This window comes from Nicotiana sylvestris, chromosome 6 (genome assembly GCF_000393655.2).
Source record: "Nicotiana sylvestris chromosome 6, ASM39365v2, whole genome shotgun sequence".
NCBI lineage: Eukaryota > Viridiplantae > Streptophyta > Magnoliopsida > Solanales > Solanaceae > Nicotiana > Nicotiana sylvestris.
In genome coordinates this window covers 53870145-53942233 of record NC_091062.1, presented here as the reverse complement: position 1 = coordinate 53942233, position 72089 = coordinate 53870145, and the positions used below count along the sequence as shown (strand labels likewise).

Sequence of the window (72089 nt, the reverse complement as noted above, 5' to 3'; positions counted from 1 at the left end):
CAAAACCGGTAGTACAAGTCATAAGCCTTTCTAGGTGTTATACAAAATAAATACATCACTATCTCTGGAAATACATGAAAGAAAAAGGAATAGTAGATAGAAGGAGACGCCAAGGCCTGCGGACGCCTGCAGGACTACCTCGAGTCGCCTGATGAACAAGAAACAACAATCTCACTGCGGTCCGAAGTCTATAGCACTGGGATATGCACAAAAGAGTGCAGAGTGTAGTATCAGCACAACCGACTCCATGTGTTGTTAAGTGCCTAGCCTAACCCCGGCGAAGTAGTGACGAGGCTAGGACCAGACTACCAAATAAACCTGTGTAATATAGCGTACAAAAATAATAGGGAGCAGATAACAATGATGGCAACAATGATCAACCAGTGATATAAATAGCAGGCAACAAGAACACCATAAATGTTTCTCAACAAATAAATAATACAAGTGCAATCAATGAATCAAGTCCTTCAAATATAAATCTTTCGTCTATAAATCCTTCAAGCAATAATCTCTAAGATAATATGTTTTTCAATAAATATATTTCGAATATATTTCCTTCAAATAAATATCTTTCAAATAAGCATCTTCCGAGTATAATTCTTTCGAGTAAAGGTCACCTTATGACGCCTCATTTCATAATCATAAATAATATAGGTCTCAGCCCACTTTCATATTTTTACGGCACCTCGTGCCCATATTTATATCACAACCGCATGGACAACTCACGTGTCATTAAATAAAATTATAATATTTTCCCCGGCACTTTGTGCCCACATATTTCTGTCTTACATTGTACAACAATATTCTCGTGCTACTCAGTTCATAGGGTCCATAACCCAATATAATTAAGAATGTTCAAAGAACCTCATTTATTTAATATAAAGTAGAATACAGCTTCCAACCCAATTAGGAAATCAACAAGAAAAGATGAAGTTATTTTTAGAAATCATGTGTTAAAGAAAATACCCTTTTCAATTAAATTACAATATCGAATGAATCATTACCTTTAATACGAGAAATCAATAAATCAAAACATAATAGAAATTCCTTTTTAAGTAAAGTACAACCTCAAACGGTTTAAGGAAACTTTAGTTGAGAAATCACTTGAGTTAAAAATGTAACAATTGTTGAAATTTGAAGTATTGAAATGTATATATATGTATAAATGCGGTGAGATATTGTAAACACTATAGGTTCCAACACAAAGGATCACAACAGTAAAGGATCTAAACAGTTAATACACTTGAATTGTTAATAACAAGTAAACATAGCAAACAGAAAGTGCACGGCATCACCCTTCGTGCTTTACACTCTCTCACCAAAAAAAATACACGACATCATCCTTCGTGCTTTAACATTCTCTCACCAAAATAATACACGGCATCACCATTCGTGCTTTACACTCTTCCTCACCCAAGCAACAAACACAAGGCAATTAGGGTAAGGGAATCTATAACATCGAAATAAGATCAAGTAACAACAGAAAATCAGTAAATAAATGTAAAGGACAACATAACTCAATTAGAATCAGGAAAAAAATCAAGGACAAATGCACGGCATCACCCTTCGTGCTTTTACTCTCGTCCTCACCATAAGAATCAATATAAACTGCACGGCATCACCCTTCGTGCTTTTACTCTCATCCTCACCGTAAAATCAATGTAATCGGCACAGAATTGTACATCGTGCGGCACGACATCACCCTTCTTGCTTTACACTCTTCCTCACAAAATCATACACGGCATCACCCTTCGTGTTTTAACACTCTTCCTCACCCAAGCAACAATCACAAGAAATAAGGACAAGAAAATAAATGAAATCACAATAAAATCCCGGCAAGGGAACAATAGTGCAACAATCAAATCCCGGCAAGGGAAACAATATACAAACAATAACATCAACATCCCGGCAAGGGAGATAACATCAAAAGCAACAATATCCTGGCAAGGGAGATGATATAATGATTCTCTTCTCTTTCTTACTTTTATTTCACAACTCACTTCACAACTTTAGTCAATGCTCTACAATGTTCAACAATGCAATTCTCAACTTGAGCCAATGCTCTATAAATAATGCAATTCTCTACTTGAGCCAATGCTCTAAAATGTTCAACAATTCTATTCTTAACTAGAGCTAATGCTCTACAATATTCAACAATTCAATTCTTAACTTGAGCCAACGCTCTACCATGTTCAATTAACAATAATACTTCCACAAGTCATATTCCTCAATAGAAATTATCATATAGAGCATATACAATATGAAACGGAGTCACATTAATGAAAGTATAAGACTCACGGGCATGCTTGACACCAACGTATAGATACTCGTCACCATACCTATATGTCGTACTCAACAAATAACACATAACAAATAGGACACAACTCCTAATCCCTCAAGCTAAGGTTAGCCAAAATACTTACCTCACTTTGCAACCAATTCAAAATTCCAACAAGCCTTTGCCTCGCGAATTCATCCGAAGCTTCAAATCTAGTCATAATAATTCAATATACTCAATATAAATTGTACGAATTAATTCCATATGAAAATACTAATTTTCCAACAAAAATCCGAAATTTAACTCAAATCACCCATGGGGCCCACGTCTTAAAACCCGACAAAACTCACAAAATCTGACAACTCATTCAACCACGAGTCCAACCATACCAATTTTATAAAAATCCGACATCAACTCAACCCTCAAATATTCAAATTAAACCAAGAGGGTTTTCAAGATTTTACCAACTAAAATCACCAATTAAATGTTAAAAACAATGATGGATTCGAGTAATCTAACCAAAATTGAGTTAAGAACACTTACCCCGTTGTTTTCTCGGAAAATCCCTCGAAAATTGCCTCACCCGAGCTCCCTTGGTCCAAAAATGGAAGAGTGAGACGAGTTTGGACTTTATTCTGCTGTACAGGGATTTGTTCTTCGTGTTCGCGGTCCTCCTCTCGCGTTCGCGAAGAACAAAATTCCAAAAAATTATTTTCCAAACTCTGCTTGGACAGCCTCTAGTGTAATGGTCATAACGTTTTGTACACAACTTCAAATAACTATTATAATATTTTTTTTGGAAACTAGATTCAATGAGCTACAACTTTCGTGTTTGAATCATCTCAAACTTATTTGTAGATCGAGAGATATGAGCCTCCGAAGTAAGACCTGCGCAACAGAATTCCTTCTTCTTCGCGAACGCCATTTGTTCTTCGCGAACGCGAAGAACAAAATCCCAGAAGCCAAATCCATCTTCGCGAACGCGAGGCTCTCTTTGCCAGCGCAAAGAACAAAATTTCAGAAGCCCAATCCTTCTTCGCGAACGCGAGAGGACCCTCGCGAACACGAAGAACAACACCAGACACCAGCTTCAGCTATTGCAAAATAGCCCGAAAATGATCCGAAACCACCCCGAAACACACCCGAGGCCCTCAGGACTTCAACAAAAATGCCAACCAATCCTAAAACATTATTCAAACTTCTTTCAATCTTCAGAACACTCAAAACAACATCAAAACAAAAATTTTACATCGGATTCTAGCCTAAGATCTCCAAAAACTCTCAAATTACGCTTTCGATCAAAAAGTCTAACAAACCTCGTCCAAATGACCTGAAATTTTGCACACAAGTCACATTCAATACTACGAAGCTACTCCAACTTCCGGAATTTCATTCCAGCCCTTGAATTAATATCTCACTATCGAACCGGAAACTTTAAAAATTTAACTTTCGGTATATCAAGCCTAAATTAGCTACGGACCTCCAAAACACAATCTGAATACGCTCCTAAACCCAAAATCACCCAACGTAGCTAACGGAACCATCAGAATTCCATTCCGTGGTCGTCTTCGACTACGGTCAAATTTCGAGAACTTAAGCTCTCATTTAGGGACCAAGGGTCCCAAAACTCTCCGAAACTCCAAATAATTCCTCTCGGGAACTCACAATAGCAGAAATAAACACGTTAATGCAGTTAATAGGGGATTGGGGCATATATTCTTAAAACAACAGGTCGGGTCATTACATTCTCCATCTCTTAAACAAACGTTCGTCCTCGAACGTACTAATAATTATTCTGAGGTTGCCAAATTGATGATTTTACTTTTACACCTATACTCTCTGTTGATCTCACTCTACCGCATTCAGCATAAACCCGACAACACCATCTCAGTTGAGATTATTTCATTTATCCATATTTGTTAACTTTAAAACCAAATTTCTTACTCTCCAGCATTTTCAAAATGGTCCAAATTTTTCACAACAACACACGGTATTATTCTCATGTCAACACACATCAACTTTTAATAGCGCGTACATTCTCCCCCACTTAGGGTTATTCGTCTTCAAATATACAACGTAACTTATCTCTTTCTTCGCATATCTCAGTGTCTCAAATCTTTCTAACTCCCAATTTTTTTTGAAATTTCGGCAGAGTCTCCCGTGTAATTGGGACGATCCACCTGTCAGAGTAACACCAAAACAACTCATAACAACACATCCACAGCTCAACAAAATACCACAATGTATATATCAAAACAATAATCTCCGCATTACAAGCATTGCTTTATCATAATGACATTTGGACATGAAACAGATCATATATATGCCCATAACCACATCTCTGGTCTTAATCGTTGTTCATCATCGATTACAGAATTGCCAATTAATTTCATGTTAACAAATTCTTGTTTCAAACTTTCACTTTACTAATAACGTAGCATGAAGACCTCATAATTACTTACCCAAATTAACGATTCACAATTAACGTCACCTGGGCACTCACCTTGTAGGCTAAACTCAATAGTTAAAATACAAATTTGGCAAATTATGCCCAGAGATATTCATATGAGAATTTTCAAATAAGCCTCATAGGCATGACTCCCTATAAGTACTATAGTACAATTTTTTTTAATTTCACAAAGGGAGAATTTAAACACATAAACTTTTTACCACAAGGACCTCGTCCTTATATAATATCCACTGCAGTTTGTAGCCCGGTTTAAATATTTTACGTCATATATAAAAAAATATGAGGATCTCGTCCTCAACTCCGTACCACAAGTAACACACACATTGTGCCAACTGAAATTTTCCATTTCCTTTCTTTCTTCTTCTAAATAATTTCCGTTAAACAAAATCACAACATATAAAGAACCCTCACACCGATAGGGAATAAAATTCGCAATTTAAATCAATTTTTCCTGAAATCACATCAAAACCCATATCACAACTATTTTTAGTCACTAACACATAATGATAGATATAACTATCTCCATATAATCTTCCAACAGGAGTATTCACATAAGTAAATTTAAGATTACGAAGCTCACTCATAAATAGAGCATATTAGGAAGACTTGACTCGATACTCATAACCGAATCAAGTTAAGGAAATTGTTCCTTTATGATAACTCGAGTTCGTACTTGTAACAACTCCATCTAGTGTAGCGACCTCAGCTATACCATAGCAAATACATCAATGGGTCGGGTCTCCACCTTTTAGGTGCCATCTAACCGCTTTTCCTCTACCCCTAATTGGTAGTGTAAGTAGAGTAGTGACTGTAATGGAATATGTGGCACGTGTGCTCTGATGGAACAGATTTCTCCCAAGTCTAGGACAATATCTCAGGATGTTCCTAGTATCACCATATTCATAACAACCCATTCGCAGTTCGACTACTCATACTGAGTCCGTACAGGATAACTTAAATAACCATTGCATGAAATTCCATGCCACTGGTACATTAAAAGATGACTGCCCACATGAGTGTTGTGATTAACTTAAGCACTACGAGTATACTGAATATGTTTCCATGACCCCGCTGATACTGAAATGTTGAATTATTAAGGACGCAAGAATATCTCAAGTCTCATCATCATCCCATTCAAATCTGAGCTCTTGATCATATACAAGTTTTGGAAAAAACCTTTTCAATACCACATAAATACATCTAAGGCCAAAATTAGTATAACACATGACCCCGCAATTTGATCGTTGATAGTGGACTCCCCTCATTTGGCATGAAGCCATAGGTCACAACATCCGATAATCCACAATGTTAACCTTCACAGCTCATATAAGTCAACCAGACGACAGGGCCCTTTGCACCCCTACATGATTCACTGGGTGATCTCTCAATACTTCCGCATCTTCAATCTTGGCAACACATGGTAACAATGATTGAGCAATCCTGGCTCCCTTATAACCCCTCTGTGGTACCACTGACCGTTGGCGCATAGTTATTACCGAGTGCGCAATTTCATACACAGGTGGATGTAAAACAGCATAAGTTAAATGCTTCAAATTGAATAAACGTCGCACGATAAGGAATGAAAGAAGTGAGGTTATCCTAATAGTTCTGTAGCCTCTCGAAGATAAGTACAGACGTCTCCGTACCGATCCGCAAGACTCTACTAAACTTTCTTATGACTTGTAGCACCTATGAACCTAGAGCTCTGATACCAACTTGTCACAACCCAAAAAGCCCTCCAAAGGAGTCGTGATGGCACCTAGTTTCTAAACTAGGTAAGCCTAACATTTTCTGTAACAATATGGATATTTACTAACTTCAAATTAGATCACTCTGACAAATTACAATTCCCAAAACTGGTAGTACAAATCATAAGCCTTTCTAGGTGTTATACGAAATAAATACATCACTATCTCTGGAAATACATGAAGGAAAAAGGAATAGTAGATAGAAGGAGACACTAAGGCCTGCGGACGCCTGCAGGACTACCTCGAGTCGCCTGATGAACAAGAAATAACAATCTCACTGCGGTCCGAAGTCTACAGCACTGGGATCTGCACAAAAGAGTACAGAGTATAGTATCAGCACAACCGACCTCATGTGCTAGTAAGTGCTTATCCTAACCCCGGCGAAGTAGTGACGAGGCTAGGACCAGACTACCAAATAAACCTATGCAATATAGCGTACAAAAATAATAGGAAGAAGATAACAATGATGACAACAATGATCAACCAGTGATATAAATAGCAGGAAACAAGAACACCATAAATGTTTCTCAACAAATAAATAATACAAGTGCAATCAATTAATCAAGTCCTTCAAATATAAATCTTCCGTCTGTAAATCCTTCAAGTAATAATCTCTAAGATAATATGTTTTTCAATAAATATATTTCGAATATATTTTATTCAAATTAAATATATTTCAAATAAGCATCTTACGAATATAATTCTTTCGAGTAAAGGTCACCTTGTGACGCCTCATTTCATAATCATAAATAATATAGGTCTCAGCCCACTTTCATATTTTCATGGAACCTCGTGCCCATATTTATATCACAACCGTGCAGACAACTCACGTGCCATTAAATAAAACCATAATATTTTTCCCTGCACCTTGTGCCCATATATTTCTGTCTTACATTGTACAACAATATTCTCATGCTACTCAGTTCATAGGGTCCATAACTCAATAAAATTAAGAATGTTCAAAGAACCTCATTTACTTAATATAAAGTAGAGTACAACTTCCAACCCAATTAGGAAATCAACAAGAAAAGATGAAGTTATTTTTAGAAATTATTTGTTAAAGAAAATACAATTAAATTACAATATCGAATGAATCATTACCTTTAATACGAGAAATCAATAAATCAAAACATAGTAGAAATTCCTTTTTAAGTAAAGTACAACCTCAAACGGTTTAAGGAAACTTTAGTTGAGAAATCAATTGAGTTAAAAATATAACAATTGCTGAAATTTGAAGTATTGGAATTAGGGCTGTGCACGGATCGGATCGGATCGGATCGGATCGGATTTAGCATATTTCGGATTCTAGAAAATGCAATCCGAATCCGATCCGAATTATATCGGATCGGATCGGATTTTAAAGTTTGGATCGGATCGGATATCGGATCGTATTATTATGCCTCAAAGTTAAACTAATATGTATATTTTCTTTATAAAAGAGGCAATACATTAAGAAAAATTCATGTTTATGCAATTATGAGAGTACTATGGTGCCAATATAGCTAAATCTAGCAATTGTAAGGTAATAACTTGGAAGTTAATGTAAATTAAAGTGTAGTATTTATACATGTCCTAATAATTTCGGATTTCGGATTGGATTGGATTAAAATATACCAATCCGAAATCCGATCCGAAATCCGAAATTTTAATAAACATAATCCGAAATCCGATCCAATCCGAAATCCGAAATTCAAAATTGAATGGATCAGTTCGGATTTCGGATATCCGATCCGAATGAACAGCCCTAAATGGAATGTATATATATGTATGTATAAATGCGGTGAGATATTGCAAACATTGTAGGTTCCAAGACAAAGGATCACAACAGTAAAGGATCTAAAGAGTTAATACACTTGAATTGTTAATAACAAGTAAACACAACAAATAGAAAGTGCACGGCATCACCCTTCGTGCTTTAACATTCTCTCACCAAAACAATACACGGCATCACCATTCATGCTTTACACTCTTTCTCACCCAAGCAACAAACACAAGGCAATTAGGGTAAGGGAATCTATAACATCGAAGTAAGATCAAGTAACAACAGAAAATCAGTAAATAAATGTAAAGGACAACATAACTCAATTAGAATCAGGAAAAAATCAAGGACAAGTGCACGGCATCACCCTTCGTGCTTTTACTCTCGTTCTCACCATAAGAATCAATATAAACTACACGGCATCACCCTTCGTGCTTTTACTCTCATCCTCACCGTAAAATCAATGTAATCGGCACGGAATTGTACATCGTGCGGCACGACATCACCCTTCGTGCTTTATACTCTTCCTCACAAAATCATACACGGCATCACCCTTCGTGCTTTAACATTCTTCCTCACCCAAGCAACAATCACAAGAAATAAGGGCAAGGAAAAAAATGAAATCACAATAAAATCCCGGCAAGGGAACAATAGTGCAACAATCAAATCCTGGCAAGGGAAACAATAACATCAATATCCCGGCAAGGGAGATAACATCAAAAGCAACAATATCCCGCCAAGGGAGATGATATAATGATTCTCTTCCCTTTCTTACTTTTACTTCACAACTCACTTCATAACTTGAGCCAATGCTCTACAATGTTCAACAATGCAATTCTCAACTTGAGCGAATGCTCTATAATGTTCAACAATGCAATTCTCAACTTGAGCCAATGCTCTATAATGTTCAACAATTCTATTCTTTTCTAGAGCCAATGCTCTACAATATTCAACAATTCAATTCTTAACTTGAGCCAACGCTCTACCATGTTCAATTAACAATAATACTTCCACAAGTCATACTCCTCAATAGAAATTATCATATAGAGCATATACAATATGAAACAGAGTCACATTAATGAAAGTATAAGACTCACGGGCATGTTTGACACCAACGTATAGATACTCGTCACCATGCCTATACGTCATACTCAACAAATAACACATAATAAATAGGACACAACTCCTAATCCCTCAAGTTAAGGTTAGACCAAACACTTACCTCGCTTTGCAACCAATTCAAAATTCCAACAAACCTTTGCCTCGCGAATTCGTCTGAAGCTTCAAATCTAGTCATAATAATTCAATATACTCAATATAAATTGTACGAATTAATTCCATATGAAAATACTAATTTTCCAACAAAAATCCAAAATTTAACTCAAAATCAGCCGTGGGGCCCACGTCTCAAAACCCGACAAAACTTACAAAATCCGACAACTCATTCAACCATGAGTCTAACCATACCAATTTTACCAAAATCCGACATCAACTCGACCCTCAAATCTTCAAATTAAACCAAGAGGGTTTTCAAGATTTTACCAACTAAAATCATCAATTAAATGTTAAAAACGACGATGGATTCGAGTAATCTAACCAAAATTGAGTTAAGAACACTTACCCCGTTGTTTTCTCGGAAAATCCCTCAAAATATTGCCTCACCCGTGCTCCCTTGGTCCAAAAATGGAAGAGTGAGACGAGTTTGGACTTTATTTTGCTGCCCAGGGATTTGTTCTTCGCGTTCGCGGTCCTCCTCTCGCGTTCGCGAATAACAAAATTCCAAAAAATTATTTTCCAAACTCTGCTCGGACAGACTCTAGTATAATGGTCATAACATTTTGCACACAACTCCAAATGACTAATATGATATGTTTCTGGAAACTAGATTCAAAGTGCTACAACTTTGGTTTTTGAATCATCTCAACATTCATTGTAGATTGAGAGATATGAGCCTCCGAAGTAAGCCCTGCGCAACAGAATTCCTTCTTCTTCGCAAACGCCATTTGTTCTTCGCGAACGCGAAGAACAAAATCCCAGAAGCCAAATCCATCTTCGCGAACGCGAGGCACTCTTCGCCAGCGCAAAGAACAAAATTTCAGAAGCCAAATCCTTCTTCGCGAACGCGAGAGGACCCTCGCGAACGCGAAGAACAACACCAGACACCAGCTTCAGCTATTGCAAAATAGCCCGAAAATGATCTGAAACCACCCCGAAACACACCCGAGGCCCTCGGGACTTCAACCAAACATGCCAACCAATCCTAAAACATCATTCAAACTTCTTTCAATCTTCAGAACACTCAAAACAACATCAAAACACAAATTTTACATCGGATTCAAGCCTAAGATCTCCAAAAACTCTCAAATTACGCGTTCGATCAAAAAGTCCATCAAATCTCGTCTGAATGACCTGAAATTTTGCACACAAGTCACATTCAACACTACGAAGCTACTCCAACTTCCGGAATTTCATTCCGGCCCTCAAATCAAAATCTCACTATCGAACCGGAAACTTTAAAAATTCAACTTTCGGCATTTCAAGCCTAAATTAGCTACGGACCTCCAAAACACAATCTGAACACGCTCCTAAACCCGAAATCACTCAACGGAGCTAACGGAACCATCAGAATTCCGTTCCGTGGTCGTCTTCACACTGTTCCGACTACGATCAAATTTCGAGAACTTAAGCTCTCATTTAGGGACCAAGTGTCCCAAAACTCTCCGAAACTCCAAATAATTCCTCTCGGCAACTCACAATAGTAGAAACAAACACGTGAATGCAGTTAATAGGGGATCGAGGCGTATATTCTTAAAACAACAGGTCGGATCATTACAGAAAAGTTAAGAAGTCTTTTAATTTAACAAGCTATGCTTATCTTTTCAAAGTATAAATTATGTATAGTAAATAATTGCATTTTTATTTTAGGTTTAGGATTCTGTATTATAGGTTTGGCAGGCCTTCGCCCCTAGTGGGGATGGTCTAATATAATTATTTGAAGTTAATCCCCATATTTCGTTGTACTTTGATTCAAACACCCGTCATAGCTGTTAATTTGAACCACGAGTTTTCATATTCTAATTTGAAAGTTTTTATCTTTTTTCAGTATTTATAGATACGGTTGAATCTAATATTATGGATCGAACTTTTTTAGTATGATCATGTCCACCTCCTTTTCCTCTATCCTGCTTATATCATCTTAGCTTCTTAGTGTTAAACAACTCTGACATCATCCTTCATAAGGACTTTTATTAAAGATTCCCTGTCTCCTTGTTCTCCTTGTTCATAAGAGAACCCAGAGCCAGATCTTTCCTTCTTTCTTGATTTTCAACCTTTTTGAGGTCAAATATATCTGATTTTTGTTGGAGAATAACTCAAATCTGATTTTTGTTCTCCCTCCACTATTGGAGAAAATATAGCTGATTTTTGTTCGGCATAGCTATAGCAGAAACTTTAAAATATTTTCTAAATTAGATTTGAGTTAACGAGTTCGTGGGAATAGCCTTTGACAAGTGCCCCAGTTCACTGCACCAAAGCAGTGGTAGCGGTGATAGCTCCTTCTGGTTTTTGGGTCGTGGTATTTTCTGTATTTTCAGGAATTCTCGGAGTATTGGAGACAAGTTGGGCGCACGAGCACTGGCAAAGGAAAGCAACCTGGGCGAGTGTCAGCAAAGGGCGGTAGGAAGTGGTGCGTGAGCGTAGAACTACATCGAGTACAGCAAACCAGCCACAGGTTTGGTTATCAGGAGTTGGTACCTCCTGTTTTACTGTTTCCCTTTTGGTGTTAGCTAAATTACTATTACTTTACTTCGCAATAGTTAAACCTTTCAACTAGGATACTAGTTACCACTTGTTTCCTTCTAGTTTGATTTGTTGTCCGTTGTGCACTAGCGAGTCTTCTCTAGATTGTTGTAGGTGTAGTGGCTGCAGTCTGGGATGATAGAATAAGGGCATGTCCTCGGGTGGGGCAGAGTGTGGGGATGGGGTTCAGGGGGTGGGTCGGGTAGCAGGGGAGGTAGAGGGGGCAAGGGAGCCTATAGGTTGAGAATCGGGTCATGGAACATAGGTTCACTAACGAGTAAATCCATAGAGTTGGCGAAAATCCTGCAGAAGAGGAAGATTAATATAGCGTGTGTCCAGGAGACTAGGTGGGTCGGATCGAGGGCGAAAAACGTGGATGGGTATAAGTTGTGGTACTCTGGTATCCTGAGGGGTAAGAATGGAGTGGGTATCCTGGTAGATAGCCATCTTAGAGAGTCCGTGGTAGAGGTCAGGCGAGTGAATGATAGACTAATGACTATTAAGTTAGTGGTGGGTGAGGGTACTTTAAATGTCGTTAGCGCGTACGCACCGCAAACAGGCTTGGATGAGGATATTAAGAGGCGCTTTTGGGAGGGGTTGGATGAGATTGTTCGTAGTATACCGCCTTCTGAGAGGTTATTCATAGGAGGAGATTTCAATGGTCATATTGAGTCATCTGCAGGTGTGTACACTGAGGTGCATGGCGGCTTTGGTTTCGGGGAGCGGAACGGAGGGGGCATTTCGCTATTGGACTTTGCCAAGGCTTTCGATCTAGTCATTGCGAACTCGAGTTTTACGAAGCGGGATGAACATTTGGTTACTTACCAAAGTTCGGTGGCGAAGACTCAGATTGACTATCTCCTCCTCAGGAGATGCGACAGAAGGTTGTGCGAGGACTGCAAGGTTATCCCAGGTGAGACCCTCTCAACGCAGCATAGGCTTTTGGTGATGGACATTTGTATTAGGATAAGGAGGAAGAAGAGGTCAGTACAAGGACGCCCCAGGATTAGGTGGGGCGCCTTAACTAAGGATAAAGCTAAGGAGTTGGAAGGAAGGTTATCAGCAATGGGAGCTTGGAGAAGTAGTGGGGACGCAAACACAATGTGGTCGACGACGGCGGACTGTATAAGAAAGGCGGCGAGAGAGGTGTTAGGGATATCTACGGGCCACAATGGTGGCCACAAAGGAGATTGGTGGTGGAATGCAGTTGTCCAAGGTAAAGTGGAAGCAAAGAAGGCGGCTTACCTGCGGTTAGTAGGGAGCACTGACGAGGAGGAGAAGAGAGAGAACAGTCAAAGGTATAAGGTAGCTAGGAAGGAGGCGAAGATGGCAGTGACGGAGGCTAAGACGACAACTTTTGCTCGTCTGTATGAGGAACTAAGGAACAAAGGTGGGGAGAAGAAGTTATTCCGACTCGCTAAGGCGAGAGAGAGGACAACTCGGGATCTGGACCAAGTGAGGTGCATAAAAGATGATGACGGCAAAGTTTTGATGGGAGATGACCAGATTAAGAGGAGGTGGCAGACCTACTTTCATAAACTTCTAAGTGAAGAAGGGGATCAGGATATTATACTTGGGGAATCGAGGAATGCCGACAGTCACCATGAAGTAAGTAATTGTAGGGACATTGAGATCGATGAAGTCATGGAGGCAATGTGTAAGATGAGAAGGGGCAGAGCTACCGGGCCAGACGAAATTCCGGTTGAACTGTGGAGGTGTGTGGGTAAAGCAGGCTTGGAATGGCTTACTGCATTGTTTAGTGTTATATTCAAGACTAATAAGATGCCTGAAGAGTGGAGGTGGAGTATAATGGTCCCGTTGTATAAGAACAAAGGTGATGTCCAGAGCTGTAACAACTATAGGGGCATCAAATTACTAAGTCATACCATGAAAGTTTGGAAGAGAGTGGTAGAAATGAGAGTGCGAAGGACGGTGTCTATTTCAGACAACCAGTTCGGGTTCATGCCGGGGCGATCTACCACAGAATCTATCCACCTTATTAGGAGGATGGTGGAACAGTACAGGAATAGGAAAAAGGATCTCCACATGGTGTTTATTGATCTGGAGAAAGCGTACGATGGGGTTCCTAGGGAGGTCTTATGGAGCTGCTTAGAGGATAAAGAGGTTCCGGTTGACTATATTAGGGAGATTAAAGACATGTATGCTGGAGCTAAGACTCGGGTTAGGACAGTAGGAGGCGACTCTGAATACTTTCCAGTTGTTACGGGGTTGCACCAAGGGTCTGCGCTCAGCCCATTCCTATTTGCCCTGGTGATGGATGTACTGACTCATCATATTTAAGGGGAGGTGCTATGGTGCATGCTATTTGCTGATGACATTATTCTAATTGACGACACGAGGCGGCGTCAACGAGAGGCTAGAGATTTGGAGACATGCTCTTGAGTCTAAAGGTTTCAAGTTGAGCAGGACGAAGACGGAATACCTCGAGTACAAATTTGGAGTTGAGCCGACGGAAGCGGGAGTTGAAGTGAGGCTTGACTCTCAAGTCATTCCCAAGAGGGGTAGTTTCAAGTACCTTGGATCGGTTATTCAGGGGATCGGGGAGACTGACGAGGATGTCACACACCGTATAGGGGTGGGGTGGATGAAGTGAAGGTTAGCGTCGGGAGTCTTGTGTGACAAGAAAGTGTCACCGTTACTAAAAGGTAAGTTTTATAGAGCAGTGGTTAGGCCTGCCATGTTATATGGAACTGAATGTTGGCCGGTAAAGAACTCACACATCCAGAAGATGAAAGTAGCAGAGATGAGGATGTTGAGGTGGATGTGCGGGCATACAAGGATGAATAAGATTAGGAATGAAGATATTCGAGAGAAGGTGGGCGTGGACTCCATGGAGGACAAGATGCGGGAAGACTCAGATGGTTCGGGCACATTCAGAGGAGGAGCACTGATGCAACAGTGAGGAGGTGTGAGCGACTGGCTGTAGTGGGCACGTGGAGAGGTAGAGGGCGACCTAAGAAGTATTGGGGAGAGGTGATCAGACAGGACATGACGTGACTTAGGATTACTGAGGACATGACCCTTGACAGGGAATTATGGAGGTCGAGCATTAAGGTTGTAGGTTAGGGGAAACTTGTGAATATTTCTACAGCACAATAGAGTGAGATTAGCCAGTTAGGAGTTAGACTAAAAATGTCATTGTCGTCTATTGATGCAGGGCTTTACCTGCTAGTTGTACTATACCAGCCATCTATTTCGTATTTCGTATTCTGTATTTCATATCTCTTATATTGCTGGTATTTTATTATGCATTTTTATGGTACTAATATATCGGCTCCTGTTACTTTTTTGAGCCGAGGGTCTCCTGGAAACAGCCTCTCTACCCTTCGGGGTAGGGGTAAGGTCTGCGTACATATTACCCTCCCTAGACCCCACTTGTGAGATTATACTGAGTCGTTGTTGTTGTTGTTGTTTGATTCAGGATTGCCGTGCTGTGGCACGATACGTGTCAATTTTGCAACCAGGGATGGCCTTGTGCTGATTTTACTCCATTTTTTCCGGTATACACCAACTTTGTATTGTGACAAAAAAAGTATTTTTTTTTTAATATCACATTCTCTAACCAATTTACCCCCCAAAAAATACAGAAACTGAAACAGTTAGTTTATTTATACTGTATCATTTTATTAATTACTGGAGTATATAATGAGAGGCAACTTAAGCAGTCCTCCATGCCTTGGACAAACCGAACTGGAAACTGCACCGAACTGAAAAGTCAAATCGAAATGATTAAAAAATACAAAGAACTTTTTTGTTTATTTGGTTTGTATTGAGTAAAAAAATCCGAACAAAAAATAACATATAAATATATAATTTTTTTATATACTTTTAAGACTTTATATAAAAAAAAATTATAAATGTCTAAAAGTATTTGGAATTTCCTAATGGGATATAATATTTAATAGAAAATAAAACTGCTTCATTTTTATTAACTTTATATAATGTGTTGTATGATCACTTTCTTATCAAGTGTTATTGAAATGTGTTATTCTCTTTGTTTTTTGTCTTCATATGTCAAGATATATTATATTCTTATATTTTTTTCGAATTTGAATTGGTATTTCTATATTGAAAACTAAATAGTACCTACTGTGAGCACGTGATTTTTGCCTTACGAAAAACTGCTCCAAAATAAATCAAAATAAATTTCTTTTACTGTGTAATTTCTGAATTTGCGTGGTGTTAAATATTTATTTATGTCCGTAAAATGTTTGCTTTGTTATAATTAAACAAAATAAAAATAAAAATAGATGTTTCATGCATATCTAGGATTTAAGTATGCATTTAATTAAGTTAATTTAAATAAAATTACAAATGCATTTAACAGTCTGCTTCTATTGTTTAGACTAATTATTGACAAATGTTGTAAATAGTCAATTGATTAGTATTCGTCAATTAAATCATGTTTGTTTGTGAATCAGTGAATTCAAATGTATGTTGTATTGTTGTTTTCTAAACGGGACATTGTCAGTATATTGACAATGCTCCTGTATTTGTTTGCTTTTAATTCAATTTTGAATTCCAGTTGAAATAATCCTGCATGTTCTGTATAATGTTAAGGTTGTTTTTTATTCAGTTGAGAATTCCCTGTTTAAATTCAGTTTTTTGTCAATCAGTTATTAGAAATGTAATATACTGTCTCAAAATCATAGGATTGGTTATAGCTGTAAATCAGAAAGATAGTTAAGTCTATACAGATTGTAGAATCTGTTTTACAGTGGGTTCTGATTTTTCAAGTAATAACAGTAGGGCAGGGGCATTTCTGAGAATGAAACAGTAAAAACAGGGTGTTAGTGCTAGTGTATTATAATGTAATGTTAATGGCTATATTTAAGTAATAAAGGGGGAACAAAGGATAATGGGGCTGCTGAAAATCATGTTAGGATCACATAAAGTATGAAAAAGAAGTTTTTAATGGAAACTTTCTGATTTTTAAAGGGATAAAGGGTCCCTCCAATACTAATTGGTATAGAACCAGCCATGTATAAATACAGGAGCTGGACAGACCTTAAAGGAGGGGTTTTTAGAAAAAGAGATAATTTTAAGAGAGACTGGAAGTGAGATTTTTAGAGGAGAAAAATCTGAAAAAGGGCAGATTTTGAGAGAAAAACAGAAATCTGAGAAGATAGAAAGAAAGGAAACAGAAAATAAAACACTCACATACACACTCACACACAGATACAGCAGCAGAAACAGAAAAATCAGAAAAAATAGGAATTTGAAATTGAAAAGAAACTGAAATCTGAAATGTTGTTCTTTTGTTGAATCTGTTCAACTTTATGTGATTCCACTGTTCAGTTAAAATCTGAAGTGTCTTTTAAAATACTGTATTGTGCATCTGGCTTCCTCGGGTCGTATTATCGCTCAAATCTGTGAAAATATTGCTATTCTGTTGAATTTGTTACTGCTGCAACTGCTGAAACTTACTTCTTCTACCTCCATTTCCAGGTACATATCCTTTTAAATTCTATGTTGGAAAGAAGACGAATAAATGAAGATTGAATTGTAATAATATCTTTGAGTTCTTTAATTAAAAACTCATTTTCGTTTCTGGATCGAATAAGTAAGTATATGTTGATAGAATGACTGTAAGCTAATTTATCTTTTATTGAAGACTGTATAAGTGTTGTAACAAGGTTAATTTTTTTTAAAACTTTCATTAAAGTATAGTTGTGATTAAGATTGTCTAGGTAGGAAACATGGCATAAAGTGGTCATTATTTAAATTTTATGGTGTTGTTAGTTAAATAAAGAGTAATGTATAATTATCAAGAAAACTATATTACTAACTCTTGTTGTTAAATAAGGTTTAGATGGTATTGATGGTACCTGTTTATAAAGATAATAGATGTGTGTATAAACTTTGGTGAAAGGTGACATGATATAGCTTGTTACGATATCTAAAACATTATGAAGGTTTACGACATACAACTAAGTTGCATGTAAGGTAATTTTATTGAAATTGGCTTGTATAATAATTCCTTTCCTATAAACTCGAATGCCTATCTACCTTTATAAAATAAATTAACCAAATAGTTAGGCCAATTAGATTAAAAGCAAATATATGAGAATAAAATGAGGTGTATAAAGCATAAATTGCAATACTTGTATCAATGGTAAGTAGAAATAGAATTTGCACTAAATAAGAAATAAATAAAAATTGTCAAAAAAATACTTCTTCCATTCATAAATTATCTTGTGAGTTTCATATGTCCATCATTCTTTGATATATGTATATATGTATATTGTATTTGTGAAGAATGGTATTAATCATTTCCTTATTCTTTATTTTGAATTTGAATAATCTTGGATAAACATGTTATATGCGGAAATTGTAATCAATGGGCAACATTCAATAAATTGTGAATTCTTTTCCAAGAATTAAGGATATCTTAAATGAAGATTTCTCATAATATAATAAAACAATTTATGGAAAAATCCCTAATATCATTACAAATATGTCGCGCAATTAGGGATACGTTCGCGTACCCTGCTTATATTTTTAAAAGCAAAAATTCGGACTATGCGTACGCGCAATTTCGAAAGAATATTTAATAAAAGGATTTTTCCAAAGGTGTTAAATCAATTTCATAAAAAACCGAGATGTACGGTTCGCTATTCAAGAAAAAACAAATATTCTTGATTCGACACAATTTCGAAAAATGATTGCTCAATAAATATATTATCAAAAGTTATTGTGTACACGTACGCGTGACACAATTCCGCATTTTTTTTAGAACACGAATATACGTACGCGTAATTCGATTCAAAGAAGGGTTCATAACCAAAATAAGTAAAAGCGGTAGAAAAATCACGTAACAAAAAGTATTTAATAAAAATCAAGATAATTAAGCCAATAATAAAAAACAGTTAAGCGACCGTGCTAGAACCACGGAATTCGGAAATGCCTAACACCTTCTTCCGAATTAACAGAATTCCTTACTCAGGATTTCTGGTTCGCAGAATAATAAACAGAGTCATATTCTCCTCGATTCAGGGATTATAATTGGTGACTTGGGACGCCTTAAAATTCCCAGGTGGCGACTCTAAAACAAATAAACAAATCCCGTTTCGACTGTCCTTCAATTGGAGAAAACTCCCCACGCGCCCCGCGGGCGCGGTGAAAAGGAGGTGCGACACCTACATTATTTAGGTATCATATTGATTTTTTATGTTTAATTATTGAATTCGGTTAACTTTGAAAGCGTACATCAACAAAAATTTATTGTCAGACAAAAAAATAACTATCGCGTGTTACTAAGAAAATTCTCCCATAAGAATATTTTAATAGTTCATATGTTTGGAATTTTTTTTTTATTAAATATATATTTACTTATAAAAGATTTAACAAAGTAAGATTGACATATTATTCAAGTTAGAAAAAAACCCAAAAATCCGACAAAATCAAACCAATCCGAATTGATAAAAATAATTTGGTTGGTTTTAATAAAAATCGAACCAACCCGTTCCATGTACATCCATAAGTCTTTCTACTTGATTTTGTCACTGATTATTTATTTACTGTCTGCTTGGACATTTGAAAAATTAATATTTAACTCCTGAGCCTATTTCACATGCCAGAAGTGACGGTCACAATCGGGGCGTCCGGAAGGGAATGCTTTGGACCACATTATATGTTCATAATTGGAGGTGGGAAATGGGGCGAGTCGGATTGGATTTGGGCTAAAAAACGGTTAAGAAAAAAGGGAAATGCAATCGTACCCCATATATTTGTGCCACCTTTTAATCTACATCATATTTTTAAAAGTTATTGATTTGGTAGCTAGCTGATAAAAAATTTGTAATAATATGACAATTATATCCCTGACAATAAATTAAATCGCGTGATCTGCAACCTCATTCGTGAAAAAAGATCTCTTCCTCTCCTCTCAATAGCTTTATAAAAATAAAAATAAAGTTCTTTCACGTTGTAGCTAAAACTTCATGCTAATGTAGCATGAAGTTGTTTCACATTGAAGCTAAAACTTCATGCTAATGTAGCATGAAGTTTTTTCACATTGAACCTATTCGCATAAAGTTGTTTCACACTGAAGCTAAAACTTCATGCTAATGCATGTTGAAGTTATTTATCCTCAAGTCTAAAGTTTTGTCATGATTTTTATCTGAAACTTCAGTCTAAACCTGCTGAAGTTTTTTTGTTCATTTGATAAAACTTCAGACTAAACACACTTAAGTTTTTGTTCTACAATATGTAATTTTCTAATGAGTTTTTGCTAATGCATACTGAAGTTATTTAGTTCATTTGCTAAAATTTCATACCAAAACATGCTGAAGTTTTGTCCTGCGGTGGACAGTTTTGTCATGAGTTTTATCAGAAACTTCAGTTTAAACAAGCTGAAGTTTTTTAGTTCATTTGCTAAAACTTCATACTAAATATGCTTAAGTTTTTGTCTCGCAGTATGTAATTTTCTAATGAGTTTTTGCTAATGCATGCTGAAGGTATTTAATTCATTTGCTAATACTTCATACCAAAACATGTTGATGTTTTGTCCTGCAGTCTACAGTTTTATCTATAGTCTTTAACTAAAGAAGGGCAAAATCGTCTATTAAAAAAGATTTTAATAAAAAAACGGGTACAGATACAAATGAAAAAAAACAGGTACAAGTTAAAAAGGGGCACCCTAAATAGGGCGCCCCATACAATTTCTACGAAAAATGATAAATTTCGACCCAACCATATTTAATATAGATAAAAAACGAATTAAGCAACGGATAAAATAGATATCCATATTATCCATATGATCTATCTATGGCTTTATCTTCAATTTTAATTTGTTCTTGAAAACCCAACTCAAATAATATTTAGTCTTAATTAGGGAAAATTGCAACGAAATGGGTCCAAATCCAGCAAAGTTTTAGTTAAAATTCAACAAGACGTTTTCTATCAAGTAATTTGTCACACTAAATCAACTTTAGATTATTTGGGTTGAATGATGAAAGATTAATATTCACATATAGTTAATGAATTACTTGTAAACCATTTGATTTTCAATGTAAAACTTCGTATTATTAATTGAATATTTGCATAGTTTATGCAACATTTTTGTTTTAGGTATTAAACTCTGCATAAGTTGCATATTTTAATATTTAGAACCAAGCAATGTATTACTAGCATGGGTAATAAGTTATGTCGGAATCAATGCACTAATATTTACGTAGAAAAGAATGATAAATAGGAATTTATGTATTAGCAATATATGAAAAAAAATCATATATTATTATCCACTATCTCACATTATTGTACACCACAAATATGAATAAAATAAGTAGTTTTTCCTTTTCTTGGTAGGAAAATTATTTTTCTATAATTGGAGCAAAATGAGTTGATAAAAAAAATATTTTTTAAAAATATTTAACCAACCAAAGATGAAAAAATCAAAAACTATTTTTCAAAAAATCATACCAAGAACACCCTAATGCAAAAATATTTTGGGGAAAAAGATAAACCAAATAAAAAAAGGAAAAAAATAAAAAAGAAAGAAAAAAGAAAAGGACGAAAAAGAACAAAAACTAGAGATAAGGTGGCATGATATATATATATATATATATATATATATATATATATATATATATATATATATATATAATAGGTACCATTATAAATTGATATAGGTGGATAAAATTTTAGGGTCATATAGTAGTTATGCATTATTTTCAAAATAAAACCGTTGCTTATCCAATAAATATTTTTTTATGTGGACAATATGGATGTATTTGGTTTATTTTTAAATAGGTAATTATCTAACACATATTTTAGTGGATAATATAGTCATAATTCATAATTGTTGAGGGGCGAAAAAAATAATGAGAAAAATTGGTGGGCAAATTTTTTCTTTCCCTTAACCTCTTGTAAAAAGCGCATCCACGAGGGCTAGAGCTAGAAGATACTTTAGGATTTCGATCAGTAGATTTATCTTAAATGTTAAAGTCCAATTATTAACACTTGAAACAATTGTTATGAATTTAGACCCATAAAATTTAAATTCTAGATCTTCATGCATCAGAAGAAGTTCAAAGATACCCACTTTTAGGGTGATTATTGAATTTATACCCGCATTGCATAAAAATTTATAAAATTTATCCACCGGGATCAGAAGTTCTTTTATCTCTTTAATGCAACTTCAGAATCAGATATAAAATTCTCCTATCTTGCCAATGTAACTTCAGAACATCGGATCTTAAATAGTTTTATCTCTTCAATGCAACTTCAGAATCGAATCAGAAGCTCTTCTACCTTCCAATGCAACTTCAGAAAAATAAAATCTTAAGTAGTTCTATCTATTCAATGCACTTTAGAAATCAGATCCTAAGTCCTTTTATCTGTCCAATGTAACTTCAGAAAATTCGAATCTTATGTAGTTCTATTTCTTTCTTCAATGCAACTTCAGAAATCACATCCTAAATTCAAAAATATAAACTTATCGTTCAAATTTCAACAATCCAACATACGATTCAACCCCCAAATCTACTCCAAGCTCAAATTTAAAGCATAACTTTTAAATACCATAAAGAATAAACCACAATCAACAAATTGTCAAAACAATAACATATGTAACAAACTTTTAGCCCGTTTGCCAAGCTGCAAAAATCAACTTATTTTGAGAAGTGCTTTTTTTTCAAAAGTGCTTTTTTCAAAAGTACTTTTGGTGAGAAGCAGTTTGTGTTTGACTAATTAGTTTGAAAAGCACTTCTGAGCAGCAATTAGTATTTGGCCAAGCTTTAAAAAAACTGCTTCTAAGTGTATTTTCCTCAAAAGTGCTTCTCAAAAAAGTACTTTTAAAGGGAAGCTACTTTTTTCTGCTTCTCCTCAAAAGCACTTTTTTCCATTCAAAAGCTTGGCCAAACACCTCAATTTTTGGCCAAAAATAAGCTTGGCCAAACAGGCTATTAGTTTGCAAATAATAAGAAGAAAAAACCCTAAGCACAACATACATTGGTGTTTTGCAACTAAGAAGTAGAAAAAGATTCCAAACGGCTCCTATCTGACAAAAAATTAGGTATTAGTTAAATTTATTTAAAAAGTAGGTACAATTAAATGATAATGACCAAATAAAGCATCTCGTGAGATTTTTATGCGTGTGTGCTCGTGCTATGGATAGCGATGCCAACATAGGTGATATTTGGTTGGTCAGTTCTTTACTATGTTTCAGCCTGAGATGATTAACCAATATCCAGATGATTATGCGATCTTTTCAGTGCATATTGGATATAAAGGATTTCATACGTAATATTTTTCTCTTTATTTTAGGGATTAATTTAAAATAATAATCATTGTAATGACCCGATAAGTTGTTTTGCGTACTGGCTTCCTATTTTGTTTTTTGAGACTTTCTATAGCTTTATTGGATGATTTATGTCTTGCGTTCATGGTCCGTGTATATTTTCGAAAATTTTAAATGTGAATTTTTAAAGAAAATATGATTTTTAACTTTAAAAGTAGTTAGAGTTGTCCATGATCAACATTTATAGTAAACGACCTCGGATCGGTGTTTTGACGATTTCAGTAGGTTCATATAATGATTTTGGACTTATATGCATGTTTAGTTGGGGCCCCGGGTGACCTAAGGCCGTTCCGGCACTTTATGTAAAAGTTAGAGATTTGAATTTGACCTTTGAAAAATCTCGAGTTTTGGTGATCGATTCTTGATTTTAGAAGTTATTTTGATTTGAGCTTGCGAGCGAGTTTTTATGATGTTAATATACTTTGGTGAATATTCGAATTGGAGACCAAGGGGATCGGGTGAGTTTTAGATAGGTTACATACTGACTTGGAATAGCTGTTGTGTTTACTGGGCTGCAAATATTGCATTTGCGAGGTTCTGTTTGCAAATGCGATCCTCACATTTGAGAAGCTGGGGAGGAACTAGGCATTTTCAATTTCGCAAAATTTTGCTCTTGGTCGGGTATTGCAAATGCGAGAAAGGGGAAATAATTGCAACACTGGTGGGTTGAGAGAAGGCTTCACATTTGCTAAACTTGGTGCGCTTTTGCGAGGGGATGAGCCTTCGCAAATGCGAAGGGTAAGTCGCATTTTTCAACATCTAAGGGGCTCAGAAACTGATCGCATTTGTGAACAGTGGTTCACTTCACGGATATTGCAATTGTTAACAAGAGTTCATAATTGTGATATCTGCAGCTGGGTAAAAGGTTGGAATTTTGGGACTTAGCTCATTTTTACACCATTTTTGAGACCTAAACTCCATAAAGGCGATTTTTGGAGAGCAATTTCTTCCCAACTTCATAGGTTACTAACTTTAACTTGTTTTCATTCAATTTTCATTACTTTTTTTAATGAATTTCTACTATCAAATCTAAGATGTCATAGAGTAAACATTAGGGTTTTGTGTGGACATGCAGATCATATCAGGAGGTATTGTCTAGATTGCAGAGCAACATATCAAAGTAGGGTACTCGTGCCATGATTTCGGCACCAGTTGCTCCACCACTCGCTCAGCCATCTAGAGGCGGGGGTCCAGTAGCCAGAGGTGGAGGCCAACCCGTTAGAGGGGGAGGCCAATCAGTGAGAGGTCATCCGAGAGGTGGAGAACAAATTGGTCGGGCTCAACCTTGTTGTTATACATTTTCGGGTAGGCCTGAGGTGGAGTCATCCAATGTAGTTATTACAGGTATTATCTCAGTCTGCCATAGAGATACTTTCGTATTGTTTGATCCGGGTTCTACATATTTTTATGTCTTCATATTTTTCTTCGCACTTGAGCATGTATCGTGATTCTCTAGATGTTCTTATTTCCGTTTCTACACCAACTGGAGATTTCATAGTAGTTGAATGGGTGTACTTGTCTTGTGTTATTACTATTAATGTTTTTGATACTATAGTTGATCTACTGTTGCTGAATATATGAGGGCATTCTTGCTATGGATTAGTTGTCCCCATATCACACTATCTTGGATGCAACTTTAGCCATGTCGAGGTTACCTAGATTAGACTGGAAAAGGACCCTTAGTCATTCCACTAGAAGGGTGGTTTCATATTTGAAAGCTTGAGGTATGGTTGAGAAGGGGTGTTTAGCATATTTGGCTTAAATTCGAGATTCTAGTGCAGAGGTTCCCACTATGGAGTCAGTACCGGCTGTGAGGAAGTTTCCCGAGGCGTTTCTTGTAGATTTGTCGGGTATGCCACACAACATGGATACTAACTTTTGCATAGATTTAGTTCTAGGCTTTCAACCGATTTCTATCCCACTGCAACGTATGGCTCCAGCCGAGTTAAAGGAATTAAAGGATCAGTTGCAAGAAATACTTGACAAAGGATTCATTAGACTGAGTGTTTCACCTTGGGGTGTGCTAGTGTTATTTGTTAAGAAAAAAGATGGATCAATGAGGACGTGCATTTATTATCGGCAGCTGAACAAGGTTACTATCAAGAGTAAGTATCCATTGCCTAGGATTGATAATTTATTTGACCAACTTCAGGGTGTTAAGGTATTTTTCAAGATTGATTTGAGATCTGGCTAATATTAGGTGAAGATTAGGGTATCAAATGTCCCCAAGACATCTTTTGGGACTCGTTATAGTCATTACGAGTTCTTGGTGATGTTATCTCTCTTGACTAATGCTTCAACAACTTTAATGGATTCGATGAACCGAGTGTCAAGCTGTCACGACCCAAAATTCCTCCGAAAGAGTTGTGATGACACCTAGTCTCTATACCAGGTAAGCCTAACATTAACTGAAATAACATGGATATTTACTAGCTTTAAATTAAATAACTCTAAACAATTACAATTCCCCAAAACCGGTAGTACAAGTCATAAGCCTTTCTAAGAGTAGTTATACAAAACCAATACGTCACTGATCTAGAACAAAAGGAACCAATGAAAATAAGTACAACTGAAGGTGACTCCGAGGCCTACGAACGCAGCAGAAGGTTTACCTTGAGTCTCCACCGCGACGATCCGCACAGCTACTACCGACCAAATCCTTGGATCTGTACACAAAAATATATAGTAGTGTAGTATGAGCACACCATAGCGGTGCCTAGTAAGTATCAAGACTAACCTCAGTGAAGTAGTGAAGAGGAACAGTCCAGACACCTACTGGTCAAATAAATTGAGCAGGATATGATAATAAACTATCAACATAAGGATAACAAAGTAATATCAACAGCATAGAGAAAAACAACTGCAATAAGTAGAAATAATAAAGGGAAATATGGATGGAAACGAAAGATAACCAAGTAAAGTAACACCAACATAGTTGGGTATAACGACCCGGCCGGTTGTTTCATGAGTTATCGCTCTGTTTCCCCCATTTCTGCTTATTATTGCCTTGTTTAGCTGTATTTTGTATTACTGGGTTAGTTGGCTTGGGTTCGGAGAGATTTTGGTAAGGTTTGAGACACTTAGTCTCTTTGAAGAAGCTTAAGTTGGAAAAGTTAAATGGATATTGACTTATGTGTTAAATGGCTCGGATGTGAGTTCCGATGGTTCCGATAGCTTCGGGAGGTGATTTGGGACTTAGGAGCGTAATCGGAATGTATTTTGGAGGTCCGGAGTAGATTTAGGTTTGAATTGCCGAAATAGAAATTTTGGCGTTTTCCAATTGATAGGTGAGATTTTGATATAGGGGTTAGAATGGAATTCCGGAAGTTACAGTAGGTTCGTTGTGTCATTTGGGATGTGTGTGCAAAATTTCAGGTCATTCGGACGTGGTTTGATAGACTTTTTGATCGAAAGCGGAATTTAGAAGATTTTGGAATTCTTAGGCTTGAATCCGATGCAAATTTGGTGTTTTGATGTTCTTTTGAGCGTTCTGAAGGTTGGAACAAGTTTGAATGATGTTATGGGATATGTTGGCATGTTTGGTTGAGGTCCCGAGGGCCTCGGGTGAGTTTAGGGTGGTCAAATGGACTATTTCATGTTGTGGAAAGTTGCAAAAAACTGTTGTGTATGTTGGAGACAATTGGTCCGCAAAGGGTTAGTAGGTGAGGCTGAGGATTTGGCCTTCGCATTCGCGAGGGAGGTCTCGCATTCGTGAAGGGCTGGGGTCTTTGAGCATCGCATTCGCGAGGTAGCAGACGCGTTCGAGATGGTTTGAGCTGTGGAGTCATCGCGTTTGCGAGGGGGTGGTCACATTCGCGTAAGAGGAATTTATGTTCAACGTCAGTTTGCGCTTCACGAACGCGAGGCTTTGACTGCTTTCGCAAAGAAGGATTTGAATGCCTGGGCAGAATGTTTAAATAGCCATTGTCCGCGATTTTGGGGCTAACTTTCACCATTTTTGAGCGATTTTGGAGCTTTTTGAGAAGAATTGAAGAGGGAATGGAAGGGAAACACTTGGAGGTAAGATTTATGGACTTAATTCTCGATTCTAATGTGAATTATACCTAATTAATCATGGAATTTAAGCCTAATATTGAAGAACTAGAGCTTGTAATTGGAGACCTAAAATTAGGGATTTGAGGGATCATTTGTGGTTGGATTTTTGTGATTTTTATATGAATGAACTCGGGGAGTGATAAGGAGTCTATTGATGTAATTTTTATCGAAATCCGAGATGTGGGCCCGGGTGTTGGGTTTGGCCAATTTCGGGATTTGTGTTGTAATTTGATTTCTTTCGAGTGGGCTTTGTTCCCTTAGCATATTTTGATTGTTTTGCACTGATTTTGCTTAGATTTGGATCATCCGGAGGTCGATTTGAGAGGCAAAGGCATCGCGGGCTAGAGTTTGGATCGAATTGGGGTGAGTAATGATTGTAAATGTTGTCTTGAGGGTATGAAACCCCGAATTTGACATCGTTGTGCTATATTGAGGTTACACACACCCTAGATGATGAGCGTGAGGTTGTGCACCGTTGGGGATTGTGACTTAGTCCATCCCGAATGACTGTTTTACCGCATATTTGATTGAAAACGGTTTGCTATCATCATGTTTTGGGCTGAATGCCATATTTGGGCCTCGTGCCAACTATTTGGACCCATGGGGGAATTTTTACTGTTATTTCCTCACTGTTTTGATTTTATATCTATACTCAGTCATGCTATATTATACTGTTTTCATAACTTAGCCATGTTTACCTTGTTTTAATACTTTAAATGATATTTTGGGCTGAGCATCATATTTTGCTATGCCCGAGTGGCTTATAGAGATTTCTGACTGAGTAAGGCCGAGGGCCTGTGCTGTGAGGATACTTTTGGGTCGGGCTGCACGCTGTAGCAGTAATACACTTATTTATGATTATGAGGCCGAGGGCCTGAGATTGTGTGCCACGAGGTGGCTTGTTGATATGAGGTCGAGAGCCTATTGATTATGCCACGAGATGACTTGATATTGCGCTTGGGCCGATAGGGCCCCCTCCCCTTATACTGAACTGAGGTATTTTTATAAGATTTTACTATTTCATTGCCTTTTATTGGTTTTACACTGCTTCTTCATAGCATGTTGTTGTGCTTTACATGATTTCTTATCGCTCAGTCTTCATTTATTATTTTACTCACTGAGTTGGAGTACTAACTTTATTCCCTGCACCCTGTATGCAGATTCAGGAGCTTCAGGTCTTACTAGCGAGGGTTGATAGCTTCCAGCAGATTTTCGGAGTCCATTAGGTAGCTGCTCAACGTTCGCAGCCCAGTGTTTCTCCCTCTTATCATTATTTATTTCCCTTGTACTGGATTTTGTAATAGACTGTGTAGTCCCTTTTCCGTATTCCTAGACTTATGTTAGATGCTCATGACTGGTGACACCCTGATGTCGAGCTGTGTTTGGTTTTTCCGCAGTTTATGTATTTCACTTTATTATGGGATTTATCATTATTAATGACTTAATTATGAATTATTATCTGTTAATTTAATTGGGTGTTGTGTCGGCTGGCCTTCTCTTCACAAGAGGCGCCATCACGACCGAGTCTGGGTTTAGGGTCGTGACAAGTTGGTATCAGAGCCTAGGTTACACAGGTCTCACGAGTCATGAGCAGGTTTAGTAGAGTCTTGCGGATTGGTACGGACACGTCTGTGTTTATCCTCGAGAGGCTGCAGAACCTTTAGAAAAAACTTCATATTCTTGAAATTCTTGTCGTGCGAATCTGTTGATCCGAGTACTAAACTTTTGTTATTCTATTCTCTCACAGATGGTGAGAACACGTGCTACCGGTCAGGATGGATGACTACCAGTACCACCAGCTGTGACCACTAGAGGCTGAGGACGTGGTTGTGGTCGTGGTGGGGGTAGCGGTATGGCCTGCACAGCAGCTAGGGCAGCACCTGCAAATCCACCAGCCACCCCAGTTATGGACGCTCCAGCAGCACCAGCTCAGGCACCAGCTGTGCCTATTGTGATTCCGGGTCTTCAAGAGGCCTTGGCTCAGATCCTATCAGTATGCACTGGCTTAGCTCATGCGGTTTCAGTTACTACAGCCGCAACTACTTCTCAGGCCGGGGGAGGCACTCAGACTCCCACCGCTCGCACACTTGAGCAGGTCCTGTAGGGACTTCAGACACCGGGGGCACATCCAGCCCAGCCGGTTGCAGCTGCTCAGGACTATGTAGCTCATGCCATGCCAGAGGACGAGCATCGCACATTGGAGAGGTTTGGTAGACTTCAGCCTCCGACTTTCAGTAGTGCAGAGGGCGATGATGCCCAGGGTTTCTTGGACAAGTGTCAGAGGATTCTTCGCATAATGGGTATTTTGGAGAGCAGCGGGGTCGCTTTCACTACTTTTCAGTTTTCTGTAGCTGCCTTCACTTGGTGGGAGGCTTATGAGAGGTGTAGGCCTGTTGGTGCAGCATCCCTTACCTGACAGTAGTTCTCCGTTCTTTTTTTTGGAAAAGTATGTGCCATCGAGGAGCTGCACAGGCAGTTTGAGTGGTTACGTCAATGAGAGATGACTATGATGCAATATGAGCAAAGTTCGCTCGTCATGCTATTTGGTTGGTTCCAGCAGATAGAAAGAGGATTAGGAGGTTTATGGATGGCCTCACTTATCAGCTTCGTATTCTCATGACTAGGGAGAGGGTGTCTGGTGCTACTTTTGAGGAGGTTGTAGACATTGCTCGTGAGATTGACTCAGTTCGTCGCCAGGAGCGAGATGAGAGGGAGGCCAAGAGGCCTCAAGGATCTGGTAGTTATGGTGGTGCTCCTTCGAGAGGTCAGTTTCAGCACGACAGAGGCCGTCCATTCAGGCATACTCAGCCAGCTCACCCAGGCTATCGTGGGGCATCATCGGGTCATGGTACTCACGGTTCTTATCAAGTCCAGTCATCACTCAGTGCCCTTCCAACTCAGAGTTTGTCTCGTGCTCCATCAATTCAGGGCTCTTCTATGCCAGGTGCATATGCTAGTCATTCCTGTGCTAGGGTTCCCCTTCAGTCCCCGTCTCCAGCACCCAGAAGTTGTTATGAGTGTGAAGAGATGGGTCATATGTGGAGGCAGTGTCCTTATCGTCTTGTGAGTTCATCTCAGCAGAGGATTCATCCATCGGCTTCAGCACCAATTACTTCACCACCACCCACCCTGCCAACTAGGGGTGGAGGTTAGTCAGCAAGGGGTCGCCCTAGAGGGGGAGGTCGATCAGGTGGCGGTCAGGCCCGTTTCTATGCACTTCCAGCTGGGCCCGATGCTATTACTTCCGATACTATTATTACAGGTATTGTCTCAGTCTGCCATAGAGATGGTTCTGTATTATTTGATCCCGGTTTCACTTATTCTTATGTGTCATCATATTTTGCTCGTTATTTGGATACGCCTCGTGAGTCTCTTATTTTACCTGTTCATGTATCTACTCCGGTGGGCGATACTATTGTTGTAGACCGTATACCAGTTATGTGTGGTGACTATTGGGGGTCTGGAGACCCGAGTGGATCTTTTGTTGTTATGTATGGTAGATTTCGATGTTATTTTGGGCATGGATTGGCTATCTCCGTGTCGTGCTATTTTGGGCTGTCATGCTAAGATAGTGACATTGGCTATGCTGGGTGTGCTACAGATTGAGTGGCGAGGTTCGACTGATTATGTTCCCAGTAGGGTAATTTCATTCTTGAAGGCATACGTATGGTTGAGAAGGGTTGTCTTTCATATCTAGCCTCTGTGAGGGATATCGGTACAAAGACTCCCAGTATTGATTTTGTTCTAGTTGTAAGGCATTTTTCCGATGTGTTTCCTGCAGACCTGCCGGGCATGCCGCCGGACAAGGATATTGATTTTGGTATTGCCCTAGTGCCGGGCACTCAGCCCATTTATATCCCACCGTATCGTATGCCAGTAGCGAAGTTGAAGGAGTTGAAGGAGCAGCTCCAAGAACTCTTTGATAAGGGGTTCATTCGGCCTAGTTTGGCGTCTTGGGGTGCGCCTTTTCTATTTGTAAAGAAGAAGGATGTCACTATGAGGATGTGCAGTGATTATAGGCAGTTGAACAAAGTAATAGTTAAGGACAAGTATCCTTTGCCTCGCATTGATGATTTATTCGACCAACTTCAGGGAGTGAGAGTGTTCTCCAAAATTGATCTCCGTTTTGGTTATCACCAGTTGAAGATTAGGGACTCGGATATTCTTAAGACAACTTTCAGGACCCGATATGGTCATTATGAGTTCTTGGTGATGTCTTTTGGACTGACCAATGCCCCAGTAGCATTCATGCATTTAATGAACAACATGTTTCGACCTTATCTCGACTCGTTTGTCATAGTTTCATTGATGATATTCTGATATATTTGCGTAGTCAGGAGGAGCACGCGGAGCATTTGAGAGTTGTGTTGCTGAGATTGAGGGAGGAGAAGCTTTATGCAAAGTTCTCGAAGTGTGAGTTTTGGCTCAGTTCAGTGGCTTTCTTGGGGCACTAGTGTCCAGCGAGGGTATTTAGGTGGATTCTGAAGAAGATAGAGGCGGTTTAGAGTTGGCCCAGATCGTTCTCAGCCATAGAGATTCAACACTTTCTTGGTTTGGTGGGTTATTACCGCCGGTTTGTTATGGGGTTCTCATCTATCGCATTTCCCTTGACCAAGTTGACTCAAAAGGGCGCTCTATTCAGGTGGTCAGATAAGTGTGAGAAGAGCTTTCAAAAGCTCAAGACTGCCTTGACCACTGCTCTAGTGTTAGTTTTGCCATCAGCTTCAGGTTCATATATCATGTATTGTGATGCTTTGAGAGTTGGTATTGGGTGTGTGTTGATGCAGGAGGGTAGAGTTGTTGCTTATGCTTCTCTCCAGTTGAAGCCCCAAGAGAATAACTACCCTGTTCATGATTTGGAGTTGGCTGCCATTGTTCACGCATTGAAGATTTGGAGGCATTATTTGTATGGTGTGTCTTGTGAGGTGTTTACTGATCATCATAGACTCTAGCACTTGTTCAAGTAGAAGGATCTCAAATTGAGGCAGCGGAGATGGTTGGAGTTGCTAAAGGATTATGATATTACTATATTGTACCATCCAGGGAAGGCCAATGTGGTGGCCAATGCTTTGAGTCGGAAGGTGGTGAGTATGGGGAGTTTGGTATATATTCCAGTTGGGGAGAGACCTCTTGCATTTGATGTTCAGGCCTTGACCAATCGGTTCATGAGGTTAGATATTTCGGAGCCCAGTTGGGTATTGGCTTGTGTTATTTCTCGGTCTTCCTTATATGATCGCATCAGAGAACGCCAGTATGATAATCCTCATTTGCTTGTCCTTAAGGATAGAGTTGAGCACGATGATACTAGATATGTGACTATTGGTGATGATGGGGTGTTGAGGATGCAGGGCCGGATATGTGTGCCTAATGTAGATAGGCTTCGGGAGTTGATTCTGGGGAGACCCATAGCTCGCGGTATTCTATTCATCCAAGTGCCGCAAATATGTATCAGGATCTGAGATAGCATTATTGGCGGAGGAGAATGAATAAGGACATTGTGGGATTTGTAGCTCGGTGTCTCAATTGTCAGCAGGTGAAATATGAGCATCAGAGACCGGGTGGCTTGCTTCAGTAGATGGATATTCCAGAGTGGAAGTGGGAGCGGATCACCATGGACTTTGTAGTTGGGCTCCCACGAACTTTGAAGAAGTTCGATGCTATTTGGGTGATTGTGGATCGGCTGACCAAGTCCGCGCACTTCATTCCTGTGTGTACTACCTATTCTTCAGAGCGGTTGGCAGAGATCTATATCCGGGAGATTTTTCGTTTGCATGGTGTCCCAGTTTCTATCATTTCAGATAGGGGCACTCAATTTACTTTGCAGTTTTGGAGATCTGTGCAACGAGAGTTGGGTACTCAAGTTGAGTTGAGCACAACTTTTCACCCTCAGACAAACGGACAGTCCGAGCGCACTATTCAAATATTAGAGGACATGTTGCGTGCTTGTGTCATTGATTTCGGAGGGTCATGGGATCAGTTTCTACCGCTCACAGAGTTTGCTTATAACAACAACTACCAATTGAGTATTCAGATGGTTCCATATGAGGCTTTGTATGAGAGGCGATGTAGATCTCCAGTTGGTTGGTTTGAGCCGGGTGAGGCTAGGCTATTGGGGACAGACTTGGTGCATGATGCTTTAGAAAAGGTGAAGGTGATTCAGGAGAGGATTCGTACAACGCGCAGTCAAGACAAAAGATTTATGTTGACAGGAAGGCTCGGGATGTGTCCTACATGGTTGGTGAGAAGGTCTTTTTGAAGGTTTCACCCATGAAGGGTGTTATGAGATTTGGGAAGAAGGGTAAATTGAGTCCTCGGTTCATTGGGCCTTTTGAGGTGCTTCAGAGGATTGGGGAGGTGGCTTATGAGCTTGCTTTGCCACCCAGCTTGTCGTCTGTGCATCCGGTATTTCATGTTTCTATGCTCCGGAAGTATATTGTGGACACGTCTCATGTTCTGTATTTTAGCACGGTTCAGTTAGATGATGATTTGACTTATGATATGGAGCCAGTAGCTATTTTGGAGCGCTAGGTTCGAAAGTTAAGGTCAAAGGGTATAACTTCAGTGAAAGTGTAGTGGAGAGGTCGGGCCGTGAAGGAGGCTACCTGGGAGACCGAGCGGGAGACGCGGAGCAGAAATCCTCACCTGTTTGAGGCTTCAAGTATGTTTCTTGACTCATTCGATGACAAACGTTTGTTTAAGAGGGGGAGGATGTAACGACCCGGCCGATCGTTTCATGAGTTACCGCTCCGTTTTCCCCATATCTGCTTATTATTGCCTTGTTCAGTTGTATTTTATAATACCGGGTTAGTTGGCTCGGGTTCGGAGAGATTTTGGTAAGGTTTGAGACACTTAGTCTCTTTGAGGAAGCTTAAATTGGAAAAGTCAACCGAATGTTGACTTATGTGTTAAAGGGCTGGGATGTGAGTTCCGATGGTTCGTATAGCTTCGGAATATGATTTGGGACTTAGGAGCGTGATCATAATGATTTGGGATAGATTTAGGCTTGAATTGGCAAATGTGAAATTTTGGCATTTGCCGGAGGATAGGTGAGATTTTGACATATGGGTCGAAATGGAATTCCGGGAGTTGCAATAGGTCCGTTGTGTCATTTGGGATGTGTGTGCAAATTTTCAGGTCATTCGGACGTGGTTTGGTAGATGTTTTGATCAAAAGCGGAATTTAGAAGATTTTGGAATTCTTAGGCTTGAATCCGATGCAGATTTGGTGTTTTGATGTTGTTTCGAGTGTTCTGAAGGTTGGAACAAGTTTGAATGATGTTATGGGATATGTTGGCATATTTGGTTGAGGTCCCGAGGGCCTCGGGTGAGTTCGGGTGGTCAAACAGACTATTTCATGTTGTGGAAAGTTGAAGAAAACTGCTCTGTATGTTGCAGACAATTGGCCTTCGCGTTTGCGAGTAGGCCCTCGTGTTCGCGACGGGTTAGCAGGTGAGGCTGAGGATTTGGCCTTCGTGTTCGCGAGGGAGGTCCCGCGTTCGCGAAGGCTGGGGTCTTTGAGCATCGCGTTCGCGAGATAGCAGACGCGTTCGAGATGGTTTGAGCTGTGGAGTCATCGCGTTTGCGAGGGGGTGGTCGCATTCGCGTTAGAGGAATTTATGGTCAACGTCAGTTTGCGCTTCGCGAATGCGAGGCTTTGACTGCTTTCGCAAAAAAGGATTTGAATGCCTGGGCAGAATGTTTAAATAGCCATTGTCCGCGATTTTGGGGTTAACTTTCACCATTTTTGAGCAATTTTGGAGCTTTTTGAGAAGAATTGAAGAGGAAATGGAAGGGAAACACTTGGAGGTAAGATTTATGGACTTAATACTCGATTCTAATGTGAATTGTACCTAATTAATCATGGAATATAACCCTAATATTGAAGAACTAGGGCTTGTAATTGGAGACCTAAAATTACGGATTTGAGGGATCATTTGTGGTTGGATTTTCGTGATTTTGATATGAATGAACTCGGGGAGTGATAAGGAGTCTATTGATGTAATTTTTATCGGAATCCGAGATGTGGGCCCGGGGGTTGGGTTAGGCCAATTTCGGGATTTGTGTTGTAATTTGATTTCTTTCGAGTGGGCTTTGTTCCCTTAGCATATTTTGATTGTTTTGCACTGATTTTGGTTAGATTTGGCCCATCCGGAGGCCGATTTGAGAGGCAAAGGCATCATGGGCTAGTTTGGACCGGATTGAGGTGAGTAATGATTGTAAATGTTGTCTTGAGGGTATGAAACCCCGAATTTGACATCGTTGTGCTATATTGAGGTGACACATACGCTAGATTATGAGCGTGGGGTTGTGCACCGTTGGGGATTGTGACTTAGTCCATCTAGAATGACTGTTTTACCGCGTATTTGATTGAAAACGGTTTTCTATCATCATGTTTTGGGCTGAATGCCATATTTGGGTCTCGTGTCAACTATTTGGACCTATAGGGGGATTTCTACTGTTATTTCCTCACTGTTTTGATTTTATTTCTATACTCAGTCATGCTATATTATACTGTTTTCATAACTCAGCCATGTTTACCTTGTTTTAATACTTTAAATGATATTTTGGGCTGAACATCATATTTTACTATGCCCTAGTGGCTTATAGAGATTTCTGACTGAGAAACGCTGAGGGCCTGTGTTGTGAGCATATTTTTGGGTCGGGCTGCACGCCGCAACAGTGATACACTTATTTATGATTATGAGGCCAAAGGTCTGAGATTGTACGCCACGAGGTGGCTTGTTGATATGAGGCCGAGAGCCTATTGATTATGCCACGAGATGACTTGATATTGCGATTGGGCCGTAAGGGGCCCCTCCCGGAGTTTGTACACCCCCAGTTAGCGTGAGTACCCATTGTGATATGAAATATAGACCGATGGGCTGGTGTTGTTCCATGTTATTGCCCGAGGGGCTGATTCTTTTGACATTGTTCCCGAGGGGCGAATTTTATGTGTTTATCTTTTCTAGCTGCTTTTCATTTACATGTTTAACTGTTAAAAAGGGATTTTAAAGAAGCTTATACTGAACTGAAGTATTTTTATAAGATTTTACTGTTTCATTTCCTTTTATTGATTTTACATTGCTTCTTTATAGCATGTTGTTGTGCTTTACGTGATTTCTTATCGCTCAGTCTTCATTTATTATTATTACTCACTTAGTTGGAGTACTCACTTTACTCCCTGCACCCTGTGTGCAGATTCAGGAGCTACAGGTCCTACTAGCGAGGGTTGATAGCTTCTAGTAGATTTTCGGAGTCCATTAGGTAGCTGCTCGATGTTCGCAGCCTAGTGTTTCTCCCTCTTATCATTATTTCTTTCCCTTGTACTGGATTTTGTAATAGATTGTGTAGTCCCTTTTTCGTATTCCTAGACTTATGTTAGATGCTCATAACTGGTGACACCCCGATGTCGGGCTGTGTTTGGTTTTTCCGCAGTTGATGTATTTCACTTTATTATGGGATTTATCATTATTAATGACTTAATTATGAATTATTATCTGTTAATTTAATTGGGTGTTGTGTTGGCTGGCCTTATCTTCATGAGAGGCACCATTACGACCAAGTCTAGATTTAGGTTCGTGACACTGGGACACAGACAAGTAAAATGTACTCAAATAAAGATGTCGATCATATCGGAAAACCTCTCACTTAATGAACATAAGGGACCTAAGAACCCTAAAGGAAACTTTTCCATAAATAAGTCTGAGCGTACACTCGTCACCTCGCGTGCACAGACTACAATTAGCATAGAAGACTCAAAATCTAAGGGGGAGTCCCCTACACAAGGTTAGGCAAGATACATACCTCAATCCAGCTAATTCAATACTCAATTTAACTTTTCCTTTACCAATTCATCAACGCTCGGCTCAATCTAGCCAAAAATGACTTGAATACATCAAACATGCAAGAGAAAACAATTTCAATTTACAAAACTATGATTCTTATACAATTTGCAAAAAGTCAACAAAATTCAACTCCCCAAGCCCGCACCTCAGAACCCGACAAAATTTACAAAAACCGAACACCCATTCCGCTACGAGTTCACCCATACAAAAATTATCTAATTCTGATACAATTTGGTCATTCAAATCATCATTTTAATTCTGATACATTTTAGTTCTCACTGCCAACACTCTCTCTCTCTCCGAACCCCTCTCTCCGAACCTCACTGCCAAAGGTAACATAAGAGCTCAACAACGACTAGTTCAGTCGCCGGCGACCATTCCCCGCCCAGGTAAGTCCACGCGCCCCCCTCTCCTCCCCATCATCCAACACCCCTCTCTCTCTCCGCCTATCTCTCTCACCCCACCTCTCCTTCTTCCCTGTCTTGTCTTCTCCCCTCTTACTTCGGTGAGACACGGATTAGGAGCCGGCGAGTGGTGACAACCACAGTCAGGTTTAAGGCCTGATTTCGTTGTCGTGGTGACACACAAACCAGACCTGTCTTCAAGCCAGAGGTGCGGATTCTTTTCCGGCGAGGTCAAGCTATTTTCAGGTGGGTACAGATTTCCGGCAGGTCTCATAAATCCCGGCGACTCTCGAACAGCTTTCCGACACGACGCAACAGGACTTGCCTGACAGTATCAGTTTGGACTGGTGGCTTAGGGCGGCGAGGATGGGCACGTGCAAACAGTGAAGAACAACCCGAGTATCAGCAAGGAACGACAGGAGTTGGACGCGAACGAGCTAGGTGGGCGCAATACAGTTGAGTCTACTAAGACAATTCCCAGGTTATACGCACGGGAATTGGTACCTCCCGTTTGCCTATTTCCTTCTATTGTGTTAGTAAAATTAATGTCCTTTTAGTTCTTATTAGTTTAGTCATTGTATTAGGGCACCTGTAGTGACATCTTGTCTTATTCTAGATTGTTCTGTGGTGTCTGTTAGAGATTACCCCTAGTCCACCGTAGCTATAGTGGCTGCAGTCTGGGATGGTTAAGTGAGTTCATGTCCTCGGGGCGTGCGGGGGGTAGGTCGGGAGGTAGAGAGGGGGCTAGGAGGTGGGTTGGGATGCAAATGAGGTAAAGGGAACAAGTGTGTCCATCGATTGAGAATTGGGTCATGGAACGTAGGTTCATTGACAGGCAAATCTATAGAGCTGGCGAAGATCCTCAAGAAGAGGAGGGTCAATATAGCGTGTGTCCAGGAGACAAGGTGGGCAGGGTCGAGAGCGAGGGACGCAGATGGGTATAAACTTTGGAACTCTGGAACCCAGAAGGGTAAGAATGGAGTGGGTATATTGGTGGATAGGGAACTTAGAGAGTATATTGTTGAGGTTAGACGAGTGAATGATAGATTGATGAGTATTAAGTTGGTGGTTGGTCAGTGCACCGTAAACGTCATTAGTGCCTATGCGCCTCATATGGGCCTCGATGAGGAGGTTAAACGACGCTTTTGGGAGGGTTTGGATGAGATTATTCATCAGTTACCACCTAATGAGAAGTTATTCATAGGAGGGGATTTCAATGGCCATATTAGGTCGAACGCAAGTGTGTATGACGAAGTGCATGGAAGCTTTGGTTTTGGGGAGAGGAACCTCGTTACTGGACTTCGCTAAGGCTTTTGGGTTGGTGGTTGCTAATTCTTGCTTTCCGAAGAGGGAGGGGCATTTGGTTACTTTTCAAAATGCGGTGGCGAAGACTCAAATTGACTATCTCCTCCTCAGGAGGCGTAACAGAGGCTTGTGCAAGGATTGCAAGGTGATTCCAGGTGAGATACTTGTGATGCGACATAGGCTCTTGGTGATGTACGTTGGTATTATGGTGAAGAGGAGGAAAATGTCGGGTCGAGGAAGACCGAGAATCAGGTGGGGAGCATTAACTAAGGACAAAGCTCAAGAGTTGGAAGGGCGGTTGTTGGTTATGGGAGATTGGAGGAGCAGTGGTGATGCGAACTCTATGTGGTCAACGACAGCAAACTATATAAGAGAGGATGCGAGAGAGGTGTTAGGGGTCTCAACGGGTGTCACCGACAGGCACAAAGGAGAATGGTGGTGAAATGAAGTGGTACAAGGTAAAGTGGAAGCCAAAAAGGAGGCGTATCGGGCGTTAGGGGGGAGCATAGGCGAGGGGGAGAGGCGAGCGTGCATGGAGAGATATAAGGTAGCTAGGAAGGAAGCGAAGATGGCGGTCACGGAGGCTAAGACTGCGGCTTATAGTCGTATGTACGAGGAACTAGGGGAAAAAAGAGGGGAGAATAAGTTATTTAGGCTGGCCAAGGTGAGAGAGAGGAAGGCTGGAGATTTAGACCGAGTGAGATGCATCAAGGACGACGGTGGGAGAGTATTGATGGAAGATTCCCAGATTAAGAGGAGATGGCAGACTTACTTTCAGGATCTTCTTAATGAAGTAGGGGATCAGGATATTGTGCTCGGTGAATTGGAGCATTCCGAGAGTCACGCTGACTCTGGGTACTGCAGGCGCATCAAGGTTGAGGAGGTCGTGTGAGCTATGAGTAACATGAGTAGGGGCAAAGCGACCGGGCCTGACGAGATTCCGGTGGGATTTTTGAAGTGTGTGGGGAAAACAGGTTTAGAGTGGTTGACTAGATTATTGAATGTTATTTTTAAGGCGAAGAGGATGCCAAATGAGTGGAGGTGGAGTACGGTGGTCCCACTATATAAGAACAAAGGTGATATCCAGAGCTGTAACAATTATTGGGGTATCAAATTACTAAGTCATACTATGAAAGTATGGGAAAGGGTAGTTGAAGCAAGGTTGAGGATGACGGTATCCTTCTCTGACAACCAATTTGGTTTCATGCTGGGTCGTTCTACTACAGAAGCTATACACCTTGTTAGGAGGTTGGTTGAACAGTATAGAGATAAGAAGAAAGATCTGCACATGGTGTTTATTGACCTAGAAAAAGCGTATGACAAGGTTCTTAGAGAAGTGCTCTGGAGAAGCTTGAAGGCAAAAGGCGTGCGGTTCCCTAAATTATGGCGATTAAGGACATGTAAGATGGGGCAAAGACTCGGGTTAGGATAGTGGGAGGCGACTCTGAGGATTTTCCAGTTGTTATGGGGTTACACCAAGGTTCTGCGCTCAGTCCGTTCCTATTCGCCCTAGTGTTGGATGCGTTAACACATCATTTTCAAAAGGTTGTGCCATGGTGCATGCTATTCACTGATGACATAGTTCTAATTGATGAGACGCGAACCGGTGTTAACGAGAAGCTGGAGGTTTGGAGACAAGCTCTTGAATCTAAGGGTTTCAAGCTTAGCAGGACAAAGACGGAATACCTGGAGTGTAAGTTTAGCGTTGAGCAGAGGGAAGTGGGCGTGGATGTGAGGCTTGAATCGCAGGTCATCCAAAGTAGAGATAACTTCAAGTACCTTGGGTTGGTTATCCAGGGGGAGGGGAGATCGACGAGGATGTTACGCACCGTATCGGGGTAGGATGGATGAAGTGGAGGTTATCATATGGAGTATTGTGTGACAAAAGAGTGCCACTGACACTCAAAGGTAAGTTCTATAAAGCGGTGGTTAGGCCGGCCATGATGTATGGGGCTGAGTGTTGGCCGGTTAAGAAATCACATATCCAGAAGATGAAGGTAGCAGAAATGAGGATGTTGAGGTGGATGTGCGGGCATAGTAGGATGGATAAGATTAGGAATGATGATATTCGAGAGAAGGTGTGCGTGGCTCCCATTGATGACAAGATGCGGGAAGCAAGGCTCATGTGGTTCGGGCACGTTCAGAGGAGAAGCCCAGATGCTCCGGTAAGGAGGTGTGAACGGCTGGTTGTGGAGGGCTCGAGAAGAGGTAGAGGGCGACCTAAGAAGTATTGGGGGGAGGTGATTAGGCAGGATATGGCGATGCTTCAGATTTCCGAGGACATGGCACTTGATAGGAATATGTGGAGGTCGAGTATTAAGGTTGTAGGCTAGGAGGTAGCTGAGTATTGTCTTATGTCATAACTTTGGGGGACTAGTTTGGTAAGGATACTATTTTGCTTTTGCTTGGTATCATGCCTCTTCATTTCATGTTGTTCTTATTTTTCATATATATATATATATATATATATATATATATATATGTATTTATTTCATATTGTTCTGTGGTGTTACTAATATGATTTTCTTTTGTTCTTTTGTCCTTTTGTCTTATTGAGCCGAGGGTCTTTCAGAAACAACCTTTCTACTCCTTCGGGGTAGGGGTAAGGTCTGCGTACACACTACCCTCCCCAGACCCCACTAGTGGGATTACACTGGGTTGTTGTTGTTGTTGTTGTTCACAATTTCCCCCAAAGTTTCCTTTATATTCTCATGAATTTGATGTTAAATCTAAGATGTAATCACAAAATATAGTTGGAAATGGATTAGAGACACTTACCCAATGATTTGGTATGAACGTCTTCTCTCAAAATCGCCCACTCTAGGAGTTAGGGTTCAAAGAATATGAAAAATGAGCAAAAACTCAGAATACCCAACTTTTAGCAGGCTACAGATGTCGCATTTGTGCCACTGGGTTTGCAAATGCGAACTCGCAAAAGCGAAGAAAGCTTTGCAAATGCGAAGCCTTGAAGAATATTGTCTTCATCGCAAATGCGACAGGGAGTTCGCAAATTTGCAAATGCGAACTCTGAGGGCTTCGCAAATGCAAACTCTGAGGGCTTCGCAAATGCGAGATTTCCTTCGCAAATGCGACCTAGTCCCTAGAAGTCCAGCTTCGCAAATGCGAGGCTACTTCGTAATTGCAATAGTCACATTTGCGACATAAACATCGCAAATGCGATGACACCAGAACCAGAAATCAAAGACTATGCAAAAATCATTCTGAAACCAATCCGGAACTCATCCGAGCCCTCGGGAATCCAAACCAAATATGCATACAAGTCTAAAAATACCTTACAAACTTTCTCGCGTGTCAAATCATCAAGGTAACTTCTAAATACATGAATCGGATGCCAAAACGCATGAAAATCACCATGAACTTCAAGAACTTCTAGAATTGCAACCAAGCGTCCGAACCATATCAAATCAACTCCAAACGACACCAAATTTTGCAGGCAAGTCCCAAATGACATTACAGAGCTGTTCCAACTGTTGGAATCGCATTCCGACCTCAATAATATAAAAGTCAACTATGGGTCTAACCTCTTCATTTTCCAAACTTTAACCTTTCCAACTTTCGTCGAAATGCCTCAAATTATGCTACGAGCCTCCAAATCCAAATACGAATGCACACCTATGTCCAAAATCACCATACGAAGCTACTGACATCACCCAAAACTCATTCCAGAGCCGTTTACTCAAAAGTCAAATTTCGGTCAAATTCTCACCGCTTAAGTTTCCAAAACTAGATTCCTTCTTCCAATTTGACTCTGATTCATCCTAAAACAGAATCCAACCATGCACGTAAGTTGATACACATAATATGAAGCTGCTCGTGAACTCAAACTGTCGAAACAGACGCAATTTCTCAAAATGACCAGTCGGGTCGTTACATCCTTCTCCACTTAAACATACGTTCGTCCTCGAATGTGCCCGGAGTCGTTCCAAAGCCATTGAACCACTGCATGAGCTGACCATACATACACCCGGGGGTGATTACCTATCACCCAAACCTATGTAGGACTGACAATGCAACTTAACTAAAGGTCTCATCTCATCCTTAGTCCATACCCGTAGGGCAGAACCCAAACCTCAACATCTGAGATTCATCATAGAACCCGAATCCCAAATCATCACACTGAATAAACCTGAACCAGCTGAATCGACCCAAGATTCAAATCCAAAATACAATCACATGCTATTCTGCACAACTCAAATGCCTGAAATAATTATCCCTGACCACCATACCCGCTCAAATAACACTCTGGATGCCGACAATACACTTCACATTGAATACAACTTTGTTCCGGACTTCAACAACACTGCCTATGATAAAGAAATATGTGGAAACTCATATCCACCCATGAAGTCAACAAGTCAAGAAGCTCTCTCGCCTACCAAGGGCCATCACCCAAATCTTAGCAGAAACACCCTCATACTTCCAAACACTCCTCACCCCCAATACTATAGTACTAATATTTGGTCTAAGAACCACATCTCTGCCAATACAAGCAGCCCAACTAACAACTCATCATAGAACCACACGGATTCTCACACCACACAGTTCGTACAACAAACCAACAATAACTCAATTATGCAGCACAAATAAAGAAAAGAAAAGTATAAGAATTATCTAACAAGTTCAACATGTGTAACAACAAAAGTATAGTTTTCATCAAATCGACCCACAGAGGGAAAACACAACACCAAATAAACATAAGGAAAGGTTGTCCCACATAACATCCATTACGGCGTGCAGCCTGCTCTTAAATACTCATCAAGACGAAATGCTGGGTTCACTGATCATATGAATACTGATATCAATTACAACAGAGTGCACAATAATAACTGCGGGAAAAAAGAATAGAAGTAATAAAACATGAAAGAAGCAAGCACAACTAAGGTGCAATGAGCAAATCAACATCACAAGTGCTATCTCACCCGCATCGCCATAAGGCCTGAACAGAATTACAACATGCGTGGGGAATAATCATACAACCTCACCGCGGCATAAAAGAGTAGCACATAACATAGGCTTGGGGCATAAATAATATCCGTTTTGCCTGATAACATAACCATAATGAAAATCTCACAGGAGCACACAAACTTGACCTGATACAAGATACATATTCTCGTTGAGATTCCAAATAGTCCCCAACCAAATCCTGATCCTTCCCAATTAGATAAATATTCTTCAAAAAGATCCACAACAACTTATCAATGACACATGCTATTAATTATTCCATTCCCAAGATTTCTTCACAATCCACCCATAGGAAATAGTCCACATTTGAGGGCATCTCACCCCAAAACCTCAGAAATACCAAAATTTCTATACCCGAACTCAACTACCCAAATCAAATGGCTGATACATAACTCACACACTATCATTTTGATGAAGCACTCACATAGAACTTCTGGCCGCGTAACAAAACATGAACCTTAAAAACCTCAAAACCAGTAATCACCATGCTACCAACCACACACCGGTAACCAAACTCAAGGTCCTTTCCAAAATACACACTCTTCACATATGATAGCCAACAATGCCAACACTCTATTATTTTCAGATACAGATTCAGGAGAAAACCGCAATGTACCACATATTCCTTATGCCCATAGTAGACACCCAACTCAAGCCATTGTCAAACCATCGAGAACCCTCTGAGATTTGCTCAGACGCAACTAAGCCATCAGGACTACACCTCCCCAACTCAATCGTGTCACACAAACTATCCATTCCAAGTGTGCTGCCACAAATGCTAGTAGAGAATTCCTATTCAAAAGGACCAACTACTTCTATTTCCATGCTGACCCACACCACAGAGCTGATCCATATCTTCGGATAGTCAACATGCTATAATCCTAATCAAAGTCCCAAATGCAGATGATCCTAACACGAACCACGTAGCCTAGAAGCTCATAAACTACCGCATTTCCTTTGAAGCACCCTATTCTACCGTAAACATGATTGCCCACGCTAAATAGATCTTCTGTGAATCTGGAGTTATTTCTTCGACTCCCCTTGATATTGAAATGTAGATTCATTAATGACGCAGAAACACCGTAAGCTCCAATACCATCCCATGAAAGATCTCAGGCCTTAGTCATATACAAATTTTGGAAACCTTCCAATACCACATATATATATACCTCAGGCCATAACTGATGTAAATCTGACTCTGTAATCTGAATGCTGCTAGAGGACTCCTCCACTTGGCACGAAGCCATAAAAAACACTATCTACTGATCCGCAAAACTAACCTTCACAGCTCGCACAACACCAATCACAAGGTACTCCAATACTACCAACTATCCTCAATCAACGCCCACCTCATGACCTTGCCATAATCTCGACGACTAGTCAACCAATTAAAGTTTCTCAAGCTCGCACTCATCAATTAGTTACCAGGAATCGTTGCGCCTCCATATGAACAACTGAATAGCCTCTCAATACCTCTGTATCTTCAGTCTGAATGACACATTGAGACAATGTCTGAGCATCCGTGGCTCCCTTGTAGCCCGTTTGTAGCATCACGAACCACGGGCGCATAACGAACACTGAGAGCGTAATATCATACACGAGTGGATGTAGAGGAACATGAGTTATATATTTCGAGTTGAATCAATATCGCAAGATAAGAAATGAAAGAAGTGGAATTTCCTAACAGTTATGTAACCTCTCGAAGATAAGTATAGATGTCTACGTACCGATCCACAAGACTTTACTAAACCTGCCTATGACACGTACCACCTATGAACCTAGAGCTCTAATACCAACTTGTCAGGACCTAAAATCTCTCCAAAGGAGTCGTGATGGCACCTAGTCTCCATACTAGGTAAGCCTAACATTAACTGAAATAACATGGATATTTACTAGCTTTAAATTAAATAATTCTAAACAATTACAATTCCCCAAAACCGGTGGTACAAGTCATAAGCCTTTCTAAGAGTAGTTATACAAAACCAAAACGTGACTGATCCAGAACAAAAAGAACCAATGAAAATAAGTACAACCGAAGGTGACTCCGATGCCTGCGAATGCAGCAACATGTTTACCTTGAGTCTCTACCGTGACGATCCACATAGCTACTACCGACCAAATCCTTGGATCTGTATACAAAAATGTACAGAAGTGTGGTATGAGCACAGAAGACTGATGCCCAGTAAGTATCAAGACTAACCTCGGTGGAGTAGTGATCAAATAAATTGAACATGATAAAAAACTATCAACATAAGGATAACAAAGTAATATCAACAGCAGGAAGAAAAACAACTACAATAAGTAGAAACAATAAAGGGAAACAAGGATGGAAATGAACGATAACCAAGTAAATTAACACCAACATAGCTGGGATACAGACAAATAAAATGTACTCAAATAAGGAAGGTGATGTCAACTCAATCAATCATATCATTTCTGATGCACAATTCTAGCCATCTCAAAACTCGATATCTCATATCATAACCTCAATTTCCCAACCTTTAGTACACCCGGCACCTCATGCCCACATATTTCTATCTCACTTTGCACAAATGTTACTCAGTACATAATGTCTATAACAGATGCAATTAAGAAGTTCAAGTTGTCTCATTTACATATCATAAAGTAGAGTACAACTTCTAAACCAATTAGGAAATTTAGCAAGAAAAGATGAAGTTGTTTTTAGAAATTATTTGAATAAAGAAAGTACCATTTTCAATTATAATACAACATCGAATGAATTATTACCTTTAACATGGGATTTAATAAATTAAAACTTAGTAGAAATTCCTTTTAAGTAAAATACAACCTCACACGGTTTAAGGAAACTTAATTGAGAAACTAATTAAGTTAAAAATATAATAATTATTGAAATTTGAAGTGTTGATATATATATATATATATATACACACACACACATCAAGTTCAAATTAAAAAAAATCATATAAAGCAGTGTAGCATAAATTCCTTTATTTTGAATCACGATATTACTAATAACTTAATGGGACAGGAGAAAAATGTTTCAATGTGGTAAATTTACTCTAAAAATTATTTCACCAGAATAGTAGTTTCAGGGAAAGAACACAAGGAACATTGGCAATTCAATAACTCAATGCCAATAACCTGATCTTCGCGACTCAGTGAAACCCGAAATACAAATTGACAAGTTTTAAATGAATGAACTAGGATCTTCTCAATATTCAGATATAACCAAATCCTAAATGAAATTTTAAACCATCGGATAACTTGTATAGTCAAAGAGGAATACATAAGCATATATATATACACACACACACACATTGATGCGGCGCACATTCCGATCCCACCAATCCTCCCTTATTCATCCTCAACAATTACAATAAAGTAAATAGTATATATTTGTTGCGGCGTGCAACTCGATCCCACCAATCCTCCCTTATTCCTCATTAACAATTACACTAAGAGCAAATAGTATTTATATCACCATATCAGTAACAACATGATCATTCTCCCTTATTACTCCTTGTTGCGGCGTGCGACCCGATCCCACCAGTCCACCCTTATTACTCCTCAATATATATATATATATATCCCTTATTCCTCCTCAATATATCAACAACCCAGCATAGCTAAAATCAACAACAACAACAATTCAAAAACCCAAGCACAATGATTTCTACCACCAAAAGTATGAGTACACGACAACGAGAGAATTACGGAAAAACCAAGAAGCACAATAACCTTAACAAAACCATAAGACATAACAAGCACGTGATATCTACACCTGCAACCACAACAATTTGGGCACATAACATATATGCACAGGGTCATAAAAGAATTCACAATTAAGAAATAATAAAACAATAAGGAGAACAATTACTTCAATTAAGGCAAATAAGGGCCAAATAACAAGTAAGAGTTAGAGAAAAGCTAACAACATCATTTGGAGCATATAGAGGTAAAACAAGCAATTAGGAAACCCAATCATATCGGAAAACCTCTCACTTAATGAACATAAGGGACCTAAGAACCCTAAAGGCAACTTTCCCACAAATAAGTCCGAGCACACACTCGTCACCTCATGTGCACGGGCTACAATTAGTGTAGAATACTTAAATCCTAAGAAGAAGTCCCCCACACAAGGTTAGACAAGATATTTACCTCAATCCGGCCAATTCAATACTCAATTTAGCTTTTCCTTTACCAATTCATCAACGCTCGGCTCAATCTAGCCAAAAATGACTTGAATACACCAAACAATGCAAGAGAAAATAATTTCAATTAACAAAACCATGATTCTTATACAATTTGCAAAAAGTCAACAAAAGTCAACTCTTCGGGCCCGCACCTCAGAACCCGACAAAATTATAAAAATCGAACACCCATTCCGCTATGAGTTCACCCATACAAAAGTTATCTAATTCCGATACTGTTTACCTTGAAAATGTTAATTACAATTAGATTTGATTTTGTGGTTCTAAAAACACGTGATTTATTTTATGCTAGTTTTAGGCAGTAGATGCTAAGTGTGAGACTAAAAAAATATGATAAGAGCTTGAAGGCAGCATGTCGAGCAAACCCAGTGACTGGGATTCGGGGCCTCAAGGTCGAACTAAGCGCTGGGCAGTGACCGGACGATGAAGGTCTAACAATTCTAAGAGCTTTGATAAGAGCTCTTTCTGATCAATAATGAGTAATAAATGAAGAACAATTAATAGAACACAATAAATGTAAGAAATAAATATAAGTAATAGAATCAAATGAGAATGTGTTTAAGTTAAAGAGCATAGAATGTGCTTGTATTGAATCTTGTGTGTATTACAAAATGACAACGGTCCCCTTTATATATGAGGGGGAATCCCAACATAATACAGACGCATTTATTACAAGGATTTGAGGCTGATACAGCCATTTAATGCCACAGTATGGGCTTGAACTAGTCTAATAGTCTTGGTCAGCTTTAATCACGTGCTTTGGGAACTTCCCGCTCGTCCATCATAGCCATTGATTTGCATTGCCTCGAGGTCGATCGTTGAGAACCCTCAGGGTCGAGCCTCGAACTATGCCTCGGGCCATCTGAAGACGGGCCATGGGAAGTCGTGGTGATCCCAAAATCGGACTCCCTGATTTTAGCCGTACACAGATACCATTTGGTCATTCAAATTATCATTTTATATTTTTGAAAAATTTCCCAATTTTCCCAATTTTTTCTTTAGATTCTCATGAATTTGATGTTAAATCTAAGATATAATCATAAAATATAGTTGGAAATTGATTATAGATACTTACCCAATGATTTGGTATCGCCTACTCTCGGAGGTAGGGTTCAAAGAATATGAAAAATGAGCAGAAACTCGGAATACTCAGCTTTTAGCAGATTGCAGATGTTGCATTTGCAACACTGGGTTTGCAAAGGCAAACTCGCAAAAGCGAAGAAAGCGTCGCAAATGCGAATCCTGGAAGAGTACTGTCTTCATTGCAAATGCGACAGGGAGTTTGCAAATGCGAACTCTGAGGGCTACACAAATGTGGGATTTCCTTCGCAAATGCGACCCAGTCCCTAGCCGCCCAGCTTCGCAAATGCAAGGCTGCTTCGCAATTGCAATAGATGCATTTGTGACATAAACATCGCAAATGCGATGATACCAGAACCAGAAATCAAAGACTATGCAAAAATCATTTCAAAACCAATCTGAAACTCACCCGAGCCATCAGGGCTCCAAACCAAATATGCTCACGAGTCTAAAAACACCTTACAAACTCGGTCGCACGCTCAAATCATCAAAATAACTTCTAAAACCATGATTCGGATGCCAAAACGCATGAAAATCACCATGAACTTCAAGAACTTCTAGAATTGCAACCAAGCATTCAAACCATATCAAATCAACTCCAAACGACACCAAATTTTGCAGGCAAGTCCCAAATGACATAACAGAGTTGTTCCATCTTTTAGAATCGCATTCCAACCTCGATAACATAAAAGTCAGCTATGGGTCAAACCTCTCCATTTTTCAAACCTCAACTTTTCCACCTTTTGCCGAAATGCCTCAAATTACTCCGATCAAGGTTGATTTCTCCGATAGTGGCTCTTTGAGATCCATCGAATGCCTTCACATTCATGTTTATCATTCATATCTCATGCAGGCCCTTACCTAATTTCTTTAGAGTGGTTAGTGGGCATATGTTCAGACTTGAACCTCCATCTATCACGACCCTAGTAATGAACTTGTCCTCGAATTGCATTGTGATGCGCAATGCCTTGTTATGACTCGGTCCTTCTAGTGGTAACTCATCTTCGTGGAAAGTGATTTTGTGGCTCTACAATACCTGTCCGACTATTTTAGCCATATCTCCACTAGTGATGTCGACGGGTACATAAGCTTCACTTAACACCTTCATCAAAGCATTCTTGTGTGCGTCTGAGTTTTGCAATAGTGATAAGATGGATATCCGAGTAGGAGTCTTATTCAGATGGTCAGCAACAGAGTATTATGTTGCTTGTATCTTTCTTCAAATATCATTAGTGCCAGTCTCAACAACAGGCGGCTTAGGTGCAGCTTCCTTGCTTGTTCCTCATAGATTCTCAGATGTGTAAACTTTGCTAGTTCTAGTCATACCTTGCGCGACACCTGTTTCTTTCATTTTGGCTTTTTCCTTTATTCTTGCTTCTGCAATATAATCCCACGGGACAGCATCAAACTTGAAAGATGGTATGGGTGCTACCATTACAGTGAAGGGTGTAGCTATATTGACTTCAATTGGAGCCTTGGTTTGTACCACAACTGGCGTGAGGGTGACCACAGATGTTTTAGGAACGTCTCCCTCTCGAATAAGTCCAATGGACCCTTCCTGATCCCATTCCTCGTTAGTTTCTATCACGTTCACTCCCTCACCTTTGTGATCTGGGAGAGGGTTGTTGCAAACATTTGGTGCAACTTCCTTTGCTTGTATAACCTTAGCATCGATCAACGTCTGAATCTTGTCTTTCAACGTGCTACATTCCTCAATAGTATGACCCTTCATTCCTGAATGATAAACATATATTTTGTTGGGGTTGATCCATTTTAGAGGGAGTTTCCATAACAACAGCAGGTATAGGGATGGCATAACCAGTGGCCTTTAGTCTCTCATACAGTTGGGTGATGGGTTCAACAATTAGCATGTATTGTCAAGGAGGTCTGTGGTCGAAATTTGGACGTGGCTTTGGGTAGTTTTGGTGGGCGGGTGGAGGTGAATGGTAATATACAGGTTGAGTATTGTAGGTATGGTATGTGGCGGCAGGGTATTGGTACTTTGGGGGTGAGGGTTGATATGTGGGTGGAGGTGTTTGGTATGTGAGGGGAGACTTAGGGCCCTGGGCTACCATAATGACACCCACTTCTTTCTTCTTTGAAATACCTCCTGATTGCAAAGCTTTATTCACGGCCTATAGCGCCTCGAAATTAGTTACCATCCCACTCTTGATTCCTTCTCATATTCTTTCCCCTAACTTGATAATGTCTGAGAACTTGTGATATTTGATGACTATCAATTGTTCATAATTTTACAGATCTTGTGCTCTAACAAAGAACCGGTTCATTTGTTCTTTTTTAAGTGCCAGCCTTACCTTTGCGACATCTGATCTCCAACGTGTAGCATACTCGCGGAAGCTTTCTATCGGCTTCTTCTTGATATTTTGAATGTAGAAAAAGACTGACACGTTTTCCATGTTGAACTTGAAGTTGTCCATGAAATCTGATGCCATATTTACCCAATTAACCCACTTCTTTGGGTTTTGATTGATATACCAAGAAAATGAATCTCCTTAAAGGCTTCGCATGAATAATTTCATGTGGATTTGTTCATTCTTACCCACTCCTACAAGCTTGTATCAGTATATTCTTAGATGCACCTTCAGATCACCATTACCATCAAACATTTTGAACTTGGGAGGTTTGTAACCCTCTAGCAGCTCCACATCCTGCTGAATACACAGGTTCTCATAGTTTAGACCTTCAACACCTTTCACACCTTCAACACCTTTCACACCTTCAACACTCTAGACTCTCCATGTGAGCTTCTTGAGTTCCTCAGCCATGTTTCTAATGAACAGGTCCTTTTCAGTCGGTTCGCGTATGTGTAGGGTTTGTTGTGGGGTATAGGGTAAGGTTTCCATATATATCCGATTAATTTGATGAGTTCTTGGAACTTGGGTATATGGTTGGTCATTGGTCGAGTTTTGGGGATCAGGAGTAGGTTGTGGTGCATTTTGGGGAGTGTGATAAGTGTTGGTTTGTGGGTATAGAGTTGGATGATGGTGATGTTGTTGAGGGGTTTGCACTAGTGGTGGGTTAAGATTCTGGGGAGGTGCGGGATTATGAACTGGTGTGGTGCGGGAGGATTTGAACCTACGGGTGATGGATTTTTGTTTTGTATAATTTGTGGCGGTGTTTGGTTCTGGGTAGTCGGGTTTTGCTGATTGATGTCGGGAACATTGAGAGTAAGGGAAAGGTTTGCCAGATTTTGGACCTGCTCAAGCTTACCCTGTAGTCCCAGAATTTTCTGATCCAAACGTAATACAAACTCATTATGCCCCAGAGTACTTCTACCATCTGAAGTTTCAACATTTTCTACCACAACAGCGTTGTATTTTCGAATACCCCTTTAAATCATCCATTTTCCCTTTGAATTTGCTTTTGCTTTTCGGGTTGCTAGGTGGAGGACCTCTGGATCTAGCATGGTATATTGATGATGCTAGTATGCACGAACCAACCTCTGGAATGGGAATAATCAGAATGAAAGAAAAGCAAAAGGTAACCAAGTCAGTAAGGTGAAATAAAAGAGTGTTTGCAATATTTAAACATGTTTCACAAAGTCATGCAATAATTCGCATCCTAATTTTGGGACCTCATTGTGCCTGAGGTAGGCCTAAGCGACACATAGACTTGGAGAAAATTGGTGTTAATGTTTTCTTCATTTCATTAATGCAAAAATGAGCCAAAACAATCTTTTACTAAATCGACAATAATAAAATAAAGTTACTAAATCTAGACTTATTACATCGAAATCTAATCTAAGCTAGAAAGAAGTAAATAACATCATCGCCTAATCTACTTGGTCCTTGAAAGACCTTCTCCATGCTTGGCTCTTTTGACCCCATCAATCATATTTCCCAGATCGTGCATATCTAGAAATAAGTAAGCTTTTTCCAACTTTCCTCCTTCATCGTCATCCCTGCCATGGCAATCCAAAAGTTTCTTTCTCATCTTCCCTTATAGCTCCATCAGTCCTTGTTCCAGGTATTCCAATCGTTCTATTGACTTAGTGGCAATCCCCTTCCATTCCCTTATCGCCTCCATGTTCACTTTGTGCTGCTACAGATTTTTAGCTTCGGACTTGAACACCCTTTTGCGTAGCCTCTTGTACTTAACATGTGCCTCATCTACCTCATCTATGATCATATACTTTAGGTTGACTCCTAGATTGACGTCCCCAGCTATGCCGTCTTCCATCCAGGATAGATAGTAGTACATATGGCCAGTGTGATACCTGTTTGGCTCAATAGTTTCTCCTTCTACAATGATCTTTTGGGTCCACATATGTTTCGCTTCGAACTTGAACGAGATGACATCTCCCTTGAAATCTGCCTTGTATTGGACCATGTTGGAAACCCAAGGTATGACCTATGTTCTTCCAGATTGTCTCATTACCCTTATAGGAGCGTAAGGGTAGATACCTCGCAGCCCGATCAGCACCAAGTGAGTAGTCCCCTTCGATCTGATGATGAACTCACTACTAGGAAATCATTCAGACATCCAATGCACCTGCTCGTCTATCAGATTGCTGAAGAAACGCACCCAACCTACAACATTTCCAGCCTTTGCTAACATGTCTGGAATAGACGTCATTTTCTTTGGGTGATAGTTGGCTATGTAGTCATCCAATGGCCTTCGCATAAGCTCTTTGTTACATCTCGCATTTTCATACGTTAAATGTTTCGTCATCAGTTAATTGACGTAGACTGGGGGATGATATTATCATGACGTTAAAGTATTTATGCTATTTATAACAAGCGTTAAGTAAGTGTCATGAAGGATAAAGGGTACACGAATTAAAGAAAATGAGTTTCGTGGAAGGTTACCGATTTGGGATAAAATATGGGTCGAGCGATAATACTCGATATTTATGGACTAGTACCATAAAGGGTACCATATGACCGTGACAGTATGATGCATAAAGTATATTAAAAAATGAGTAGTATTTTCAGGTAATTTGAGAAAATTCTTAATTATGCGGGTAATTGGTTAATTATCGGGTAACAGGACATTACTTAGTTAATTATTAAATTATGAGATAAGATTACCCCCCCCCCAAGAAATGTGGCAGAAAGCCACAAACTAAGAGAATGACTCTTAGTTATTTTATCATTAGGTGGCTATCTTCTAAGGTTAATCGAATTTTAATAAGTAAGACTTACTATAAGTCTTGTTTCCATTTTCATTTTGGACAACAATCAAAACGTCTTTGTCATAACGTAAGTCTTTCTTCCTAGTTCAATGTACTTCAAGAACATAAGCTAAACTCTATCCATAAAGGCTCCAACGAAATGCTTGCACCAAAACAATTCCAACGAAAATTGTTAGAATCGTAGCAACGTAAAATTTTGCGGTTCTAAAGGAGTACGGTGCAATCTTCTCCAAGAATATTATACGGATTTTTTCCTACTCCAAGTATGTTAAGGCTATCCTTTCTTTCTTTTAGGCATAGTTCAAGTTATACAAAAGAAACGAGCAAACACACAATTTTCATAAATGACTCTATTCATAAAAATACTAGTGGTCTCTGTGTTCTTTATTCCCCATGTGACATATTATTATATTTTCTGTTCATGGATCTCAAAATAATACGCAGTTGATAAAGTTTATCCGAAATGAATATTGAGATTATTAGCATATTTTCATGCATTTATATAGGTATATCGACCCATGACCAGATGGCATTATATACACTTATTTATATGTATATATATGTATAAGGGATATGGGAAAAGGTTACGGCGTTATATATGCACCACCACCTGATCAGTTGGTATATGTTAATGATGTTGCTCACGGTGACCGAGACGATATGATGGGATTCTCTCAGAGGCTTGATGATATTATGTACACCTATACCTATGCATGACACAACATTTATATGCACGTGCATGACATTATAAATGTTTTACAATTTACAAAGATATTCAGATTTACAGACGAATTTATTATTTCCATGTTTCATCTATCTCTTTTACGTACTGATTTTCATGCCTTACATATTCAGTACATTTTTTGTACTGACGCCCTATTTCACGGGGCCGGTGTTTCATGCCCGCAGGTGTAGGTAGGCAAGCTGACAATCCCCCTTCTTAGGATCCTTGATCAGCGGGAGTTGGCGTGCTCCACTTGATACGGATCTGTTTTTGATTTTGGTACGATATGCTTGTGTGTGTATATATATATATATATATATATATATGGGTATGACGTGGCTCAGTTTTGTGTTTGTACAGTTGTATTTCTATTAGAGGTCTGTAGATAGTTATGCAGTTGGATAGTATGTGGCCTTGCCGGATTTTAGTTTTGGGTATGTAGTTGTCTATCGCGGCCTTGTCGACTCACCCACTGTAATCCGCACGTATATGTATATATGTCTTTTGGACAGGTTTTCTTTGCGCATGTTACTCTCGTAATTCAACAGATATTATTCATGTTTATATCTTAGTCTCATGCTTAAGGGTGTTCGGCAGGTAGGACTCGGGCACTCATCGCGGCCCATTGGTTTGGGTCGTGACACGATAGTATCAGAGCAGTTTTGTCCTAGGGTTATCCGCAGACCGTGTCTAGTAGACTCTTATTTATGGGTGTGTTGTGCACCACACTTATAGATAGGAGGCTATATGACATATAGGATGTTATCCTCTCCTTTTATCTCAGATCATGCAAGATAATAATTTATGTTCCTAACAATATATTATGTTTTCAGCGATGCCTCCGAAGACTACAACTGCCTAGAAGGGAAAGTCTATGGTTGGAGAGACTACTAATCGAGCGCCACGAGTTACCAGGTCTCGGGGAGAGTCTCATGGTGAGATTCCATCTCAGACTTCACATACCCCACCCTTTCCAGAAGTGCTCCGAGGGGCACCAGCTCCAGCGTGCGCCCCTGTACATCCAGCCCCTCCGCCAGATGCACCGGGTCAGGAGATGAGAAATGCTATTTAGCTATTAACCCGATTAGTAGTCGCACATGCTCGACGTCAGAAAGTAGGTATTGGTCATGTAGATAGGTCTGTTAGTGCGAGGGTTCGTGACTTTATTAATTCAGACCCTCTGGTATTCACTGGGGAAGATCCAAACGAGGACCCCTAGTTATTATTGAGAGAATGCAGAGAAAATTAAGGGTAATGAAGGCCACTGCGACTGAGTTAGTTGAGCTAGCTTCCTATAGACTCCGAGATGTTGCAGTTAATTGGCACGCATCTTAGGAATTGTCCAGAGGTGAGGATGCCTTTCCAGCAGTATGGCAGGAGTTTACAGAAGCTTTCTTCGTCATTATAAGCCACCAGAGCTTAGATGGGCCAGAGTTGATAGGTTTTTGACCCTTCAGCAGGGTAACATGAGTGTTCGGAAGTATAGTCTTCAGTTTGATTCATTGGCTAGGTATGCTCCCACTACTATATCTAAGATGGAGGATCGGGTCCACCGGTTCGTGATGGGATTAGAGCCTCACTTGCTTAAAGGACTTGCTGTAAAAAGGCTTTATTAGACCCAGTACATCACCATGAGGAGCGCCTGTGTTATTTGTAGGGAAGAAATATGGTTCCTATCACGACCCAAACAAATGGGCCACGACGGGTGCCCGAGTCCTACCTATCAAACACACCTAAGCATTCGTCTAAGATATAAACTTGAATAATATCTTTTGAATTACGAGAATAATATACATGAAGGAAACCTTCCCAAAAAGGCATACGTACATATACATGCAACATACGTAGGGCGAGCCGTTAAGGCTGCTATAGGCAACTATATACCTCAAAACTGGAAGTCGGCAAGGCCACATACAGCCCAACTAGACATATAGTCTACAAACCTCTAATAGAAATATAACTGTACAAAGACGGGACTGAGCCACGTTATATCCATATATATACAAACATATCGTATCAAAATCAAAAGCAGCTCCAGATCAAGTGGAGCACGCCAACTCTTGCTGATCAAGGATCCTAAGAATGGGGACTGTTAGCTTGCCTACTTGCACCTACGGGTATGAAATGCAGGCCCCGTGAGATAGGGACTCAGTACGAAAAATGTACAGAGTATGAAAGGCATGAAAATTAGTACGTAAAAGACATAGATGAAACATGGAATAAAGAAATCCATCTGTAAATCTGAATAACTTTGTAAATTTTGAAATATTTATAATGTCATGCACGGCGTATAAATGTCGTGTCATGCATAGGTATGGGTGTACATAATATCATCAAGCCACTGAGGGCATTCCATCATATCGTCTCGGCCACTGTGGGCTACATCATCAACATATACCAACTGATCAGGTGGTGGTGCTTATATAACGCCGTAACCTTTTTCACATATATTTATACATATAAATACGCGTATATAACACCATCTAGTCATGGGTAAATGTACGTATATAAATGAATTAAATGCATGAACAATGTGTAATAATCTCAATATTCCTTCTGGATAAACTTTTTCAACTGCGTATTGTTTTGAGTCCCATGAACAGAAGATATAACAATATGTCATATGGGGAATCAAGAACAAAGAGACCCCAAGTATTTATATGAATACAGTTAATGTGTTTGCTCGTTTCTTCTGTATATCTTGGACCATGCCAAAAAGAAAGAAGGAATAGCCTTAACATACCTGGAGTAGGGAAAACTCCGTATAATATTCTTGAAGATTGCACCATACTCTTTTGTAATCGCAAAATTTTGATGGAATTACGCTTCTGTTCCTTGAAGTATTTTGGACGAAAATAAGCTTCTGCTTTTTGAAGCAATTTGAACTAGGAAAGCTTCTGCTTTTTTGAAGTTTTTGAACGAAATTAGCTTCTGCTTCTTTGAATTTTTTTGAACAAAATTAGCTTCTGCTTCTTTGAAGTTTTTGAATGAATTAGGCTTCTTTTCCTTGAAGCCTTTGAACTAGGAAAGATGGAGGAATATGTCTCTTGGTTTGGATTTTATACGTTTTTGGTTCTATTTTTTTCCAAAATGAATGGAACAAAACCATTGCTCTTATTCAATTCCAATAACTCCTAGATAGCCACCTAGGACTACATGACTACTTAGTCATTTCTAGATTTGTGGCTTCTTGGCAAGTTTTAGGTATGTAATTTATTAATTTCTATCCATTTATTAGTTAATTGGGTAATGTCCCATTTCCTGGTAATTAACCAATTACCCGTATAATTAAGAATTATCTAAAATTACTAAAAATACTACTTTTTTTAGTATACTTTATACATCATATTATCACGGCCATATGGTACCTTGTATGGTACTAGTCCATAATTATTAGGTATTATTGCTCGACCCGTATTTTATCCCAAATTAGCCACTTTCAACGAAACTTGTTTCTTTAATTTGTGTACCCTTTATCCTTCATGACACTTATTTCTCGCTTGTTATAATTAGTGTAAATACATTAACCTCAAGATAATATCACCCCTAGTCCTTGTCAATTAACTGAAGACGAAACTTTTAGCGTACGAAAACGTGAGATGTAACATCCTTCCCCCCTTAGAAATATTCGTCCTCAAATGTTTAACTCTTCAGGATCTATATAACATTGGCAGAGTCGCCATTGTAACAGTTCTACTACCAACTCTTCCGTTAGAAACCCAATAATTTAACGCCACATACGACCACAATCATTATAACGAAGATGGCCTCACACAACCAATAACAATAGCTAACACAAGAATTCGTACACGTACCTTGAGGTTATGACATCTCAATCCGACCCTTCTCTTGAGGAGGAAATAAGTAGGGATATCTAGACTTCATGTCATCCGCAGCCTCCCAAATCATTTCTTCCACATTATTGTTCCTCCAAAGTACTTTCACGGAGGCTACCTCCTTATTCCGTAGCTTGCGGATTTGTCAGTCTAGGATGGAAAAAGGAATTTCCTCATATGACAAGTTCTTTGTAATCTGTACATCATCCGTGGGCACCACTCCGGTAGGATTGCCAATGCACTTTCATTACATAGATATGTGAAAAATCGGATGGAGAGACTCCAATTCCGAGGGAAATTCTAACTCATAAGCTACTTGGACCACTCTCCGAATGATCCTATAAGGCCCATTATATCGTGGGCTATGTTTGCCTTTCTTGCCAAACCTCATCACACCCTTCATAGGTGACACCTTTAAGAATACCCACTCATCTAATCCGAACTCTAAATCTCATCGTCGCACGTTAGAATATGACTTCTGACGACTCTAAGCTGTCAATAGTCGATCTCGTGTCAGCTTTACTTTTTCTATGGCTTGCTGAAGCAGGTCTGGCCCATGTAACCCAGATTCTCCAATATCAAACCACCCTATAGGAGATCTGCACATGCGCCCATACAAAGCCTCGTACGGAGCCATCTGGATACTGGAGTGGTAACTGTTATTATATGCGAACTCAATAAGCGGCAGATGATCATCCCAGCTACCTTTAAAATCTATCACACAAGCTCGTAACATATCCTCAAGTGTCTGAATAGTACGCTTAGCCTGTCCGTATGTCTAGGGATGAAATGTTATACTAAGACTTACTTAAGTTCCCAATCATTTTTGGAAGGACCTCCAGATGTAAGCTGTAAATTGAGCTCCTCTATCCGAGAGAATAGATACAGGGACACCATGCAGTCATACTATCTCCTTAATATAAATCTTTGCATAATCCTCTGAGGATTATATAGTCCTAACGGGCAAAAAATGGGCTGACTTTGTAATCCTATCAACAATCACCCATATTAAATCGAACTTATGTTGGGTACGAGGTAAGCCTATGATGAAATCCATATTGATTATTTCCCATTTCCAAGTCGGAATCTCAATAGCCTACAATAATCCACCGGGGTTTTTTATGCTCAATCTTAACCTGCTGATAGTTAGGACACTGAGCAACAAACTCTGCTATATCCTTTTTCATTGCATCACACAAATATACTTCCTTGATATCATGATACATCTTTGTTGCTCCTGGATGGATAGAATAACAAGAATAGTGAGTTTCTCTCATAACCTGCCGACGCAGCCCTGCAACATTAGGCACACATAATCGCCCTCGATATCTGAGGACCCCATCTTCTGCAATTTCAAACGGTGTCTTCTCTTTCTGAAGGGTGGTATCCCTATTATGAACTAACACAAGATCCTCGTACTGGCGTTCCTTTACTTTAGTTACTAAAGAGGATGTTGTCGTAGCCTGAATAGTAATTCCAATATCACCTAAGTCCAGTAACTGAACTCCAAGACTAGCTAAATGATGAACCTCATAGGCTATTCCCCTCTTTTTTGGCTGTAACTACGATAGGTTACCAATAGATCTATGTCTGAGGGCGTCGGCTACTACATTCGCCTTCCCTGGATGGTATAAAATATCAACGTCATAGTCTTTAAGTAGCTCCAACCATCTCCTTTGATGTAGATTCAATTCGTTTTGCTTGAAGATGTACTAGAGGCTCTTATGACCCGTATAAATATCAACATGAATGCCATACAAGTAGTGCCTCCACATCCTTAGTGCATGAATAATCGTAGCTAACTCTAAATCACGGGCCGGGTAGTTCTTCTTGTGCTTTCTTAGTTGTCTAGAAGCATAAGCCACAACCTTACCATGCTGCATCAGCACACAACCCAACCCAATGCCTGAAGCGTCACAATAGATAACGTAACCATCTGTCCCTTTTGGAAGAGTTAGAACCGGTGCTGACGTTAAGCTATCATGTAATGCCTGGAAATTCCATTCGCAAGCATCAGTCCATTGAAAATTTGCTCCCTTCTGAGTCAACTTTGTCAAAGGTGCTGAAAGGGAAGAAAATCCCTCTACAAATCTCTTGTAATAACCTGCCAAATCGAGGAAGCTACGAACTTCCATCAGTGTTGTGGGTCTAGGCCAAGTCTTCACTGCCTCAGTCTTTTGTGCATCCACCCGGATGCCTTCACCTGAAATGATATACCCAAGGAAAACTACAAAGTTTAACCAGAATTCACATTTAGAGAATTTTGATACAACTTCCCTTTTTGTAGAGTTCTGAGCACAGTACGCAAATGATTTGCATGTTCAGCCTCTAAACAAGAATATACCAATATATCGTCGATATATACAATTACGAAAAAGGGCCTGAACACCAGGTTCATCAAATCCATGAATACTACTGGGGCATTGGTCAAACCGAACGACATAACACGAAATTCAAAGTGCCCGTATCTGGTTCTAAATGTTGTCTTCAGAATATCTTCCTCCTTAACCCTTACCTGTAGTACCCGAACCTCAAGTCTATTTTTGAAAAACACTTGGCACCTTGCAACTTATCAAATAAATTGTCAATCCTCGGGAGTGGGTACTTATTCTTGATCGTCACATTATTCAACAGTTTATAATCAATACACATCCATAAGGAACTATCTTTCTTCCTCACAAATAACACAAGTGCTCCCCACGGTGATGTACTAGGTGTGATAAAGCCTTTTTCAAGCAAGTCCTTTAGTTGTTCTTTCAACTCTTTCAGCTCTACAGGGGCCATTCTATAGGGAGGAATAGATATTGGAGGGAGTATCTGGTAGTAGGTCAATAGCAAACTCAATTTATCGCTCTGGCGGAAGGCCTGGGAGTTCATCATGAAAAACATCAGGAAACTCATTAACCACAGGGATGGACTGAATGGTTGGTGACTCCACTTCCACATCCTGAACCCGAACTAAGTGATAAATACAGCCATTTCTAATCATCTTCCTTGCCTTGAGATAGGAAACGAATCTTTCTCTCAGCGATGTCGTATTACCTTTCCACTCCAAAATAGGATCCCCTGGAAATTGAAATCGGACTATATTTGATCTACAATCAACATTGGCATGACAAGAAGCTAACCAATCCATACCCATTATAATATCAAATTCTACCATATTTGACTAGATTATGTTTGCTACGGTAGATCGACCATGAACTACTATTATACAACCCTTATATACTTGCTTAGCTATCACTAAGTCCCCAACAGGTGTAGACACCTCAAAAGGTTTAACTAATTAAGGTTTTATTTCAAACTTACTAGCAACAAACGGAGTAACGTATGATAAGGTGGAACCTGGGTCAATTAGCTTATATACATCATATGAGGAGACTGATAATATACCTGTAACAACATCAGGCGATGACTCCTCGTCCCATCGTCCTGACAATGCATAATTGCGGTTTTGAGGACTGCTCAAGCTAGATACTCTGCCTCTGCCTCTACCATGACTCATTAGTTCTTGTGGACCTTGCCCAGGGGGGCGTACTGATGATGATGAACCAGCAACAGATCACGCTGGCTAAGCTATGCTTGCGTCACCTCTCATCGGACAATCCCTCATAACGTGTCCCGGATAACCACAAGTATAACAAATACCTAATCACATACAGCACTGCCCGATATGCTACTTACCACATTGAGCACATCGTGGCAAGGGCGGCCTCATCTGATTTGACTAACCCCTATACTGAGAACCTGAGGCCCTGAAATTCTGACTAGACATTGAATACATGGAAAGATAAAATCTCTTACCGCCAAACTGAGGGGGCGCACTAGACGATGGGCTTGATATCTCGGGTACCACTGCCTCTGACCACCTCGAAACTCACTAGAAGGACCCGAAGACCTCGCTCTCTTATTCTGGGCCCTATCATGCTCATGATCGGCCCTCTATTTCTGTTTACGCTCCTCTACACCCTGAGCGTATGCGTGAATACGAGAAATATACATGTCTGGATAAAGTGAGACCGACATAACATCATTAAGCAAGTGAGGCTCTAATCCTATCACGAATCGGTGCACCCGATCCTCCATCTTAGATACAATAGTGGGAGCATACCTAGCCAATGAATCAAACTGAAGGTTGTACTCCCGAACACTCATGTTACCCTGCTAAAGGGTCAACAACCTATCAACTCTGGCTCGTCTAAGCTCTGGTGGAAATTAATGATGAAGAAAAGCCTCTGTAAACTTCTCCCATACTGCTGGAGGGGCATCATCACCTCTGGACAATTCCCAAGACTCTTTCCATTTAACTGCAACATCTCAAAGTCTATAGGAAGCTAGCTCAACTGACTCAGTCGCGGTGGCCTTCATTACCCTTAATGTCCTCTATACTCTATCAATAAATAACTAAGGGACCTCATTTAGATGTGCCCTAGTAAATATCGGATGGTCTAAATTAATGAAGTCACAAACCCTCGCACTGACGGACCTATCTACATGACCAATATCTACCTTCTAACACCGAGCTTGTGCGGCTACTAATCGGGGTAATAGCTGAATAACATCTCTCATTTCCTTACCCGGTGTATCTAACTGAGGTATTGAATGTACAGGGGCGGGCGCTGGAGCTGGTGCCCCTCGGAGCTCTTCTAGAAAGGGCGGGGTATGTGATGTCTGAGATGGAATCTCACTATGAGACTCTCCCCTAGCCCTGGTAACTTGTGGCACTCAACTAGTAGTCTCACCAGTCATGGACTTTTTTTCTTCTGGGCGGCTGTAGTCTTTGGAAGCATCGCTGAAAATATAACATATCATTAGGAACATGAATTTCTTATATTGCACGATCTAAGATAAAAAGAGAGGATAACATTCTATATGTCCTGTAGCCTCCATCTTATAAGTGTGGTGCACAACACACCCATAAAGAAGACTCTACTAGACACGGTCTGTAGACAACCCTAGGACAGAACTGCTCTGATACCACTTTTGTCACGACCTAAACCAATGGGCCGCGACGGGTGCCCAAGTCCAACCTGTCAAACACCCCTAAGCATGCATCTAAGATATAAACCTGAATAACATCTGCTGAATTACGAGAATAATATACATGAAGGAAACCTGCCCAAAAAGGCATACATACATATACGTGCAACATACGTAGGGCGAGATGACAAGGCTATTATAGACAACTATATACCTCAAAATCGGAAGCTGGCAACATACAACCCAACTAGACATACTGTCTATAGACCTCTAATAGAAATATAATTGTACAAAGACATGACTGAGCCACATCATACCCATATATATACAAACATATCGTACCAAAATAAAAAGCAGCTCCGGATCAAGTGGAGCACACCAACTCTCACTGATCAAGGATCCTAAGAAGGGGGACCGTCAGCTTGTCTACCTACACCTGCGGGCATGAAACACAGGCCCCGTGGAATAGTGTGTCAATACGAAAAAATGAACTGAGTATGTAAGGCATGAAAATCAGTACGTAAAAGACATAGATGAAACATGGAATAAATAAATCCTTCTGTAAATCTGAATAAGTTTGTAAATTCTGAAACATTTACAATGTCATGCATGTGTATATAAATGTCACGTCATGCATAGGTATGGGTGTACGTAATATCATCAAGCCACTGAGGGCATTCCATCATATCGTCTCGACCACTCTGGGCAACATCATCAACATATACCAACCGATCAGGTGGTGGTGCGTATATAATACCATAATCTTTTTTCCATATCCCATATACATATATATATATAGTATATAACGCCATCTGGTCATGGGTCAATGAACGTATATAAATGAATGAAATGCATGAAAAATATTTAATAATCTCAATAATCCTTCCGGATAAACTTTTTGAATGAAGGGGTGGCCTTAACATACCTGGAGTAGGGAAAACTCCATATAATATACTTGAAGATTTCACTGTACTCTTTTGTAATCGCAAAATTTTGAAGAAATTACGCTTCTGTTCCTTGAAGTATTTTGGACGAAAATAAACTTTTGCTTTTTGAAGCAATTTGAGCTAACTAATCTTCTGCTTTTTTGATGTTTTTGAACGAAATTAGCTTCTGCTTCTTTGAAGTTTTTTGAAAGATATTAGCTTCTGCTTCTTTGAAGTTTTTGAACAATTAGGCTTCTTTTCCTTGAAGACTTTGAACTAGGAAAGATGGAAGAGTATATCTTTTGGATTGGAATTTTCACGATTTTGGTTCTATTTTTGTCCAAAATTAATGGAACAAGACCATTGTTCTTATTCAATTCCAATAACTCCTAAATAGCCACCTAGGACTACATGACTACTTAGTCATTTCTAGATGTGTGGCTTCTTTCCACGTTTTAGGTATGTAATTTATTAATTTCTATCCACTTATTAGTTAACTGGGTAATGTCACATTACCCGGTAATTAACCAATTATGCGTATAATTAAGTATTATCTCAAATTACCTAAAAGTACTACTCATTTTTAATATACTTTATACATCATATTATCACGGCCATATAGTACCTTGTATGGTACTAATCCATAATTATTGGGCATTATTGCTCGACCCGTATTTTATCCCAAATTGGCCACTTTCAACGAAACTTGTTTCTTTAATTTGTGTACCCTTAATCTTTCATGATACTTATTTCTCACTTGTTATAATTAGTGTAAATACATTAACCTAAATATAATCTCACTCCCCCAGTCTGCATTAATAAACTGAAGACGAAACTTTTAAGTTTCGGAAACGTGAGATGTAACAGTTCCTTACGGATGTGTATTGATTATAGACAGTTGAATAAGGTGACAATCAAGAATAAGTACCCTCTCCTGAGAATTGATGATTTATTTTATCAGTTTTAAGGTGCCAAGTATTTTTCAAAGACTTGAGGTCCGGGTACTATCAGGTAAGGGCAAAAGAGGAAGATATTCCGAAGACGACATTTAGGGCCAGACACGGACACTTTGAGTTTTGTGTTATGTCATTTGGTTTGACCAATTCCTCATAAGTATTCATGGATTTGATGAACCGTGTGTTATGGCCCTTTTTAGATCTATTTGTAATTGTATTTATCAACGATATATTGGTGTATTCTCGTTCAAAGGCTGAGCATGCAGATCATCTATGTACTATGCTCAGAGTTCTACAAAAAGGGAAGTTGTATGCAAAATTCTCGAAGTGTGTATTCTGGTTGAACACTGTAGCTTTCCTTGGGCATATCATTTCAGGTGAAGGCATTCGGGTGGATACACAAAAGATTGAGGCAGTAAAGACTTGGCCTAGACCCACAACACCAATGGAGGTTGGTAGCCTTCTCGGTTTGGCAGGCTATTACAAAAGATTTGTACAGGGATTTTCTTCCCTTTAGCACCTTTGACAAAGTTGACTTAGAAGGGAGCAAAGTTTCATGGACTGACGCATGTGAACGGAGTTTCCCAGTATTGAAGGACATATTAACTTCAGCACCAGTTCTAACGCTCCTAGAAGGGACTGATAGTTATGTTATCTATTGTGATGCTTCAGGCATTGAGCTGGGTTATGTGTTAATGAATCATGGTAAGTTTGTAGCTTATGCTTCTAGACAACTAAGAAAGCACGAGAAGAATTACCCGACCCATGACTTAGAGTTAGCCATAATGATTTATGCACTAAAGATGTGGAGGCAGTACTTGTATGGCATTCATGTTGATATCTATACGGACCATAAGAGCCTCCAGTATATCTTCAGGCCAAAGGAATTGAATTTACGTCATAGAAAATGGTTGGAGCTACTTAAAGACTATGATGTTGATATTTTATACCATTTGGGGAAGGCGAACGCGGTAGCCGACGCCCTCAGCCGTAGATCAATGGGTAGCCTATCATATTTACAGCCAGAGAAGAGGGAAATAGCCCATAAGATTCATCAACTAGCTAGTTTTGGAGTTCGATTACTAGACTCAGGTGATATTGGAATTACTATTCAGGATACAATAACATCCTTGTTAGTAGCTGAAGTGAAGCAATGCCAGTACGAGGATCCTGTGTTAGTTCATTATAGGGATACCACCTCTCAGAAAGAGAAGACACCGTTTGAGATTACAGTATATGGAGTCCTCAGAGATTGAGGACGATTATGTGTCCCTAATGTTGCAGGGCCGCGTTAGTAGGTTATGGGGGAAACTCACTATTCTCGTTATTCTATCCATTCGGGAGCGACAAAGATGTATTATGATATCAAAGAAGTATATTGCTGGGATGGAATGAAAAAGTATATACCAGAGTTTGTTGCTCAGTGTCCTAACTGACAGCAAGTCAAGATTGAGCATCAGAGACCTGGTGGGTTATTGCAGGCTATGGAGATTCCGACTTGGAAATGGGAAATAATCAATATGAATTTCATCGTAGGCTTACCTCGTACCCAGCATAAGTTCGATTTGATATGGGTGATTGTTGATAGGCTTACAAAGTCACCCCATTTTCTGCCCGTTAGGACTACATATTCCTCAAAGGGTTATTCAAGGCTTTATATTAAGGAGATAGTACGACTGCATGGTGTCCGTGTATCTTTTCTCTAGGATAGAGGAGCTCAATTTATAGCTTACTTCTAGAGGTCCTTCCAAAAAGGATTAGGGACTTAAGTAAGTCTTAGTACAACATTACATCCCAGACAGACGGACAGGATGAGCGTACTATTCATACACTTGAGGATATGTTACGAGCTTGTGTGATAGACTTCAAAGGTAGTTGGGATGATCATCTGCCGCTTATTGAATTCGCATATAATAATAGCTACCATTCCAGTATTCAGATGGCTCCATACGAAGCTCTTTGCATACGAAACTGTAGGTCGCCTATGGGGTGGTTTGATGTTGGGAAAACTACGTTAGTAGGACCAGAATTGGTACAGCAGGCCATCGAAAAAATTAAGCTTATACAGGAAAGGCTATTAGCAGCTCATAGCTGTCAGAAGTCTTATGTGGATAATCAACGGTGAGACTTGGAATTTTAGTTTGATGATTGGGTATTCCTAAAGGTTCACCGATGAAAGGTGTTATAAGGTTTGGGAAAAAAAAGGAAAACTTAGCCCTCGGTATATTGGACCATATAGGATCATACGCAAGGTAGTCCAGGTTGCATATGAGTTGGACTTGCCTTCGGACTTGGAGTCTGTACATCCAGTCTTTCATGTGTCTATGCTCCATAAATGTAGCGGAGATCCTTCCAGAATTATGTCGGCTGACGACGTTCAGGTCACAGAGCAGCTATCATATGAAGAAACTCCTATTGCTATACTAGGCAAGCAAGTTCAGAGATTGAGAACTAAAGACGTAGCTTCGATGAAAGTACTTTGGAGGAACAACAATGTGGAAGAAATGGCTTGGGAGGCCGAAGAAGATATGAAGTCTAGATATCCTACTTATTTCCTTCTCCAGACAAGGGTCCAACTGAGACATCATAACCTTAAGGTATGTGTACAAATTCTTGTGTTAGTTATTATCATTGGTCGTGTAAGGCCATTGTCATTATTGATGATTGTGGTCCTATGTGGCATTGAATTATTAAGCTTCTATAGGGAGAGTTGGTAGTAGTATTGTTACAAAGGCGACTCTACCAAAGTTATATAGATCCCAAGGAATTAAACATTTGAGGACAAATGTTTCTAAAGGGGGGAAGGATGTTACATCTCGCGTTTTCGTACGTTAAAAGTTTCGTCTTCAGTTAGTTGACATAGACTCGGGGATGAGATTATCTCGAGGTTAATGTATTTATGCTATTTATAACAAACGATAAGTAAGTGTCATGAAGGATAAAGGGTACACAAATTAAAGAAAACGAGTTTTATGGAAGGTTGCCGATTTGGGATAAAATACGGGTTGAGCGATAGTACCCGCTATTCATGGACTAGTACCATACAAGGTACCATATGACCGTGATAGTATGATGTATAAAGTATATTAAAAATTAGTAGTATTTTTAGGTAATTTGAGATAAATCTTAATTATTCGGGTAATTGGTTAATTATCGGGCAACAGGACCTAGTTAATTATTAAATTATGAGATAAGATTAATCCCTCCTAGAAATGTGGCAGAAACCCACAAACTAAGAGAATGACTCTTAGTCGTTTTATCATTGGGGATATCTTCTAAGGTTAATAGGAATTTAATAAGTAAGACTTACTGCAAGTCTTGTTTCCATTTTCATTTTGGATAGCAATCAGAATATCTTTGTACTTCAAGAACATAAGCTAAACTCAATCCATAAATGTCACGACCCCAACCCCGGTCATGATGGCGCCCAACACACTGCTAGGCAAGCCCGACCATTCAACAACATTATCCCAAATTCTTATTCAGATTATAGATAAATATCACAGAGAATTTACTAAGTCATTACATTCAAGGGTATAATTAATAATAAAACCTGCGGAAGTTCAATTAAAATACCACACTATAGCCCAATAGAATCCGGTGTCACGAATATGAGCCTCTAATACAGAATATCCACCTATTACAAGTCTGTCTAGGAAAAATGCGGAATAAAAGATAGAGATAGAGGGGAGAGATCAAGGCTGCGAACGCCATGCAACTACCTCAATACCCCCGGATACTACTGCTCAGCTAACAAATCCTCACTCAGCCTATGGTGTACCTGGCTCTGCACGCAAGGTGCAAGGAGTTATGTGAGTACTCCGACCAAGTGAGTAATAAACATAAATAAAGGGTTAGAATAAGAAATAGTGGAAAAATACAAAGTAAACTATGACTGGCAGTTTAGAACAACAATTAGTGAAGCAACAAGTCAATTAAATCAGAGTACCAATTACTGAGACAGGTATAACAGATAAAAACAAATGCATGAGTGCAATGCAATGCATATGATGGTACACTCTATGCATGAGTGCAATGCAATGCATATGATGGTACTTTCTAGTACCCACTGCGGCGTGCAGCCCGAGCCATCCATTTTATTTATCGTCGACGACGCTCACTGGGGGTGTGTACAGACTCCGGAGGGGCTCCTACAGCCCAAGCGCAATATAATGCCATCTCGTGGCATTAAATCTAGGACCTCGGCCTCATATCAATATCAGTATAATCACCCAGGCTCTCGGCCTCAATATCAATGTAATCAACCAGGCCCTTGGCCTCAATATCAATGTAATCAACCAGGCTCTCGGCCTCAATATCAATATAACACTGCTGCGGCACGTAGCCCGATCCATGCTCAGTCCAGAAATCATCATAAGCCCCTTGGGCATTTGTAAAACAGTAGTTCTCAACCCGAAATATCATTTAGAAATATCATTTGAGTTTTCAAATCTTAGAAAGATGGCTGTGGTTGCAAAACAGTATTTAAAACCTTGGACTGAGATCAAATGATATACATGTATGCGAAAATAGCGATGTCAATCCCTGAAGTATTTAAATAATTGGAAAGAATCCCAAATGTAACAATTAAATCCAAGTAAGGATGATTCTCAATTTAGTTCAAATAGAAAACACGGTAAAAATATCTCTCGGGATGGACCAAGTCACAATCCCCAATGATGCTCTACCCCACGCCCGTTATTCGGCGTGTAAGTCACCTCAATAAAGCGTTACAATGTGAAATTCCGGGGTTTCAAACCCTCAGGATATCATTAACATCAATTACTCACCTCAAACCGGCTATTTCTTTAATTCGCAATGCCTTTGCCCATGTATGTTAAGGCTATCCCTTCTTTCTTTTCGGCGTGATTCAAGTCATACAGAAGCAACGAGAAAACGCAAAGTTTTCATGAATGATTTTATTCATAGAAATACTAGGGGTCTCTATGTTCTTGATTCCCCATGTGACATATTATTATATCTTCTATTCATGGGCCTCAAAATAATACGTAGTTGATAAAGTTTATTCGAAAGTAATATTGAGATTATTAACATATTTTCATGCATTTAATTCATCTATAAAGGTATATCAACCCATGACCAGATGGTGTTATATACGCATATTTATATGTATGTATATGTATAAGGGATATGGGAAAAGGTTACGGCGTTATATGCGCACCACCACCCGATCAGTTGGTATATATTGATGGTTTTGCCCAAAGTGGTAGGTGATATGATGGGATGCCCTCATAGGCTTGATAATATTATGTACACCTATACCTATGCATTACACGACATTTATATGCACGTGCATGACATTATAAATGTTTCAGAATTTACAAAGATATTCAGATTTACAGATGGATTTCTTATTTCCATGTTTCATCTATGACTAATACGTACTAATATTCATTCCTTACATACTCATTACATTTTTTGTACTGACTCCCTATTTCACGGGGCCTACGTTTCATGCCCGCAGGCGCAGGTAGGCAAGCTGACGGTCCCCCTTCGTAGGATCCTTGATCAGCGAGAGTTGGCGTGCTTCACTTGATCTAGAGCTGCTTTTGATTTTGGTACAATATGCTTGTATATATATATAGTTATGACGTGGCTTAGTCTCGTCTTTGTATAGTTATATTTCTATTAGAGGTCTGTAGACAGTTATGTACAATTGGATAGTATGTGGCCTTATCGGCTTTCAGTTTTGGGTGTATAGTTGTCTATCGCGGCCTTGTCGGCTCGCCCACTGTAATCCGCACATATATGTATATATGTCTGTTGGACAGGTTTTCCTTATGCATATTACTCTCGTAATTTAGCAGATAATATTGATGTTTATATCTTAGTCGCATGCTTAAAGGTGTTCGACAGGTCGGACTCGGGCACTCATCGCGGCCCATCGGTTTGAGTCATGACACTCTTGATGGTACTCTCCCCTCTGAAAGTGTTCCAGCAGCCAGATTTGTAGCAATATATTACAACCCTGAAAGTGTCTGAATCCCTGCTTGCACCGATCTAGAGCGCGTTACATCTCAGCTAAGATCATGGGGATGATAGTGTAAGTTTGTCCTTCGATGCAATCCATCAAGGTCCTAGTGACCATGGCTATGCGAGTATGAATCATTCCTCCTTTCATTGGAAATATCAACAACTCTAAGAAGCCGACAATGAACATATAAACCCGGCGGTGCACCCATCCTAAGGAAGTAATGGCTAGTTCATCATGGTGAAGATGATATGACTTGCTATGCCTATAACACTCGTA

The 72089-nt window shown here is 39.6% G+C and overlaps 1 protein-coding gene across 1 annotated transcript; it reads left to right on the top strand.

Moving 5' to 3' along the window:
• The first annotated feature begins 39553 nt into the window (after window positions 1-39553).
• On the top strand, window positions 39554-40417 carry LOC138870627 (uncharacterized). The gene is made up of 2 exons (XM_070148450.1): window positions 39554-39859; window positions 40001-40417. Exons 1-2 carry the CDS (start codon window positions 39554-39556, stop codon window positions 40415-40417), a joined length of 723 nt encoding a protein of 240 aa, XP_070004551.1.
• The last annotated feature ends 31672 nt before the right edge of the window (window positions 40418-72089 follow it).

Bases quoted from the DNA above. Each gene is read 5' to 3' on its own strand.
- LOC138870627 (XM_070148450.1), top strand. From the start codon at position 39,554: ATGGCGGTCACGGAGGCTAAGACTGCGGCTTATAGTCGTATGTACGAG. The intron at 39,860-40,000 runs GTTGAGGAGGTC...GTTATTTTTAAG, and splicing joins GGTACTGCAGGCGCATCAAG to GCGAAGAGGATGCCAAATGA.